The sequence below is a fragment of the Panicum hallii genome, chromosome 6 (genome assembly GCF_002211085.1).
Source record: "Panicum hallii strain FIL2 chromosome 6, PHallii_v3.1, whole genome shotgun sequence".
Classification (NCBI taxonomy): Eukaryota; Viridiplantae; Streptophyta; class Magnoliopsida; order Poales; family Poaceae; genus Panicum; species Panicum hallii.
The window spans coordinates 23,879,141-23,951,229 of record NC_038047.1 but is presented as its reverse complement, the minus strand read 5'-3'; the positions used below and the strand labels follow the sequence as shown (position 1 = coordinate 23,951,229).

At 44.1% G+C, this 72,089-nt stretch overlaps 1 protein-coding gene across 1 annotated transcript; it reads left to right on the top strand.

The window, feature by feature from the left end:
- Window positions 1–28,707: 28,707 nt before the first annotated feature.
- Window positions 28,708–32,902, top strand: LOC112898170. Its single transcript, XM_025966551.1, has 6 exons — window positions 28,708–29,484; window positions 29,611–29,857; window positions 30,255–30,553; window positions 30,644–31,066; window positions 31,849–32,235; window positions 32,732–32,902. Exons 1-6 carry the CDS (start codon window positions 28,708–28,710, stop codon window positions 32,900–32,902), a joined length of 2,304 nt encoding a protein of 767 aa, XP_025822336.1.
- The last annotated feature ends 39,187 nt before the right edge of the window (window positions 32,903–72,089 follow it).

Here is a 72,089-nt window from a genome sequence, read left to right as displayed (position 1 = left end):
CCGTCACGCCCAGGAGGAGGCCAGGAGAGCCCATGAGGCCCAGCTTGCAGAGATACAGAGAGAGGCCGCCCGAGAGCGAGCTGTTACAGAGGAGCGTTTTTGTCGGCCTCATTGACAGAGTTTCTCAGAGGACAGACGCTCAGTTTCACCAGATGCAGCAGGGCATGATGGCGATGTTCGGGATGATTTCACAGCTATATTCTCACACCGGACTCGCCCCACAGCAGCCAGGACAGACAGGCCTTCAGAGCGCTGGAGCACCACCACTTGCAGTTACACCAGCTCCAGCCTCCACTGCTCCAGCTTCTTCCGCGACCCCGGAGATCATGTTCTCATTGTCAGCACTACTTGGGTCTGCGAGTCGTCCACTCTTCTCTCCACTGCCTGCGACCTCACTCTTCCAGGAGTCACCCTCAGCAGTGCAGTCTGCCGGCCTCCCTGTCGTTCCACAGACACTACCTTCAGGGGGAGGAGGAGAGGTCTCTTTACTTCAGCAGTCGTCACAGCCGGCAGCATCAGCTCTTACTACTTCAGATGTTGACACATCTTCTGCTGAGCCGGCTACTACCTCCACGGATCCTCTCCCCGGCAGTGCTAGCACCAGAGCCTCGACGACAGCTACACCTCCGGTCAGCTCAGCACCAGCAGGCACTTCAGATCAGCAGCTACCGTCAGTCTCAGAGGATCCACCGTCTGACGACGACGATGATGATGACCCGGATCGCTTCCTCGCCGTCCCTCGTCAGCCGGATCAGTAGCTCTCCTTTTTGTGCTTTGATGCCAAAGGGGGAGAGGGAGTGAGAGTCAGGGGGAGGGTAGCATTAGAGAGAGCTCGTGATCAGGACCTTGATGTTTCTTATTGTATTATATTTGGTGTTAGTTCATGGATATGTACATTTGTCATTTGAGCATGCTGAGCTTTTGAGACATATCTATGGATTTCGTTTGAGCCATTGAGTTCCTTGATTCTCTCTTTTCGAGTTTGCTTGTGTTTATTCGTGCTTTATCTTTCTCGCTCTCTCGTTATCTATGATTATGTTGTCATCAATCACCAAAAAGGGGGAGATTGTAAGCATCTAGGCCCTCAAGGTATGTTTTGGTGATTAATGACAACTATTATTGTGACTAATGAGTTTGTGCAGATTTATAGATCATTATCGCTCATTTGGTTATATGTCTAAAGAGGCCCCTAATTTTCATTATTCCAAAAGGCGATCTCGGCATTCAACTCAATAATATGTCAAGACTAAGGATCTTTCTAGTCCTAAGTGTCATAAGGTTGAGAAGGACACTTAGGTTAGTATAGGTTTTATAGTTTTGTAGTGATCGCACTATTAAGAGGGGTTTAGGCTTAGTAACTTGAGCATGGACATGGTCATTTGAAAATGAATGCACACAATGGTCACTCAGGTTTCTAGAAGCTCAAATAAGTGGTTCTCAACTTATATCTCAAGAAGTATTTGGATTTCATTCAAGACTCAAGTCAGAAAACACAAAATCAGAAAAATCCTTAACACTGGTTTAACCGACGCCTCAAGTTTTCTATACGTCGGTTAAACGAGGTCAGCAGAGTCTGGACAAGTCTATACACCGGTTCAACCGACGATATTTAAATTTAACGTCGGTGCAGTTGTCCAGTGAATTGGTTTTCAGTTGATCAGTGGACAACTACATTCACCGGTTAAACCGACGCTATTTGAAATTGGACGTCGGTGCAGTTGTCCAGTGACTTGGTTTTTCAGTTGTTCAATGGATGACTACACTCACCGGTTAAACCGATGCAACGACGGTTAATCTGCCCAAGCTGTAACGGCTAGTTTTCAGAAGGGGCAGTTTACATTCACCGGTTAAACCGACGATGACTACTGGAGGGACGTCGGATTAACCGGCGCTACGCAGTTTTCTGGCAGCTTTTTCTCCAACGGCTCTATTCGTGTGAGCTGCCTATATATACCCCTCCAATGGGTCATTCTACTACTCTTGACACCAGGCAACACCCAAACACACATACTATAGTCAAGAGCCACCTTGAGCTTCATCATTTCATACATTTGTTCATTCAATCATTCAAGAAGCAAGATTAAGGACTTGAGTAGAGAGAAGCTTGTGTGCATCCATTCTTGGTGATTGGTTCTTGCTTAAGTGAAGGCCTTAGCTTGTTACTCTTGGTGATTGGCATCACCTAGGCGATCTTGGTGATCGAGGTGATTCTCGCGGAGCTTGCCAAGGATTGTGGAAGCCCGGAGAAGAAGATTGTACGTGGCTTGATCTCCACCACACCGGGATGGTGAACGGAGACTCTTAGTGAGAACTCTCGTCTTGGTGACTTGGGAGGTGACAATACTCTTTGTGAGTGTCACAACGTGGATTAGGGGTGTGTGCCAACACATCGATACCACGGGAAAAAATCCGGTTGTCCCTTGTCCTTTTTACTTATTCAATCATTATCTTTCATGCAATTCATTCATGTGCTTGATTTAGGGATCACTAGTTAGCTCTACCTTGCTAGGCTTTATCTCCTTTTTATCCTTCCTAGTTTGCGTTAGTAGTTTAGTTACCCGGTTGGTGAATTGGTGCCTTTCTAGTTTTGCATAGGTTAAGGTTGCTTTATCTTATTTTAGAAATTGAAAAAGGCCCAATTCACCCCCCCCTCTTGGTCCATCGATCCTTTCAGCATGACATCTACACTAACGACGTGTACAATGCCGTACTTTAAATTCCGCTGCTTAACTTAAAACTTATGTTTGATCTGTAATAATTTCCCCGGTTGGAAAGGTTATGTTACTTTTAAAACCTCATGTAATATATCTGCCTATGATGTAAAATGTGATGGCATTTTGTATCTCTGGACTCGCCTTCGTGTGGGGTACCTTGTTTGATCCTGCATTCGGTGGTTTATCGGGACATTACCCGACAGGCCAAGGTATTATACCGTTTGAAGCACGCCGGAGCCCGCAGAAGTGGACTCGCATACTTGAGCCGGTGTAATTCGAGTTGGTTCTGCCACACCCACCGCCTATCTCCGTCGGGAAAATTGAACGGCACCACAAGTCGGCGACGCGAGGTGCATGGATGGAACGGTAAAGATTCAAATAAATATATAAGGATGTATGGTATGTTTAACCGTGCATCAAGTTTTTAAAGCTCTGTTCACATGCTGTCATATGGAACTAGTAAACCTACGTAATTTTGTCAACCTTCAGCCATCAACCATGGTTTACCCCACTCGTAGTGGGAAGTTGGCGGGGTCATAACCTGAAACTCATATTGAGATATGGTCTAACAGGGGGTTCAATACGGTGGTACGAATCCGGGTCTAGGTAATCTTGGTTCAAGGCTTTAGTATCTTCAGAGCGAACGATTGCCACATATGGTTCACCGGGAACATGTACTTCTCGGTTAATCAATTCAAATCGCCGCACTTCTCAATTATGAATACCGCTTGATCTCGCTTGAACATCATAATTTAATGATGATGAAATGCTCATAGGGTGCGCTTGGCAACTGTTGGCGGTCATTATCTCGATAATAGACCACCACATTCTTGGAATAAAATAGAGTTCATGACAAGAAACATGTCTATTTTTATTGAACTAATAATGTCCCATAAGTTTTGTTGAGTATTTGGTGCAGGGATGTAGCAGACCAAAATTCAGCCCAAACCGAGGAAACTCTGGTTCGGCCGAACCCAAGTTGAGCCCAAATCAGCCCAGCTTCACACACATGCAAGGAAACACAAGGAGAATACATCCCATGCGTTGGTTTTATGATGGTTTAATCCGAGGGATGCATGGAAGCACCCATGGATCCATGGGCTCACAAAACAAAGGAAATGAACCAAACCTACCAGACACCCACTTTTGGAACACATCACCAACCATCAAAGGAAGACGTCGGTGGAACGGAGGGCACAGAGGCCCTAGGTGGAGTTCGGCCGAACCCCCCTTCTCCCCCATGCATGCGAAACTACCTCGGACAAAGTCACACTGACCTCAGAGAGCATTCTAGAGCGTTGGGTGGCCAAGTCGGTGGAACGAGTGGTTCGGCCGAAGCACATGTGTTCGGCTGAACTAGGCCCATAGCAAACCGACCTTATCTTTTGCCTACAAGTACCCCCAAGCATCCTAAGCACTATAATTGAGGGGTTGGCGCCAGAGTTCAATAGACACCAAGAGGAGCTATCTACTTCACTTCTACTTTAGTTGAGTTAGGCTAGTTGTAGTTGGGAGTTAGAGTCGAGTCGAGCTTAGCCTCGGGGTTCTGAAGTCTGGGAGTTCTGGTATAAGCTCTTGTATCTTTTCCTTTACTCTTTTGTGAGAAATTGAGCTTTCAATGTAAAGTTATCTTCTATCTATCTTGAGTTGATTTCCTTTGGCACTTACTTTGTTATTAGTGCAAGTATCTAGTTTAGACTAAGTCAGGTTAGATTGGCACAATAGCGAGTGTTATAGTCCCTTGTATGCGGGTTTCGCATTCTTTCTCTTAGACTCTTTTCTTTAGAGCCTCAGGGAGAGGGTGCTCTCTTGTTTGGAACCTAGGAGAGTATTAAGTTATATCTAAAGGCATGGTGCCTAGAGTTATGCTTAACTTGATTTGCACCCAACCCATGGATAATAGTGGTAGCCGACAGGTGGTGACAGCCCTGTCTGGCCAACGTATTCCACCACGTGAGAGTGATTGGTGCTGTAGGACTTAGGAGTAGATTGCACAGGTTCCCCTTCTCATCCCTTTCTTGAGCTTGTCCGGTCTGGGCGCCCGAACCATACTTGGATCAGCTGTCACAGTTTCTCTTCCCTGTCTTTGCTTCCACTCATAAATTTCTACTAGAGTTGGCTCAAGTACATAAGAAGTATGTAGGAATCTATCTCGTCTCGTTGTTCTCCCACTACTCAGTTCACTCACTTATTTATTTTATCAAGATATCCTAGTGTGTTGCTGCTATCGTATATTTATCATTACCGTACCTTACCCCTGCTGGGTTGTTGTTCACTAAAGTCTTGATATATTCTTGAGTTACTGATTGCCTTAGCCATTACTGCTTTTCCGTGGAAAATATAAATTATGATACTCTAGAATACTCCCGAGTGAAGTGCTACAGCGGTAATTCTGTGCGCTTGTAGAATTCAGCTTGAATTATATCTGTGGACCATAAGAAATACCAACAGCAACTGAATGGGAAGAGGCATGCAAATTAGCGGTGGGAGTTGATGGACGGAATTCACTTGGGAGTTTGATTTGTAGTCACAGTACCTTGTTTGGTTCATAAAAGGAATTAAGAGAGGGAGTTGGAGAGGGAATTCATATCCTTTGTTTGGTAAGTGGGTTTTAACGTAGAAAATCATATCATAATTTATGATGAACGGTTAAGATCATTCGTTTTCATCGTAAAGCACAATTCCCTCCTAATTACCACCCCTCCCCATGAGAAGAGATCGGTGGGAATTGGGCCTCTAAACTTTCTTTCCCCATCCAATGTGAATTCCCCCTCCCATGAAACAATCAAGAGAATTTTAGTCTCATATCTCTGAACTCCCATTCCCTTCCACCAATTACCCCCAACCAAACGAGCCGATATAACTTTGAGCTTGATGATCCAGGTTACTTCATGTTTGTTTTATGAATCTTTATAGTTAGTTTTATAAAGTTCTACTGTTGTTTCCTGTTTAGAGAAATGAAGGACTTTTCAATTAGTAACTTAAATGTTTTACCGTCGTACAGACTCAACAAGCCTTGCATATCGTTGATTTTTACCTTTATATCATTTAGTTGGGTTAGTCTTGCTGAGTACCTTCATACTCAGTGTTTACTCAGTGTTTGTGCATGTGTGTGTTCAACAGAGCCAGCAATGGAGCCCCGGGAGTGAAGTCCCAAAGATCCATAGGGTATGTTGAGTCCAGACACCACTGGATATTTTTAAATGTTTCTTGTAATATAAGATTGTGTGGGGTTGCAAACCCTATGACTTTAGGGTTTTAAGTTTGTTTTCTTAAGTTGTAATAAAACTATACCTCTGTCTTTTAATATATTAACGTTGTGTGAAATATCTGAAGCTTTGTGCACTACAATCCGGTACATATGATTGTGACACTATTGTAAGGTGGAAGCTTTAGGTGAAACCCGATGGATGATCGGATTTACTGCGATTACTGCGTTTAGGAGCGTTGGTGGATTATCTGAGTTAGAGATGATCGGATGCTCTTAGTCTAGATTAAATGGGACGGTCCCAGCACACCAACCCTGTCCATCCTTCGTAATCCTCAACGTCCTACCGGACGTAAGAGTTTTGTAAAATGCCATAATGGGCTGGTGGCTCCTCCACCAGTCATAATAATCCGATCTCGGTAGTGCCTAGGAGCCTAGAGCTGGATCCTAAATACGTGTATGTGTGTATAATATAGACTGCATGCTTAGATTAGAAGTACATATGTCACTTATAGCTTTATTTTACCTTTCTCTCTACCAAGTTCTTCTTACTTGAGCTTGAGTTATCTTGCGAGTCACACTACCCCTATCCATGTTATCACTTACCACTATTTGTACATTGGATATTCAATTATAATATAGTCATTAGCTTAGTAATTCTTTAACCGCCACCTTTCCTATGGAAATATAAATACAACACCCTAAATACTCATGGGTAAAGTGCTATAACAATATCCATGCGCTTGTGGATTTATCTATGATCATAAGAAATACCAACAGCGGGCTAGCGCGCGGGTAAGGCCACAGTGCGGAGTGACACGCTGGCTCGACCAGTTGAACCGTGCGGTTGTGGGCGTGGGCGGGATGGGCCGAGCATAGCGGGCTGAGCAATAAGGTGGTCGGGTTGGGTGTTAGCGGGTTTTGTTAGTCGGGTAGTTAGATGTTATGGCCAAAAAGTCAATATGGTAGTTAGTGGGGTTAGTTTCGAATTAGATTCAAATTTAACTCCTCAAGCAAGGAATCAAATTAATTCAAATGAACTCCAAAACTCATACAAACATTTAAACATCCTTATTGAAATTCAAATTTAAATTACTAAGAATTTGGGGTAGAGTGGAAGACATCCTTACATTAATTCTAGATTATTAGCACTTGCACACAACAACCCCACAAAAATCAAGCACAACATTGATTGTTACAACAGTAATACAACCAAATAAGTTGTTGTACGGTGGGTGCAAATTACTCTATATAATTCTGACATCTAATTGATTGTATTTTTTGAAAATAATAATTTATTGCATTTTATTACTCTTATTTTTTCCAACTCATCCATTGTTGTAGTTTAAAATAATATATATATCTTGCTAAAGAACATAAATATTGCCTCCTTGTGCATTAATTCATTACTCTTGATGGAATCATTTTATGTGCTCATATTTATAATCACAATTAAATGCTACTATACATATTTTAAAATTCTAGAATCTCATCGATTGTATTTGATTGCTCTTAACTTTTGGCAACTCATCTGTTGTTGTATGCCAAAATAATATGCATATCTAGCTAAAGAAGAACAGTACATGCCTTGCTATGCATTAATTTGTTACTCTAGTCTGAGTCATTTTTTTGCGCTCTATTGATAAGCACGATTAAGTGCTACTATACATATTTTTTAGAATTTTGTAGTTCTATATAATATTAATTTGTTTCCAAAAATAACAAGTTCTCATCATCTATATAAGGCATGTACATTTTCTTTATGGGCCACCCTTCAATTATCAACAGCCTATTCAGGATGAAGGCCACCCAAGTTCTTCTGATCCTTACCCTCATGGTGCTGTTGTCACGTATATCTCTGTCCCTATTGCAGCTACTAAGCATTGTCATCATATAACTGTTGTTTTGATCTATTTCACAACTGTTGTTTTGATAGTATTTTTCTTTTTGAGTTTTGCAGGTGAGGGAATGGCATCCATAGAAAGTAGAAGCAAGGCAAAGTGTAGCCCCACAGTTCTTAGGTTAGGTCACAAGTGTATCCCAAAGATATGCCAGAATGATTGCATTCGCTTGGGTGGTTCTCATGGAAACTGCATCGAAGGGCCAGCGTGTAATTGTGTTTTCTGTGGACCATCTAGGCCCGCACCGGCATCACCTCCACTACAATAGGATTCCAAAAACATGGGAGCCATGACGCTGTCTACACCCTGATCTGCTCAAGGATACTAGTGTTGGAGAAAGTTCAGTGTGGCTGGACTATATGGTTACTGTTTGGTTACAGCATGTTAGTGCTTTTATTGAAAGCAAGAGATAATAATAAAATAAAATAAAATAAACTAACCTTCTAATGCTGGTACAGAGGTCATGAAGATGAGGATCCAAAGTACAAGCAGATCGTTCTCCTCTGTATTGCGTTTTTCATGGAACGGGTCATGGTCAAACAATAACCAAAACATTCAAGGTCCCAAACGAAATGGAAAATGAAAAACGTACGGCAACTCAAACAAAAACGGTCAAACATACTTTCGTTGCCAATCCAGTATCGCCCTATCTCCTCTAAATTTTCCATGTCCCTAGCACTTCATCTGCCCATATCATCCAGAGCTCGCTGCAAGCAATTGCCAATGCACCTCACGGCCGTCCTTGGTCAACTTCCTAACCCCGCCACAACCCTTGTCTGGGTCACTATCTCCGTCTCTGGTTGATTCGTCACATACCCGTGTAATATCAACCATGGCTAGATAGGCGTCGCATACTGATCCCTCTGCATTGACCCCAGCTCAGAACTTTACGCCACTAAACGTACCTAGATCTATTGTCGCCACCAAACTAGAAAAATCAAGGCATAGAGTCTGGACCGTATCCACTTATATGGGCCTTGGGTGCATGCTCCTTCGGCCGGAAAAAAAAAGAAAATTCAACACCTAAAAATCGACAAACAACAACAATCAGTTTTTTTCACTTCTTTTTTTGGGTGGTATCCACCTATATGGGCCTTGAGTGCATGCTTCTTTTTTTTAGGTTGTGATTGGATTATCTTTTTCTTTGGAAACGTCGCGGTCGATTTTTTTGGAATTAAATAGTGTATGGATACGGTAGGAATTCACAGAGAAATATTTTCCTGCTCCACTGAAGAAATGTGGAGCATGACTCAGCTAGCGTTTGCCTTTGCAAGATTACGAGGCCATTGGACTTGAGAACCAGCGGCAAAACTGTAACTTGGTCGACCAGCATGCAAGAAAATCGTTCAGGTAGAACCTGAAAGAGAAGCAGGCTGTATTTTCTAGAACCTGACGAAACTGAAGAACGTTGGCCGTTACTTGTACTGGAGAGGATGGTCAGCAATAGTGATACGGTATCTCGTCCAGCAGTTGTACGTACGTGCAGGAAATTGCAGTGCTGATAACATGGGGAAATAAAAAAAAGTGAGCAGCATTGTTGTACGACGTGCCTGGAGTGTAGAAGCTCATGTAGTGTAGGGCAGGGATTAAGATCGATTACAGTGTACGTAGAAGCTAGGACCCTCTGTTCTATTCATGCGGACAGACTTTTTTTTTTGGATCAATGGAGAAGCGACGTTGGTGTAAGCACCTGGAATGTAGATGGCCATGTTTATATGGAACTAACATAACATTGTAGAAGGCTAGAAGCTGGGGCCGTCTCCTATCTTGTTGATCTGGCTAGCTAGACTTTTGATCCATGGAGAAGAAGTGAAGCCATCAATTGTCGGCACCAAAATGGTACCAAGGCCATCGCCAAAGCCAGACATGTATTTATGCGTGGGGTGCTGGATTCTTCCCGGTCCTCCGGTCCTCTGGAAGACGAAGTAGCTAGTGAGGTCACCACCAGGGTCAGGGTAATTTTTTTTAAAATGCAAAACCAGGGTAAAGCTTGCATGAATACTTTACAGGCTAAAGTGAGCCTGGAGTGAATGAATTATTACACATCATCTCTCCCGAACCAGAAGAGATGATGGAAATATATATATAAAAAGAAACAAACTGTACAGCTCATTCAAAAATCATCAATGCAAAAGGTGGTGTGGGTTTGACCGTATATTTTTGCAGCCAAATTAAAATCAACTCTAAAAAAGAGACAAATAAAAGAGGTACTAGCAGCAAATTACATAAATGATGGAAAAGTATTTGATTTGTGGTTGCCTTCTTCTTCTTCTCTCTCTCAATATGTACCAGAAAGCAAAGCGCGGCGTTGCCACGCAACAGCATGTGGTGCCCTCTATGGAACCAGTTATATATACATCTGATACTAGCACAAATATGAAATTATGAGGTATTTGTTAAGATACAAAATATACATCTTATATATGAGTTAGGGTTAGTAGCATTAGATCTGTCCAAAGAATTTATGTGAAATAGTTTTGTTATGATCACAGGATACCATCACTGTGAAACTTATTCTATTTCAAAATTCAAAACTCAAAACACATGCCCTTTTCTCCACTCGAGGCAGTCGGATGTTGGAGCACACGGTGAGCCAGCCCTTATGTTAGAGCACAAGGTGAGCCGGCCCTTATGTTGGCTTGTGTGTACTCTGAGACCTGTACATATCCTGTTCTTATGCTTCTTAGGTAATATACTTGTTAAGTGCTTAATTTAGATCCTAATCATAATTAGGTAGTATTATTATGTCCGCAATAGATTAGTTATAGAAGATATATACATCCAACGGACCTAGATACATCAAGAGGCCTTATATAGTCCTTTACGGTTCTCCGCTACTTCTTTTGTCCCAGTTGCCTGTCTATGGCTTTCTAGAGACTGAATATAGATGATTTTGAAACCAGAGTTCTGCATCTTTAGATACTTTTCGACATATATCGTGTACCTATTCAAGCTGAGATTGTATAATAGCAAAATAAATAAATAAAAATTGTACATTCGAACAGCAAGATGAGATATTTAGTTTACATTGTGATTGACAAACATAGTGGTTGCGAAATAACATTATCTTCCCCTGCTGACCTTGTACAATGATTGTGATCGAAGTCTCCTATAGGTAAACTTCTTTTTATATGTTTGTACTATTTATGGATCCAACCAGTTGGTAAATGTCACATTATCAAAAACTTGTTTCCCAAGGTTCAAAGCTCAAAACTCTTCCGTTGTAATTAAAGCAACGGCAGGTAGACCAATTCAGAGCATCATATATGAAACAAATGTTTTCCGATGCAGGGGCAAAGCATGTGGCTTTGTTGGTTGGGGGTAACATTAGCGAGTAATTCCTTTTATTTTTCATATTTTTGTTGGGAGATTTCCGATGCTCCGACCTCGGCAGGTTCTTTGAACCTCCGTGGTTGTAAACTCAAGTACGCTTCTCTTCTTATTAATTAACGCCGGCAATTCCGGATCTTTCGAAAAAAACAAATGTTTAAAAGTACATCTGACGTTCCCAACGAATTAAGCTACATTACCAAAATCAAATTCAGTTGGAGTGCAAGGAATGGGAAAGTAGCATTGCTACTCATTGGAGAACGGAGAGATAAATAAGAGCAACTTATGGATCAAGATCTTTGGCTCCAATGGTGATTTTGAATAAAATAGGGAAAGATCACTCATGATGACTCATTGAAATTGACAAGTGAACCAGAGATGGTATGAACCAGAGATGATATTGCTCCTGTTACGAAATTCATGGAGGCATTGCTGCACAAGGTTGCTGAATGAATGATTTTTATGAGCATTCAGACATTAGCTTGTGATAATAATTACACTGATTTATCCAAAAAAAACTTACTAATATTACCGTAGCTTAATACAATATCTCACAAATATCTACAAATCCACCATTAAGTATGAAATTTGCATCAAATGAAACTTGCTGGCAATTGCAAATTTGTAGTTACGTAGTGCGAGCAAAATACCTTGATAGCTTTTTTGGGCTCTTATTAGCTTTGAAGTGACCTTCAAATTCTATTTAAGAAATCTGACCAAGCAAATACACAATGCCATATCATGTGACTGGATAAAAAACAGTGCTCCTTGCCCTGCAAATGCTAGGCATACAAATTCAGAAAGCATCGCACACCCATTTATTTATTACTCAGATATGGTCACATTGTATGAACACAATCTGGAATCAACCAATAATTCCTGACAGCCAAAGCAAATATGAATATTTTAGTTCTGTACTCATCATATATTGAGTTTGTATGTCTTTTCTGCAAAGATGTTCTCTCAGTTGATTCAGACAATGTTTATTCTGAAATACAAATAAGTGCATTAGTACCAACTCTTTTAAATACACATTAAAATGCATAGTTACTATCTAGTGAAAACATGACGTGCTGAATAGAGGGCTGTGCATATATATATATATACATATATATATACATATATATATATAACCCCGAATTATGTTGGTAAATCAATCTGTAATGTAAACTGTTGAAGAGTATATGAGCATAACATAGGAGGAAGAAGGTAAAGAAATATGTACACAATATGTTGCGGCACATCGGGATTATGTTAGATTTAATATTAGTGTATAAATCAGAGGATTGGAAAGAGGAAAATTGAACTTAACTGATTAGAGGTTTCATGAGGGTTGGTTTCTCATACGCAATAGTGCCGCCACCCCGCAGACTGCCGTCGGCCATCCAGGAGGCCTCAGGCTGCCCTGGTGCCAAGGGTGGCCACGGCGGCGGCGAACTGCGCCGGGCCTGCGCGGTCCCAAGACTGGCCGCAACCTTACGAACAGAGCAGCAAGGGAACGGGCTCGCAGCGCCGATTCCGACTGGTGGGGCGGCTCGCCGGCGATGAGAGGGGGTGCTCGAGCTCCATGTCGGAATTTGGAGAATAATGCGCGGGCACCCGCTGCGACGGCGTCCGCTATAGACCCGTGGAGCGTGCGGAGATGAGGATACGGACGTCGAGGCCGGTGCCGAAGCGGGAGAGCCGGTGATCCTGTTTTCGCGGCGACGCGCAGGGGACGAACGCCGTTGTGGGGCGGGGCGGAGTGAGGCTGTAGTTGGGAAGGTTTCGCAAATACACTGGAGCACCCAATTTCTTCGCTTAATAGGAGAGAGACCTGTAACCGCATCGGACGGTTCAAGTTGCTCTGTGGCTTGATCCGACGGCTAGCGGGTTAGCGGGTGATGTAGCCCTATCGGGTGCCCTCTTTTGGTGCAGAAATCCTATATAGAGAAGAGATAAGGAAACACCGGACCCAAACAGAAGCAGAAAAGGAGAGCCTGCTTCTTCTCTGTATCACTCACTTCTTCCCCAGCATGGCACTTGTCAAGAAGGGCACCGGTGCTGTGTTGCTAGCGGCGGCTCTTATGGCCATCCTCCTACTCTTCTCTGCCGCATCCTTGTATTCCTCCTCCACGATGAGTCCAACACGTGCAAGCCGCCACCAACGACGACAGCAACAACACGCGAGAATCATATACTACCGAACCTACACCATCATCCTCCGGAAGCCACCGAACGCCAACGCCATGGACGAAGATGCGCACCGCCGCTGGCACCAGTCTTTCCTGCCGAGCATCCTGACTGACTCCGGCGAGCCACGCCTCCTCGACTCCTACTACAGGTACGTTAGGTACGGGATCTACGCCTTCTCCACGAGGCTGACCGTCTCCGAGATTGAGGTGGTGGCCAAGAAGCCATGCTTTCTGGGCTCGCGGCATTGGCGTCCAACAAGGGGTTACCTTGCACAGGAGGCCGGCTCGGACTGTGATCCAAGCTGTGCCGGTGCCGCCGTTTCCAAGCCAGCTGCTACTGCTAGTCAGAAATAGCTAGCTAGAATTGCACAACGTTTTCTTTAAGTTTCTGATGCAAGTTGATCTGGTTCCTAGCAAAAATAAATTAAAGCCCAGTGATTTCTCTTTTTATTTATACATAATCCTTTGCTTTATTTAATCTGAATTCAATTCCCATGCAATTTTTCTCGCTGCTGCTTACTCCGAACTCCGGTTCACTTACCTTTCTCAATTTGTAATAACTAGTATAATACCCGTGCTAATGTTACGATGATATATATTCTTTAATTCAAATCAAGCAACTAACAGAATATATAAATAAATAACACTATTTGAGTGCCTAAAGGATGAGATCATCTTGAGAAGGAGTTTCTACGAGGAGACAGTTCACAACAACTGTGAACAAATTTTAAACAGACATCAAGGATGCATAGGAAATTTGTCCAAGCACGAGAAGCTCGCAAAAGGAGAAACTGCTGAGATGGTGTACTACTGCCTCTCGCACACGCCTCAGAGTTGACTGTCAAGGTAAGAGTAAGAAGCCAAAAAAGGAAAAAAAGTGTGGCAATTGAGGAAGGTAATGGTGCTATTTTGTTTACTGAAGGACTGAAATAACAACCAGAGGGGATAGGAGCTTCCGAAATTTCTTCCAAAAAGGCCAAAACTCCAAAATTCAACCGAGACCCTCTTTCACTTAGCTATGGATGAGCTAATGAACCTAGGAAGCCTGCTAGGAACCTTCAGAGCGAGCGCGGAAGCAAAAATCGAACCGAGACCAAGAGCTCTCAGATCAAAATCGGTCTAACCACTTTTAAAACCGGTCTGATATGTTTTTCAAATCGGTCTGATATCTTTTGAAACCGGTCTGACCACCTTGGTCTGGACAGCCTATAGAGACTTCAAGAAAAATTGCAAAACTAGACCAAACAAGCTCCAAAAATCACGAGATTTGAACTACAGAACTCTAAGGGTGTTAAGAGTCTAATTCCAGAAGATCTGTTCAAAAAGAGAAAGTAGCGAAAACCAGTGTTACCTGTTCTTCCAGAATCCGATCTAGAAAAAGTGGAAACTCGAGCAAACGACCTCCAAAATTCATGAAATTTTAGCCATAGCTTCGTAGGAACAAGGTGAATCTTTGTCCAAAAGATCTCCTTGAAAAGATAGAGACTTCATCATAAATTTCACGATTTTGGTCAAGAACAGAAGTGGAGGGAAGTTTTGGGGAAAACCAACTTAAGGAGCTCGGGTGAGAAATTCGATAGGGGATCACCCCGCGGCGAGCAGCTGCCGCTCGGCCCAGGGCAAGTCGAGGTCCCGTGCGTGACGTGGTGGTTTGTTTTTCTTTGCATCAAATGATCTGGTTTTCTTATTCTTTTCTCAGTCGTGGGAGGAGTGGCAGTGGAGATTGGGTGTTTGTGCTATTGTGGTAGTGCTGCGGCTAGACAATTTGAGCCAAAGTTTCTGCAAAAAGAGAGGAGCAACTGTATTCTCTTGATGATGAAAATGGCAACATTTGTATGATTTCCTTTTTTTTTGGTTGAGTTTTGTGCCGAATGCCGGTGCATGCCATATGGCTTCCTTGCCTTGCGGTGGTGCCGTGGCGGCGAGCACAGGCGGGAGAGGAACTTGGAGGCCGTGTCTGCTGCAGGGTGCACGGGCCACCGGCAATCTGGGGCGCAGCTCCTGGGTGGCGGCGAGCACGGTGGCTGCAAGCAGGGTGAGAGCAGGGCATAGCCTTTTTCCTTTTTTAATTTTTAGTAGCGATGGTACTAGTTGGTAACACCAACTAGGACTAAAATCTTCTTTCAGTCTAGGCCGATCCACCATGATTAAAGGTCGGAACATTTAGTTCTAGATACGTAGTTTCGGTTGGGAATCCGGACTAGAGCCCTTTCCTAACAAGAACTAAATCCGGTTTTTTAGTAGTGACAGAATCATTGCATTTATTTATCCTTATAAATCAACTATATCTCATTGCAGCTTGAGCTTCGGGGATGTGCTAGTTCGGTAGAATTTTCCATGTAATTTGATCCTTAATCATAAATATTTGGATGGCAAGGATTAAATTTGGTTATGTTTAATCATCCAATGTGGCTAAACTGTGGCGTGTACATAGTCTTTACTTTTTTCAGCAACATGTATACTTTTTTTCCAAAGATCCTAACCACACTGGTAGCTGGACGGTTAATTAATTCCCTGCTAATTTTCCATGGAGCTCTAACATTAATTCTCAGCAACTTCTGGCCGTCAATTCTCTATTACTAGGAAAATTTTGCTCGGCAAGGGAATGGTAGAGTCAGAACACTCCCAAGACTTATTCGGATGAAAAGATTTAACCACGCTCAAGCAGGTGAGCTTCCCTGGAAAAGCAAGCTTGAGCTGCATACTTTTTGTGGTGATGTGATGAGAAAGCTAGAGTTGATGATTGGGGCATGGTGCTCTGGATGTGCTAGGAAATTAAACAACATCTTTGTGCATTCGTCACCTTATTCTTGTGACATGAAACAATGCAGTCCCTAAAAAAACAATCGTAAAATGTGTCCCATTTGCCATATTCTAGCGTGTGAAAACGATGTTTGGTTGATTCAATCATAATGTGAAATTGTCTTGTCACCATGTTTGCAGATGGATAAGCGATTGCTCTCTCTTTAGAATTAGAAGGGGCAATAAAGGATTGATATAGGTGGAAGAACCAAGGAAAGGAAGGGGTGTAAATGAAAGGAAAAAAATGTTTGTTGCGTTTTAGCCACCACCAGACACATACATACACTATATTGTAGAAAAGACATACATGTATTATATCATACAAATACGTAGAATGGGGCTCAATGACCGTATCATTACAGTCGGATAAGCTTAATGGCCTCAATTTATATTTTTCTAAGTACAATGATGAAATTGATATACGTTGATAAATACAATGTCCATTCATATATTTTATTTTTTGCCAAATGCGTTTAAGTTGGAAACATTGAACCGAATGCATGCCTTGGAGGAAATATAAAAGCAGTAAGCAACGCTGTTGTAATTAAGCACCTGGAGTGTAGAGATGGCCATGTATATGGAACTAACATAACATTGTATATAGAAGGCTAGAAGCTGGGGATCACCAGTGGAAATCAATGCTTCGGTGACGAGCGATTTTTGTTACTATAAAGGCTAAATACGTCATAAAGAAAGTTCTGTGACGAATTTGTGATGAATTTTCCATCGTCATACAAGTCACGTCGAGTTAGATTTACCGTGACGAACTTCCCAAAAACGTCACAGAACGGATTTTATCCGTGACGGAAAAAATTTTCATCACGAAAGCATTTTTTGTTCTATGACGCGTCAGAAAACATCACAAAATTCCAGATCCACATGGTCATAAGCCCGCTAGCCCAGCCCAAGCCCAAATATAGCCCAGCCTAGGCCCAAATATAGCGATGAAAACAAATGTAACAAATCATCGCCATGTAGTATAGATATGCATCATAGATTGAATCACATCATCACTAGGTGCAGACGCCGTGGCACTCCGGCAGGCTCGCGAGCACGGAGCGACAAAAGGGCGGGATGGGAGCAGGATCCTAGACAGCATGAGCCGCACCGCTGAGTGGCGCGCCTCCGCATGGAGAGCCGCCGCAAGGAGGCGCCACTCTCGGGTTGGAGAAGTTAGGGAGGGGCGAGGGCGAGGCGGGGTGAGGCGAGATGGTGACGGATTTGAGCGAAGAGGAGGTGAGCGGTGCTGGATCTGAGGAGGAAACAGAGTGGGAGGTGATGGCTGATTTGAGGAGGGAATGAGATTGAGAGTTAGGATTTCTGGCTAGCTTGCCCTTTTATCCATCTGAGTATCGATATGAATGGTTGGTTTAGAGATGGACGATCAGGATGTGTCGGGCCTTAGTAGAAAACGGCCCAGGCTAAATTTTTTGATCCGTTTAACCAAATTATTATTTATTTTAGTATTTATTTAGGTTCAAAATTGAACTACGTGTACCCCTTATAAGATTCAAAAAATTTGAAAAAAAAATTATATTTAGGCTCATATGTTTCAGTGCAGCCTATGTCCTAACAATAGATGAAAAATTGAATTCTTTGTTAGTGGTAATTCAACCATCAATCTCCAAATTACCATAGGATAATTGTAATAATATCTAAATTTATTCAAAACATTCTACAAATTGACATGGAAACATATTTTAGGTCTATAATCTTGCCATAAAGTAATCAGATGGTTTTAAAAAAGTAAGACTATAGATTATTCACAAATGGATACATCTCTCAGGTAGTTTCTAATAACACAAGTCAAATTTTGAAGTTTGCGTACCTAATAATATTATTGAACTCGTATGCACCTCAAAATTGGCCACAACCTTATTTTTATCTTAATGACAAAATATGAAGTTACATTTGCGGTTTCTATGCAAAAAAAAATATTTTTTCTATTTAGTATTAGATTGAAGAAAACAAGGCATATGAAAAAGATAAAAAATAGCAATTAAAATTCAAACAAATATCATTATTTGAAAAGAGCGTGATTTTAGAAACATTCAGAAAAAAGAATCTTCAAGTTTGGGGTTATTATGAGGGAGAAATACAGGTTACAAGTTTTAATTCAAGATTAAAAAGAGAAGATGAACTGCTCATGAGTTTTTAGTGGTAATTCAGCTACTAATAATATATATTTATGTAACATATTTGCCCTTAAAATTACCAAACAATACCACAGCGGTTGTTACCCTTTTTTTTCCATTTTATCCCATTTTAGCTTACCACGTGGCGCTACTGGACTGACCCATTCGTTCGACCCCCCGTCCCCCCAATCCACCCGCCGCCCCTCACCCCTCTTCCTGTGTCTCTCTCGCTCGCACTCTCCCTCCCTCCTCACCCGCACGCCGCAAGGCGCGCCACCGTCCCTCCCGCCCGCGCAGGTGGCCGCCGCTGCCCCTCCCGGCTCCCGCTCGCTGCTTGGCTCGCTGCGCGGGCAGGTGGCCGCCGCCATCCTCACCCCTCTCCCTCTATCTCTCTAGCACTCTCCCTCCCTCCTCACCCGCACGCCGCAAGGCGCGCCGATGTCCCTCGCGCCCGCCGCCCGCGCAGGTGGCCGCCGCTGCCCCTCCCGGCTCCCGCTTGCCGCGCGGGCATGTGGCCGCCGGGCGGAGGAAGCGGGTACTTCGTCGGAAAAAGTAAAGGATGGCTCCCCTCCATCGAAGAAGGGGGGAGAGCCGTCCCCCGCCGCCCGCGCAGGTGGCCGCCACAGCGCCACCGTCTCACCCGCTTGTCCGCCGTCCGTTCCACCGTCGCCCACGCAGGTGGCCGCCGCTGCCCCTCCCGGCTCCCGCTTGCCGCGCACGCAGGTGGTCGCCGTAGTCTCTCCCACCGCCGCCCGCGCAGGTGGCCGCCACAACGCCTTCGCCCGCCGCCCGCGCAGCGACGGCGACGGCGACGGCGAGGTGTCGAAGCCTACAGGCGGCACCTCTACTCCAACGACGGCAGCAGCCCGCAAGGCACAGCCTCCTACAGGTTGCAGCGGCGGGCCGGAGCTTCCTCCTCCCCACGCGAATCGACGACGACGCCGCCTCCTCACGTGGATCCGCGATGACTCCTCAACTCAGGAGCCGGGACAGGCGGTGCCTCTTCCTCAACCGACCACCAGCAAGATCGAAAGCATGTCGTTCGAGGCCGCCGGCCATGGCTCAAATTTCCTGTATTCAGAGACCGAACGCCTAGGCTGATATAACGATGCAGGGCCTCTATTCCGTTTTTTTTTTAAAAAAACTGTAGATAGAAGAGCTGCTGCATAGGCCACTACTGACTCGAGTATTGCAACAACCAACGCCAAGCCTTGAACATTGATTCGGTATTCAGTGTTTGTGTTTATGCTTGCTGCCTTCCCGTGCCTAGTTCCAACCCCCTGAATTTCCCAATCGCCAAATCCTCTCTACATCAATTGAACGAATTGAATTTATACATTTACGCAGTATTTTGTAAGCCTCTACTACAATAAAGCGGACCAAGACTTTGACATATTTTTATTTGCATACTTCTACGCTTAAAGTCAAGCTAATATTATGGTCAACTACAATCACACAAGGTATAGGTATGAACTGAGCGGAGCTAGCAATATGGATGGAAAGCTAATATTCTAGAATCACAGGTGATCTATAGGTCCCGACGCTACATGTGGTCCACCAGTTCTATCACGAGTCGCTGGTGTCACATATACGAGATGTTGGTGGCACACTGTTTTGTAACGATACGAGATGTTGTTTATAATGCGCGCTTTACTTTCGTCATAATTCCGTTGGGGCCGAGGGCTGCTGCCGAATAACTATGACGAAAATTATAGATATAATCTGTACAATGATGAAGTTTGAAATGTTACGCGAAAAAATATCATGGAAGCTCCTATATTTCTACTGGTATCATATATCTGTGTTTATATCTTCTCTACCTCTTTATCTCTATTTTTATCTCTGTATCTATCTATACTACTAGGAATCCTCTCAGGCCTTGTTCGTTTAGGCCGCCGGCGGCTGCCTACTCCGGTGGCAACATTCTCGCCGGTACTCGTCGCTCACTTCCTTGCCCTTTCCTCCCCATGTCCTAGGGTTTCTTGGAGCAAGTTCGCCGGTACGGTTCTTGATTCGCATACTCGGCGGGTTCTTGATTCGTGGGTACTCGGCGGCTCCGCTAGAGGCTGCGCACGTCGGCTGCGCACAAAACAAATCGGCCGATCGGGAGCCGGTTGTACTGCTGCTAGTCCTACGTGCTTTTTGGCACGAATCCCAGATCTTGGCGTGAGGATAAACAAGCGGGGAAAGCGCAGCTTTACGGGCGGGCGTTTAGACCAAACAATTACCCATTCGCTTTCCCCCAAAAGTCCTGCTGTGGCATCATCCATCCATCCCCCAAAAGGCCTGATAGTTTGAACATGTGCCAGCGACATCGAGTTCCAGCTTCAGGAATGGTGTAACGTGTTTCGGATTTTTTTTACTAGCTCTGCTCTAGGATACTAGTACAATTTACCCGTTGGTCCCGTGGGCATTCGCTCGAGCACGTCATGTATGCTCTGTGCTCGGTGGCCTTGGCGTGGTCCTCTTCCTAGATAGTAGCAGTTATTAGTAGTTTCTCAGCTCCTGCTAGGACCTTTTACCGTTCCCAAACGGTCAAGAGGGTCAATTTCTGCTCCCTCCGAGCACAATCATACCACGCCGTTCCCCGAACGTAGAGTCATAGAGAGACCAGGCCAGCCGGCATCATTATTCATTAGCGTGGCATGGCATGGCAACAAAGATTTCCTTTTGTTCTGCATGCAGATCACCACTCCCCTTGCAGCACTCACGGTAAAACTGTATCTGACCAGGTAGTGAATTTGTTTCTTTTTTTCAATCTCTGCAGCCGACGTGTTGCCTTTGTGCTTGTACTTTTGCTGCGGGGAGATTCCTAATTTTGCAATGTCACCATATCTATAGACTGAGATCTTGCTCCAAAACTTGTCAACCCCTAAACATGAAGTTGCAATGCTCCTGCTCATGTCATTGAAAGAGCTGTTGTATACAGTTAGTGATATGGCTGAGCAAATAGCATCATCAGACTTTGCATGTCATTGAAAGTCCTGCTCATATCTATACACTGCTTGCTTCAGAACTGGTGTCAAATGGTTAGTGATATGGCTTCTGAAATTAGAAATGGTATTCTCTATTTCTTCCCTCCACTCAGTTTCATTCTTACATAGACATGTAGTCCTATCTCATATTTATTTTCTGCACCTTCCTATTGACTTCTGCTGCTATAGTTATTATCAGCTGCAAGGCATTATTCCAGTAGCCCATAACTTGCCCTGAATGGTTAACTAGACCTTTGCTTTCAGCTGCAAGTAGATTGTGTCTATGCCAATTTTGTTGTTGGCCACGTGAATACAATCCCTTTTTCCAGGGTATAACTTTGTTGTTCCTCATCATGAAAAGAACCTGCTGAATATTATTGTTTCGGTGCACTGAACTGATGTGGATTGTATAACTTTGTTGACCTGTCCTGTCTCTTGTCAGTATATATTCCAGTATAGAGTACTAGAATCGAGTGGCTTGCTTGCAACTGACATCTAACTGCTTGGTTAACTTTTAAAATAGCATGGCTATTGAATTATACTTATTGTTTCTTATCTTTTCTCCTCTGTTTGGTGTCAAGGATCGGATAAAAAGGTGGACTGAAGTCACAGTTAAAGTAGATCGGCATCAAATTTAATTGCATATTTGTAGGCGTCAAGGCCAAGCTCCCAAAGCAGAAGCTGCACCTGTATTCTTATGTAAAGAAGAATTGCTAGGACTAATTTGCCACCTATCTAAATTTTTGGTGTTTATTATTAATCTTCAATCTAGGGTTGAAGCAATGTCGTTTGATCAGACAAACCTATTTTATGGTTGAAGCAATTGCTCGTTTAATTTATTTTGTAAAAATTGAACTGACTCTTGTAGGCTCAGTTTGTTTGGATCTTAGATGTTGGACTGGTCTCTTGTGCTCATATGATACGGACGTTGCGTGCTGCAGTGCAGCAGCAGCCTGCAGGGTCAGGTTCACTAATCCCTGCCACAAATCGAACAAATGGTTTCAAGAGAGGGATTAAGAGGAAGGAAGGGATTAATCCCCGACAGGGTTTGGGTGACATGGGAGGGATTCACCCAATCCCTGCCTGGATTAAATCCTCTTGGGGATTAAAACCCTATGAGCCGAACAAGAGATTGGTGTCACTCAGATTTTGGTGTCACGCTTCCGTTGTCTCGCCGCTCGGCAATTAGGCGCTGCCGATCCTATTTTCGCGCATTCTGTTTCAAACAGCGAATTCTCCCTTACCCCGATGCCCAAACCCTCCTCGCGCAAACGCCGATCCCTCGTCACCCAGTCACCCAGCCCTCCCTCACACGCGCGATCCATCAACGACCAGCCGTGACGCCGCCGCTATCATCTACGGGATCGGACTCGATTGGTGGCGCCAGCTGCCTGCCCTGCGTCTCCTTCCTCATGGTGGTCTAGGTAAGTGATCTGAGCTGATTCAATCGATTTGTGCCATCCCCGGACTGCTGTTCTATGTTTGTTTCTCTGGTCGCGGTGGCCGCGGCGTGTGTTCCTGGCCTTCTATTCTATCTTTATCTTTGTTTCTGATCTGATCCCATCTCATCCCCTATCGTGGTGATCACTGTAAAGAACGTAGCCTTAGTTGTGATTTTGATAATTATATGATAACATTGACTAATAAGTTTGTAAGCTCAAGATCGTAGGATTTAGTTTCCATGGATGGAGTCCAATCAATATACAAAGATGGTCCAATTCGCTATCAAAATATCCAAGGTGTAGTCAAAATACAGAGATAGAATATATTTGAGCTGTCCAAATGATCGCATCGACGAATTGGACGTGCCAGCCGAAATCAGATAACCGGTTGAACCGACGGTCGGTACATTAGTAGTTGAAACAACCATCAAGATTAGTAGTTGAAACAACGATCAAGTACGGAAGAATCCAGTTGCACCGGTTGAATCGACGCTACAAGAATAGAGGCATCGGTGCAATGAGTAGATGACATAACGATCAAGTGGAGAAATGACAGAGGCATCGGTTAAACCGATTGTGCAAAAGAAAGCGTCGGTGCAAGCGTGCTGTGGTTACTCAGTACGCATATTTTGGTTCTAGAAGTGTTTCCGAGCAAAGTCTTGAGGACCGGTTAAATCGACGGTCGTCAGTGCATTGCGTCGGTGCAATGACGTCAGCAGAGGATGGCAGTTGGAGTTCAACAGCTAGTAGGCAGGCTGAGTGTGACTAGTTAAACTGATGGCAGCGACCGGTTTAACCGACTCTTTATGCTTTTTAGTGAAAAAATATGTAACGGCTAGGAGTAGATTTCTAGCCTATATAAGGCCTCACCCCAGGTTATTTGAGGTTGCTGGAGTTCATAAGAAGCTACCCACACTCTAAAGAAGTTCTCCAAGCCACCTAGGAGCTCATTGATCACATCCTTAGGTTTAGCAAAGCTTTGAGAGTGTTAGTAGTAGGCTTAGCTCTAGAGAGAGTGAGAGATGCCTTGTGTGCTGGTTTTTGAGTGAACCACAAGTTGTATCTCAGTTTGCTGGCCCCTTTGGAGTCTTGGTGGCTCACCGGCAAATCATCAACCCTCCGGCTTGGTGTGGAGCGGCAATGACAGCTTTGTACGGGAGACGTGGATACCCCCTTTCTTCATGGAGAAGCTCCTTAGTGGAGACGACATCAAGGTGACTGGAGACTTGGCGTGGGCCTTGGTGGCTAAGCTTTTGTGGCATGTCAAGAAGAGTACCGGAAGATACTTGGTGACCGGGAAGCAATACTCTCAGTGAGTGCTTCAACAACATGGACTAGGGGTGGTTTTGTGCCTACCGATACCACGGGATAAATTTTCATGGCGAGAGCTTGCTTCCCCTCATTCCCTTCCTTTAAGCTTCCGTATTTCTTATTACAATCTTGTGTGACTTTACATTCTTAGTGTAGTATCTTGCTAGGATTGGCTATAAGTTGTAAAACTCTTTGGGATGAGATTTTGACACTAGTTGAACCCTAATTGCACATCTAGATAATATGTTTTAGCTTATGTTTTGTGCTTGAGCCATAGGTTAAGGCTTTAGAATTGCCTAATTCACCCCTCCCCTCTTAGGCTACGAGCATCGATTCCTTACAATCACCTTACCGGTGGTCGTGGATGGATCACATATACATCCTTACTAAGGTTTTCGTTCAGGAAAGCAGTTTTGACATCCATTTGCCATATCTCATAGTCATAAAAAATGCAGATAGAAGAATCCAAATAGACTTTAGCATTGCGATGGGTGAAAATGTTTCATCATAGTCAACACCTTGAATTTGTTTAAACCCTTTCGCCACCAATCGCGCTTTATGGATATGAACATTTACATCCTTGAATATCTTTTTCTTAAAAATTCACTTGCACTCCACCGGTCTTACACCGTCAATAGGATCAACCAAGTTCCAAACTTGATTGTCATGCATGGATTCTATTTCGGATTTCATGGCTCCAAGCCATTTCTTAGAGTCTGGTCTTAGACTCTTCATTATCCAATTACAATATGTCGCGCTGCCCCGTGGTTAGGAGCGTGAACTTTTCAGGTGCACGACGTGCCCTTATAGACCTTTGTGGGGCTGGTTCTTCAATAACGGGTTCTACAACTCCTTGTTCATCCGGTGAAGGTTCAGTGGGGGCTGAAACCGTTTCATGTACATCTCGAATTTCTTCAAGTTGCACCTTGCTCCCACTAACTCCTTTTGATCGGAACTCTTTCCCTAAGAAGACACCATTGCAGGCAACAAACACTTTACCTTCCGTTTGATTATAAAAATAATATCCTTTTGTTTCCCCCGGATAAATAATATCCTTTTGTTTCCCCCAGATACCCCACAAAGAAACACTTGTCTGATTTTGAAGTGAGCTTATTAGACATCAAACGTTTGACATAAGCCTCACATCCCAAACTAGGAAAGATAATCCGAGATGTTTCCCAGTCCATATCTCATATGACGTCTTTTCCACAGACTTAGTTGGAACCCTTTTCAGTGTAAACACAGCAGTTTCTAGAGCATAACCCCAAAATGATAGTGGAAGATCAGTTTGGCTCATCATCAACCTAACCATGTCTAATAAGATTTGGTTCCTCCGTTCGGAGACCCCATTCCATTGAGGCATTCTAGGTGGAGTCAATTGTGGAACAATTCCACGTTGTTTTAGATGATCACCGAATTCGTGGCTCAAATATTCACCCCACGATCAGATCGCAGAAATTTAATTATCTTGCCTAATTGATTCTGTACTTCACTCTGAAATTCCTTGAACTTTTCAAATGATTCAGACTTGTGCCTCATTAAGTAGACATATCCATATCTACTAAAGTCATCAGTAAAAGTAACGAAGTAATGAAAACCATCTCTGGCTATTGAGCTCATCGGTCCACATACATCGGTATGTACAAGTCCCAACAAGTCACTTGCCCTCTCACTTTAGTCATCTTCCCAAGTAAACAAGACTCGCACGTGTCAAATGATTCAAAATCAAATGAGCTTAATAAACCATCTTTATGGAGTTTTTCTATGTGCTTCTCATTTATATGATCTAAACGACAATGCCAAATAAAAGTGGGATTCAAATCATTCGGTCGAAGCCTTTTTGTGTTAATGTTACAACTGATGAGTAGTTCTACTACAGTACGAGTAGTTACAACTGATGTATGGTGTGGGCCATGTCTCATCCCTTATCTTAGAATATGTACGCCATGTGCGCAGTCCTGTGGTCTAGGGTCTGACAGCGAAAGTCTCACTTCCTTCTTCTTCTTCATATCCTCCAAGTATTTCTTGCGGTTTCTTGACCAATGCCCCTTGGCATGGCAATGGAAGCATTCATCATTTGGATTAGGGCCAGATTTGACCTTTGGCTTTTGCTTAGAGCTCAAGGGCTCATTAGGGACCTTTCCTTTAGCTTTGCCATTAGGAGGCATCCAACGCTTCCTCCTTTTGTTCTCCTTTTGAACCATCATCACATGAGGGGGGTTTTTCTTAATGCTCTTCTCTACTATTTTTAGCATCCCATACAATTCAGCCAATATTTTGTCCATGCCGTTCATCTAAAAGTTCATGATAAAAGGCTCATAGCTCGTCGGGAGCGATTGGAGAATGACATCAATAGCCAGATCAGGCTTGAGCTCAGAACCAAGTTTCTCCAAAGTCTCAATGTAACCAATCATCTTGATCACATGAGGACTAACCGGACTACCCTCTACTAGCTTGCACACAAACTAGGACTTTGAGATGTTGTACCTCTCAGTCCTAGCTTGGTTCTCAAACATTCCACGTAGCCTCTCAATCATGGAGTGAGCATCGGCATGCTCATACTGCTTCTGCAGATCAGGGGATATGGTGGCAAGCATGAGACAACGGACATCGAGTGAATCATTACAGTGCTTCTCATAAGCTTTGCAAGCTGCAGCAGTGCACCATCAGGGAGGTCATCAGGATATTGTTGCTCAAGAACATACTACTTTTTCTCTTGCCTAAGAACAATTCTCAGGTTGCGGTACCAATCAATAAAGTTTGTTTGATTCAACTTTTATTTCTCAAGAACAGATCTCAAATTGAAAGGGGAAGTGTTACTGGCAGACATGATCTACAACATTAAAATAAGATCATGGTTTTAGCACTAAGTTTTGTGCAATGCTTCTATTAACAAATTTAATAAAAGACTCCCACTATATTAACATCATCTTCCCTCTAACAACATTTAGGGGACCAAGATCCATATTCACTGAAATCCTAGTGAGCTTTGGCTTCACATCTAGAAAGTTAGTGACATAGGTAAACAACAAATTGCTAATCATATCTCTATATGACTCTTGTTTGTTGGGTGCAATCCAATACCGCGGCTCCAACTCCATATCCTAAAGCCCAAAACCATTTTGATAGCTTTGTTGAGTAAACCAATACTATGCTAGTGAATGTCTAACAGCCATCCTATTCATGATGATAGTTGATAGTACTCTACTTTGGTAAACTTACCACACAACGATCAAAATTTTAATAGGTGCAGCTATTGGGAAAGGATATCAAAGTTCTCAACTTTAATAAGGGAAGCTATTCTGTCATGATGAAAAGCATATCGACCATATGAAAGACATGAAAGAATAGTATGACAGGAAAATTAAGGAGCTAATAAGTTTATCGAGTTATGGACAGGTTAAAATTCAATGAAAGGAAAAAGAGCAAGAAAAGACGCCAAATTTGCTTAAAGGATGATGTTGGGCTTGAAAGAAAATCTTTATTTATTTTATATTTTGAATTTGAGTTTAGGGAACACCGTACTATTAAGAGGGATGCGAATGGATAGCATGAAGGTATCAAAGTTCTTATTTGAGATGTTAACCACTTAGGAGAGACACAAAATCACACACTTGAGCACCTAGTTTTCTGACTGTTTCAGTGTGTGTCACGAGTTCCGACCCTGTGTTGGAAGTTCCGACCCCGTGTTGAAACTTCCAACACTTGTCGGAAGAAGCTAGATTCTTCCGAGAAGGGGTCTTAGGCTAGCTGTTTTTAAATGGTTAGAACTTCCGACCCTGTGTCGGAAGTTCCGACAATCACTTAACTAGTGCACTAACAGCTAGTTTTTGGAGCTTGAGTATTTATACCCTCTCAGCCCCTCCTTTATTTGCTGCTGGCCTAACCCGAGACAAACACCTCCAAGAGCATTTACTACTCCTCCCCAATCCCTCCTTGAGCTAATCCTTTAGTTGATTTGAGCTAGGACTTGGGTGAGAGCAAGATTGAGGTGTGAGACTCAACCATTTAAGAGAGAAGGCAGCCAAGTTCATGTCAAGAGCACTTGAAGCATCTTCATTCTTCAATTCGTGTTCGTTACTCTTGAAGCTTGCTTCTAGATGGTTTGGTGTTGCCCGTGGAGCGTCCTCTCGTGTGTGTGCGTCCTGGAAAGTTTGTATTACCCTATCCTTTGTGGATTTCATAGTAAGTGACTCAATCCTTCTTTATGGTTGATTGAGTGAGGTAAAGGATTAATGGAAGACCCGGCTCTTTGTGAGCTCCTCAACGAAGATGTAGCTTTCTTAGTGGAAGTGAACTTCAGGTACAAATCTCTTGTGTCTTCTACTTATTGCATTTATTTATGTCTTATTGATCTAGAATTTGTTTTGTGCCGATCTACGTACTCGAGTTGTTGGACTAGCAAAGATCACCTGCAGAAGTCTTCTAGTATCATTGTGCAACTTTTGATTCAGCCAGGTTCTACAGTTTCAAGTTTAATTTTGAATTTCCTATAAGAACTTTAGTTTTGTCGAAAGTTCCGGACTAGTGTTAGAAGTTCCAACCCGTCAGAACTTTCTACACAGTGTCCGAAGTTTTGACTCATTTAATTGCTGCGAATAATTTTTTAGGTCTTTTAGGTATGACTATTCACCCCCCTCTATGCATCACCAAGTTCTTTTCAATTGGTATCAGAGCCTAATCTCTTGATTTAGACTTCGCTAAGAGATATCAAGATGTCTGGGCATGGTGCTAACGCCGCCGCAACCGTCACTGCTCAAGTCGATGCCGGTACCGAATTAGATGGTGCCGGAAATCCCTTCGGGCAAACAAGCCGTTCACCCTCCATTCATGATGCAGACTCAAGTTCAAATGATGAAAGCAAGGGTGAGACATTGGAAGCAATAAGAAGGAGAAAAGAGAAGATGAAGGCCAAAATTGAGAAGAAGGCTGAGAAGTTGATGATGAAGCGAATCAAGGAAGAAAGCGAGAAGCATCCTTTCTTCGGGTTAAATCAAGTTCCTCATAACTATGCTTCATCTCAATATCCTATTTCTCAATCTCAGTCGGTCCACTTGGGAAAACCTCCTTTCTTTGATGGGACTGATTATGCTAAGTGGTCTTATGACTTGAAAATGCATCTCTACGGACTTCACCCCTCTATTTGGGAAGTTGTGATTGTAGGTGTGACTCCTCCTACGAACGGTGTACCCGTGGCTGAACAAGCTCAAGACTACTTGCGCGTTGCCGTGAGGGTCATCACAAGTTCCCTTTGTGCCCAAGAATTCAACAAAGTCCGTAATGTTGAAATAGCCAAGAAAATTTGGGACACACTAAGAGAAGCTCATGAGGGAACCAATGAAGTTAGAGAAGGCAATATGGATTTGTTGCAAGGAGAGCTAGAGCACTTTGTCATGCATGATGAAGAAACCGTGAGGCAAATGTATGATAGACTAATGGTCCCTATATCAGACATTAGATATCTTGGAAGCACGGAATGGGAAGATCAGAAGGTGACAAAGAAGTTGCTTAGGGCCTTCACGACAAGGAACCCTACTCTTACAACAATGATTAGAAGAGATCCCAAATTCAAGGTCAAGACACCTAATCAACTTCTTGGTGAAATCCTTCATTAAGAGTTGGTTGAGAGGGATGTGGCAAAGTCACTTAGTCACAAAGTGAACAAGAATGTAGCACTCAATGCTAGCTCAAGTGATAAGGTTGAATCAAGCCTCAAGGCTCTAAAGTCAAAAAAGGAAGATTCAAGTGATGAAGGATCCACCGATGAAGAGATGGTCTTGGTATTGAGAAACTTTAAGAAGTTCATGAAGAAGAAGTACTACAAGAAAGGTGGTGATGACAAGAAGAAGCCATCACAAAGAAGATGTTATGACTGCAAAGAAGTGGGTCACTATATTGCCGATTGCCCACAATTGAAGAACAAAAAAAAGAGGAGAAGAGGTACAAGGAGAAGAGTAAGGACTACAAGAAGAAATATCAAGCTCATGCTCATATTGGTCAAGAGTGGGAGTCTAGTCATGAAGACTCCGATCATGAAGGTGTGGCAACTCTAGCCATACCAAAGTCTTCAAGGAAACTCTTCAACAGCATCTCTGATAATGAAGATGACGCCCCTTTTTGTCTCATGGCAAGAGGGACTAAGGTACAAAAATCACCCACCTCCTCCTCTCATCCTTCCACCATATCAGGTAGTACACAAAATAATTTTGATTATGAGGAAGAGTAACATAAAGATTCATGATAATAGAATTTGGAAACAAAGGTTTTAAAGAAATTAAAAAGATTATGGAGAAATTGGAGAAAAAGAAGAAGTGTCTCGATAGGCAAGAGGACTTGTTCATCCTTGAGAAGGAGAGAAACCTTACCTTAGAGAAGCCTCTTGACGAAGAAAAGGTGAAAGTTGAAAATTTAGCTATCGATTTATCTCTAGCTAATGATTCAAAAGAGAGGATGTCAAAGGAGACCACTTTGATAAATGAATCTCTAGCTTCCCTAAAGGCCACTCATAGTAAACTTCAAGGAAGCTTCTCATGCTTAACGACCAAGTACAAAGGTCTTGAAGTTAGCTACAATGCCCTTTGGGAAAGCACCAAAACCAATTCTAAAGCAACTCTTGAAGGGTGTTCAAAGTGTTATAAAATTGATGTGCAGGCTTGTATTACTAACTTGGCAAAGCTAGAAAAGTTGATCAAAGCAAAGGATGCTCAACTTGAGAGGTTAAACAAGTTGGTAAGAAACGGATATGAAGGTGACACCAAGCCTGAGCCTAAGGTTGCGTACAAGGAAGGGAGACGGTCCCATAAAAAGGATGGGCTTGGTCACTACAAGGGAGGCAAGGTAAATGACCGGAAGGTGGTCAAAGGTAAGGAATGTGTCATGTTTACCAAGGGATCAAATCTTGAGGATTTGATGAACATTGAATATCCCATCAAGGCAAAGGTCACTAAGCATGAGCCATCACCAAGCTACACTACGGATTATATGGTGACAATGGACCACAATGGTAAAATAGTGATCAAGTATGTTGGAGCTTACACTAAGAGGGCAATTCTTAGGAGTGTGTGGGTTCCAAAAGTATATCCATCTAACCCTTAAGGACCCAAATCTTTTTGGGTACCTAAATTCAAAGCTTAATTTGTTTTGTAGGCCTACTCCTCGGGTGGCACCGCATGATTGCTTGATAGTGGATGCTCAAATCATATGACCGGGGAGAAGGATTTGTTCACATCCCTAGAGCTTCATGATATACCTAAAGAAACTATTGTCTTTGGAGACAATAGCAAAGGACATGTGATTAGTCTGGGTAAAATTGCACTCTCAAATAAAAACTCTATTTCAAATGTTTATTTGGTTGAAACTTTGGGGGTACAACTTGTTGTTGGTCTCGCAACTTTGTGAAGTGGGCTACAATTGTCTCTTTACTAATGAGGGTGTGATTGTCTTTAGAAGGAAGGATTCCTCTATTGCTTTTACAGATCACTTGAAGGGCAAAGTCGATCTTGTTGATTTCTCCAAGGAGATAGTTGAGCCCAAGACTTGTTTAGTGGCAAAATCTAATTTGGGTTGGCTTTGGCATCACCGACTAGCCCATGTCAGGATGAGGAACTTGGCCAAACTTAAAAAAGGCAAGCATATCCTAGGACTAACAAAATATTGTCTTTGATAAAGATAGGTTGTGTAGCGCATACCAAGCCGAAATGCAAGTTGGTGCTCCACACCCCACCAAAAACATCATGACTACATCAAGACCATTGAAATTTCTACACATGGATTTGTTTGGACCCATTTCCTACATTAGCATTGGCGGTAACAAATATGGTCTTGTTGTTGTTGCTGATTTTTCTCATTTCACTTAGGTATTCTTTTTGCAAGATAAAAGTGAAACTCAAGGAATTGTCAAGAAATTCATTAGAAGTGCTCAAAATGAATATGAGTTGAAGATCAAGAATGTAAGAAGTGATAATGGCTCAGAATTCCGGAACACCAATGTTGAAGAATTCCTTGATGAAGAAGGAATCAAACATGAATTCTCCGCACCATACACACCTCAACAAAATGGTATTGTTGAGAGGAAAAATAGGATATTGATTGAAACTGCAAGAACAATGCCTGATGAGTATAAGACTCCGGATATCTTTTGGACCGAAGCTATCAATACGGCGTGTCATGCCATCAACCGCCTCTACCTCCACAAATACTTGGGCAAGACACCCTACGAGATAATCATCGGTAACAAAACCAAGGTGCACTACTTTAGAGTTTTTGGGAGTAAGTGTTTCATACTTAACAAGAAAACCAAAAGCTCAAAGTTTGCATCAAAGGTTGACAAAGGTTTTATTCTTGGTTATGATACTAATGAACACGCCTATCGTGTCGTCAGCAAAACCACTTCCGACCCCACATCAGAACTTCCGACAATTCACTTAAATCTATATATACCCGTTGGACAGCTCCCTCAAACCCTAACTCACTCTCATACACCACTGACGCCACCACCTCTCTCCTCTCAAACTCTTGCGGGGAAATCAAGTTTCAACAATGGGATTTCATTGCTATGGGGTTCTTTGGATTCTCCAATCTTCGGAACATTTGACCCCCATCACCTCTTTCTCCATTCACATGGGAAATCTTCAAGGTATTTCATTAAAAGTCCCCATCGCCCGATCTCTCAATGTAGAAAGAGTTAGATGCTTCTTTCTTAGAGTTAGCTTCCTGGTACATCATTGATCATATGCCTAGAATCTTATCAAATTTGGTGGGCAAAATCTCTTGATTCTTGATATTTTGGGTCCGCTCGGGCTCTGTCTGAAGTTCCAACCATGGGTCAGAAGTTCTAACCCCATCGGAAGTTCGGCCACCAAGTCAAAAGTTCCTACCGGTGCCTTAACTGTCCCATTTGATTCAGTCTGATCACATCTATCGAGTCTATCCTAATTTTCATCTTACATACTCAGATGGCTCGTGAAAGGAGTGTGACATTCAGGCACTTAGGAGATAGGCATATTAAATTTTAATATATGTTATGCTTGTTAGAATGAAGTGTGTGTTGCTTTGATAAATACTTTTAAAACCAAAATGCAAGTTAAAGGGTAGTTTTGTAATTATGGAAAAATTAGGGTTCTTTTGCTAAATGTGTGTGAAGGTAAGGGCAATTTCAAAATATAAGAAGGTTAGTTTTGTAAAGGTAAGAAGTTACTTTTAAACCACTGTAAGTAGTGGAATTATCCTAAGGTTTCTTTTAGAATGTGAATTTTTAAATAGATTTTTTTTGAAATTTGATAGTTTATCGGATTTCAAAATAGTTTCACAACCCTAACTCTTTTGAAGCTGACCCTTAAAGCAAATTTGTAGATCTTTCTAAACTCTACACTTTTGCTTTTGGGCATATCTTCATTTAGGCTATGGTTTGAAAGAAAATTTTACTTCACCGTGAACCCCTTGAACTTTTGGAAAATTACAGAGAGGTCCTCGTCGTCTTCCTCTCTCCCCTTCCTCTCTGTTTTCTCTGCTGCTCTGGTCCACCGCCCGTCGCCCCTCACCGGTGAGCTCCCGCGCTACCAGCTGCCCCTCGCCGCTTTAACCTCACCACCTGGCCCTCCAACTCACACGCCCGCCGCTCGCCCGACCTCTGCTAGCTTCCTCCCACCCCGCCACGTCGTGCCGCTGTCGCCCGAAGCCGCCACGTTGCGCCACCGGTCGCCAGCAGCTGCTCCGGCTCGCCCGTGCCCCTTCTTAGCCCCGCCGCACGCCCAGGAGTACTCTTCGACTACTTTTACCCGGTCGCGCGGCCACATTTCGCTTCCTCGGTTTCTTCTCTGCTCGACCACCGCCGCCACCTCTCCACCGCCATCTCTGCTCGCCGTCGTTAGCCACCTCCGCCGCCCCACACCCACAATCCCATGTTCCATCAGCACCACCACATTCCACCGAAGCTCCCTGACCAGCTCTTCTCCATCCACTCGCGCTCACGTCAGTAGAACGCCGCGCCGGCCGTTCTATCCATCGCCGCCGCTCGGCCTCGCCGTCGTCCCGCCGCTCCGCCTCTTCTTAGCCCTCACCAAGCTCACCACCAGCACTACATCTACTCGAAGAAGCTTCCCGGCCACTTCCCCGTTGCCCTCCGGCACTCCGGCTACTGGAACGCCGCCGCCATCCTCGGAGCCCCGCCGCACCAGCTCGGTTCACCGTCGACCTGCTGCCTCAGCCCCTTCCTTCCTCGATTCCGGCCACACCTGTGACCGCCGTGAGCTCCTGAACCTTTTTCCCCACTTTACCCTTGCCGCTGGTGAGCCCCCCGCTGGAATTTGATCGCCACCGATCGGCTTCTCTGTAAAACCCAGCCAAGGACCCAATTGCAAGCTTTTAAATCTTTCTAGGGTCTTTTCTGTGAAATATCAGTACCCCTCCCCAATTCAAAGCTGTCAACTTTGAAAATCGATGGGAATTTATAGAAACATCCAAAAATTGTCAAACTAGTTTTGTGGTTCTCTAGGTGTCTAGCTCTACAACTTTTGTTACTAGAGTTTAGTTTGAAACTAAAGGCTTTTAGAGTTATTTTAAAGTATAGCAAAAGGGTATCTTGTGTATAACTTTTGCATGCTAGCTTTATTTCATGTGATTTTTGGTATGCAACCTGCTTAAGGTGTAAGTGAACTTGTGTGCAAATTTCACCTTCAGTACTACACTCTAACTTGAACTCATTTAAATTTTGTACAAATCAAGTTTGAAATGAAATCATTTTATTCAAGCATGATGCTAATGCTTTCCTGCTTAGATCTTTTTTCCATGTGTAGTGGTGATGTTAAGTGACTCATAGTAAATTTGCAAGAATTTAAAAACACTATTTTGCCTAAGGTTTGGATTTAAACTTGAAATTTGAACTTAATTCAAATGCCTTAGTTTCTGTCTGCAAAAATTTATGAAAAATTTACAGTAAGCTCATCTGATAGAAGTAAGCACACCCACAAAAACTCAAAGCCAGAGCCCTTTGTAGATTTCAAACTAAAAATAAAACTTGTTGACTTAAGTTTTAATTTAAACATTTTTATACTACTAATCTGTTAAGTTTAAGAATAAGCAAATTAACAGAAGCTCTGCATCAACTTCAAGTGTGCATAGTTAAATTTCTAATCTCAATACTCTCATACTTGAAGCTATAGAAATTAATTATGATGCTAGTTGAGATAATTGAATTAATGAACAAAGAGTAAGTTTGAATTCTAATTTCTTTCTGTGTGATGTGTTGATTACAAAGTATTAGATTACAACTTTATCGTGAAGTAAAGTTCTTAAATCAATAACCACCTAATTCAAATCACTGCATATCATGTAGAGTCAACGACACTTGACGACGGAATCTACAAATTGCATAACGTACATCCTGCACATTGGATGTGTGTACGGTCCTGCAGTCGCTTGTGGTGGCCCTGATCCACGCCCCGGAATATGAGGGGAATGGTTGCCCGGAAAGGAAAGTTTCCGAGCGTGTGAGTTAGGATCCCTTGCAAGGTTATGAAATTCAATTCAGGAATCATCCGTTTCTCGCGGAGATTGAGACTACTTGATACTTCTGCCACATAGAGTAACAAGAGTAAGAGTTATTGGAATAATTTTGATGGATGCCTATCATCTAGCTTGCTTGACTAGTATAGGTGCTTACCTAGAATGATCAAAAGAAACTAGAATCTGAAAGCCAAAAATATGAAAGTAAAGACATACTCTTTGTTGCTTTTCAGCAAAAGAAAACCTGGAACCCTTCAACCTCTCATGGTCTAGTTATGGGCTAAGTATACCCAATTGATAGGTAAGCCTTGTTGAGTATTAGTATACTCAGCCTTGCTAGTAATGTTATTTTCAGGTATGCCATTCGAGGACTCAGTGGCTAGTTCTCCTTGGTCCTGTTCTGTTCTGTTTGGCTGGTCCATGGAATGGGATCCGTCCCCGGCCGGCAATGACCCATCGGAATGATGCCATGCTTTGGGCTAACTATGGTGCCTACTTCTTGGCGACGAGTAGTCATGTTGTTATATCTTTTCCGCTGCCCCCTCTGAACAATGGCTGTTAAAACTTAAAGTTTCGAATAATGTTTGTATAAATTTGTATTAGTTAGGGTAAAACAAAACTTCTGTGTAATCATGTTTAATTATCCTGTGGTGTAAAATTTTGTGAGCTGTTGTAAGGCTGGACTCGCCTTCTTGCGAGTTAAACCTACGTCGATCCTGTGTAACCGTGGTTGAATCGGGCGGTGACCTGACAGACCAATGAGTTGTTCCGTTTGAAGTGCGTTGAGACTATCGCCTATTTAGCGATGGTCTGCATACTTGAACTAGAATAATTCAGGCGGTTCTGGTACAAGGAGATGGAAGCAGAGGGCTTCTTCACCAGAGATTGAATCTTCTCCATATGATTCCGAAGCAACTCAAGAAGCTTCGCCTATGGCAAGATAAAGGTGGTAGTGTGACACCATAGGTGTCTAAAATACTAAATAAAGATCCATGACATGAAATCAGGCCTAAAGATCTAAAAAAGTATAAAACAACCTATCAAAATCTAACTTTCAAGCAAATGAATATGTGTAGCTGAATATATGCATATACATATGAATCTTTGCAAACAAACCCTTGTAACTTTCAATGTTGATCACATCTAACTCTAAAAATTTAATGGCACATCTTTCATAACAAGAGCAACAAAAGTCTAGTTGAACTCAAGGGCTAAAAGTGCAAAAATTCACATGAAATGACGTGTGAGTTAAATACTAGTTTTCGGAATTTAAAACTAACTTTTCATAAATTGCTCAAATGAACATAGTCATAAAAGCGAAAAGTTATATCTTGAAAAGTTGAGCAAAAATGGTATTCAAATGTTTTTGATTTGACCTTGGGAAGAATGAGTTTTAGCTCCTTTTTCACCCAAGCCCCTGTTGTTTTTGCTTCTCGCGCATAAGTCCCACCACCTTCTCCCTCCTCTCTCCTCCCACTGCCTTGTCCCATCGCCGACAGGCCAGCTGGCCGGCGCACCCCAGTGCAGCTGAGCCCGCCCGGCCAAGTGGGCCTGCCAGCACCTGGAGATCTCCCACTGGCCCACAAAATATCGCCCTTCCCCTCAGCAAGCCTCCAGGTGGCGGTTTTCTTCTGCCACGAGCGCTACTGGCGCCACGGCGAGCCTCGCCAGCGCTAGCGAGGCAGCTGCGCCCCTGGTTTTGCCCACTGGTTGGGCCTTTCCCATCGGCTTGTGCCCAGGCCACCATCCTGCCTCCCGCGCCTATAAAAGCCCCACCCGAGGCCCCTCAGCTCGCCGCCCCAACACCAACTCTAGCGAGCAGTGACTCGCACGTGGATGCGCCACTTTGCCCCCACATTGCCCAAACCAACCCTCCCAGCACATTCTCCGTCTCACCCCAAAGCTGCATGGCCGGTCCCCGCACCCTCTTCCTCACCGGAGCACCGCCAACACCACCTGAACCCGCCGTCGGCTGTGTGCCACCGTCGACAAGCCACATGTAATAAACTAATTTTCAAACTAGGAGTTTATAAAAAACTTTGTTAGGTCTTGTTCAAAATTCTAAATGTTTCATTCAAATTCTTTTGAATTTAGAACATTTACTTCACTTAATAGTATTTATTTTATCTGTAAAAATAAATATAAGGAAACATAGGGTTTGTGCATTTCATGCCTCATTGCATTGTTTTAGTGATTGCTTTTCATTTGAATTTAAACTTCAAATTCAAATTCAAATGCATTTGGATAGCATTTAAATTTCCTCTCTTTTTGCTATTTGGGCCGGCCCACTTTCTTGCGGCCTGGCCCACGGCCTCCCCCCCTCCCCTTCTCTCCCTTCCCTTCTCCCCCCCCGCCGCGCAGCCCAGCTGGCCGGCTTTTTTCTTTTCCCCGGCCCAGCCGCGCGCACCCCGGCCCACGCCTGCGCCCCTCCCTCCTTCTCTCTCGCACTGATAGGCGGGGCCCACCTATCAGGCCCTTCGTCCCCCCGCGCCGGACCCGGACTCGAACTCGAGTCCGGCTCACCCCCGTGCCGTCCCAGCCGCACCCCGTCGGGGGCCCCCATGCCCCGGAGCCGCCGCTGCCCCTATTTAAGGCACGAACCCGAGCCCTAGCAGCCCAACCCGCAGCCGTCGCCACCGCAAGCCCTAAACCCTAGCATCCGAGAGCTCGCTCCACCGCCGCTATTGCTGAGCTCGGGAGCTCGCCGCACCGCCACATCGCTGCTCCCCGCCGTCGAGCAACCCCCGCAGGAGCACTGCAGTAAGGTAAGGGTGTTAGCACACCGCGTCTCTCTCTCTCTCGATCGCTTTCCCTGTGCCGCACGACCTCACCGAAGGTTTCCCGCTGCCTCTCATCGCTGGCCGCTGTCCACGGCCGCCGCCTCGCCTTCTTAGCCCCTCAATCTGGTTCCCCATCCCACGCGCTATCTCCTGGTCCAGATCCAAGCCAGACCCGAGGCCGGAATCACGATTTTGCATTCCTCTAGCGAAGCACCGCCACCGGTCTCATCGCCGGCACTCCACCACCGCCGCTCCGCACAGCCCCCGCGTCCTTGGCCGTTGGATCTAGATCCAACGGTTTGAATCTAATCCAACCCGAGTCAAATAGATCTGATACCGGTCAACCCATGGCATTTCTACAGTTTAGCCCTTAAGTTTTCTGGAAATCAACCCGCAGTCCATGTTAGTTCAAAAGTATGCACGAATAGATCCTTTTTCTTCTGTTTAGGCCCCTGACTTTCTTAAATATAGAACCCGCAGTCCTAGATCTTTCTGTTTTGCAATCTAACCCCTAGGTCTACGGTTTATTTATGATCTAGCCCTCAGTTTCTTCTGTTAGAGCCCTTCTAGTTTAAAATCTTTCATAAATAAGCCCCTGGAATCATGTTTTAACCCTAATTTCTCCGTTTTAACTCTGTTTTCATCGATTCTTGCACTCACGCGATCCTTACGACATATGCAGTAGCTTTGTTACATTATTTTGTTCTAGTTATATTGATTGGTGTACTGTTTCTTATTTATTGTATTTGTTTACTTGTATGTATTTTTGTGCTATGATAGACGATACGCAGTTTGAGGGTTCGCAAGAACCGAACTTTGAAGAAGTTCCCAAGCAGCAGCAGTTTGCTAACGAAGGCAAGTGGTCCTTGATCATATTTCAGTTCTAATAATATTACACTTACACACCTTTACTTTATATGCATGCATGTGTCTAGAATATGATGGATCCCAAGTTAAGGATATGCCTAGTTTCATTTGAACTTCCTTGATTAAACCTGGGTTATTTATATTTATGTTGTAATTATGCTAGTTGCTTGTACTTAGATTTTTGTTGGATAACCTGGATATTATGATATTCTGGTTTACTCATGTGCTAGAATATTTTATTGGTGATAAATAAGATTATTGAATTAATTGGAACATGGAGAACCATCCAGGAAAATAGTACAACCACAATACTACATGGCTCTAGTCTTGGCTAATTAATTAGAAACTCTAGCTTATGATGATCTTACCGAAAGGGCAAGAGGGGTTGCATCGTTGGGGTATAGCTCGGTCCTCTTGAGGTTGTGATATGGTTCTGGGTAAGACGTCTGCCTCATTAGGGAGAGTTATGACCGCTTTGACTTGAAACCTTAGCAGATTGTCATAAGTTAGGAAATCTTTGTAAAGGCCTCATAGTGAATCCCTGCCACTCACCTTGGAAGTGTTTAAGGGCTTTGCAAACCTGGTCATCAAGGGAAACACGAGTTGTGGGTAAAGTCTATAATCTCTGCAGAGTGAAAACTGATATATGAGCTATAGAGATGTATTAGCTAAGTAGCAAATACACCTGAATTAACAAGGATCTTTATACGGAAAGGACATTAAGAAGACCGTAATCATGACCAGAATAACGTCTTGATGGCAGGGATATGAATACTCGTGTGATAGGATTAACTAAATATCACACATTCCTACTGGGGACATATATCCTATGATTAACCCTTTAGCTACAACACATACATACAATATAAGGTACAAATAAAGCACTTATTCTCTAATATTTAACCTAGATAACAAATCAAAGACTTTCAATTCAAGATCACAACATAAAACTTGTAGGGTTTGACTTAGGGTTTCAAACAAAACTGATTTTACATTTTTATGAATTTCCTATGAAAATTTATGAAATGTAGAAGTTCACTGATTTGAAATAAAGAAAGCTTTGGAAATTTTACAAAGAACACCCTAGAACTTTCTGAATCAAAGCAATTAAGTCCCTGATCCGGGAAAACAGAGAACGGAAAGATAACGATGATGTTCCGGCAAAGGAGTCGCCGGCATTAAGAAGATTCAGTTGGTCAGGGCAAACCTTGGTTGTGGAGAAGAACGGGTGGAAAGTGAAATCCCATGGTGAAGAGGATTGGCGACGAGAAGTACTCGACGGTGACGAGGTTCCGTGGGTGACGAAGAAGCTTGCCAGGGATTGTAGTGGGTAGAGAATGGCAGAAGGGGTAATCCCCGTGGTGACTTGTGGTCTTGCTCGGACGATCGGTGAAGGGTAAGAGCTGCTGGATGTCGTAGACTCAAGGAAGAAGCCAGTAGGGCTGGATTGGTTCGCTATGCCAACTCCTTCATGAACCTCAAGTTTTTCCTGCTCACGGGTTGAACTTCCTCCGCTCACGCACGTGTGCTGCAGAAACACGGTCGGCACACCCGCGTAGCCTCCTGCAGGATCGCCGCGCCCGGTCGCATCTCCTGCACACTGTTCCTGTATTGCTCTCACACCACTGGCCCTTAACCTGCTCGCGCATGGCCAGTTGCCTTGCACGCGCTCACGCCTGCGGAATCAAGCCGAGCCGGCCACCGGTAGAACACTTTCGCTCGCACTCGCGAACGCGCCGGTTCAATTCCGCTCGGACCTCCGGGTCCTATAACTTCGTCGTTGGTCTTGCGTTGCGCGTCGAACCCGCGCTGCGTTACTCCTGTCCTAACTGCCTTGCCGCTGCACAGTTGCTCCTTCCGAGCTTGCCGCGCTATAACCGCCACCTCTGTCTCCGCGAGGGTGAAGGGAGCTCGTCGTGCCTGGCTGCACCGCATCTCCTCCGAGCTCGTCACGCCCGACCACTGCCTTCGCTTCGCGGCTTCTCTTTCCGATTCACCACGCCATACTCACACCTCCGCCTTCGCGAGGACCGTGGTTTGCTTACATTAGGGCCGTGCCTTCCGTTGCCCTCTCCTCGACGGCCTCCGATCAATGCGTTGTACATCACCACAGTTGGCATCACTTCTCCCGCGGCCAGCATTTCGTCGAACACCTTAACTGCATCTTCGATACAGCCACTCCTGCACCACCAAAGATCACCATGCTGTAGTCAGGGTCGACGCCACCGTGTTCCTGCATCTCGCGCAGAAGCCCCGCTACGCGCCACCGGTCCTTGCACAGGAGCTCGGCGTCGCTTACTTCGGCCTTGCCGCATCGCTCCCGCGCACGCCCGAACCGCGTGCGCCTCAGCTCCACATCTGCCGCGCCACCACGTACCCGCTTCTGCGCGCTCCTGCGCTGCCCGCGCATCCACGCTCCAGCGCCCACTCTGCTCCGCTGCGCACACGCTGCTCCACCCGCGCGCCTAGGCCACTCCGCGCGTCACTGCTCGCTCCAGGCTACTTGCCTCCGCACGGTTCCCGAACCTGCAGCACTCGCGCGCATCCCGCACGCCTGGCCTGCCTCCGTGCCCGAGCCAGCGCGCTCCAACCCCAAGCCGCTGCCGCAGTCCTCCCGCGCTCCGCGTCTGCCTTCGCCGCGCTCCGACCTGGTGTTGCCCACATCACCCCCACGCACGCCCGCTCGGCCCACCCGCGCGCCGCCTGCCTCGGGTCCCCGCGCTCGCCCGGCGCCCGAGCCGCTCGCTCGGCTCCGCGCCTGCGCCGCCAACCTGTGTGCCCGCGAGCCAGAGCCCGCTCCTGCTGGCGCCCGCCCGGATGCCTGGCGCTGCCGCTCGCCTTCCTGCGCCCCGCATCACGCCACCCGAGCCCGCGAGTGCCCCGCCTGGGCCCCTGCGCGCGCTCACCCGGGCGCTCCTGTGTCGAGCCGCCGCAGCCGCACGCCTGCCGACCGAGCCGCGCGCCACCTGCCCGGGGCAGGAGTGCCCCCAGGGCACCGTCGCCTGAAGCCGCTGGACGCCGCCCAGCCCTTGCTGCGGCATGAGGAAGAGAGAGGGGAAAAAAACAGGTGGGGATAAGAATGGAGCCAGGAAGAGGTGTGCTGCCAGTGGGGAAGAAGATAAGGGCGCCAGGGATAAGAGAACAGAGGAGAAGGGGAAAAGAGATTTCCCAAGGACTTATGCGCGATTTTAGAAAACTGCAGGGGCTTGTTTGTAACCCGTTGATTTAAAACCCTAATGAAGAAATGCCCAAAACGAAAGTTGGAGAGTTTTTCAAACTCTACAACATTGCTTTAGGGCACAAGTTCAAAAACTCAAAACTTATATTTTTACATGTGAATCTTTGAACAAAAGTCGGATTTGAATTGCTTTTGTCCTAAAGAATGAAACTTTATAAAATTCAGGACCTAAATGCAAGCATTTATGACACGTCATGATGACGGGATAGACTCGTCATAATAATTGGATAGATATGTCATGATGACTTGCACCTTTTACACTTTAGCCCTGAGTAACTTTGAGAATTACTTTTGTAAATCATCTACTTGCACAAAAGGACTTGTACTTTTATAAAATTACATAAATACCCTTATTTTTACCACTTTACCCAAAATTTTTACACACTTCAACACACACATTTCAAATGAAACTTTTGGTTAAATATATATTTCTATACAGGGAATAAAGTAAGAAAAACCTATTTGCAAAACCATCCTTCACTTATTTTGAAATTACCCTTATCCAAATACATTTTACAAAAACAACCCTAGGTTTTTCTGTAATTACAAAAGTTACCCTTTTTATTTGCACTTTTAAGTTTTCAAAAGTTTCACATAACACACACGAGCTTTATACAAACAAACACATACTTCACACTAACAAACTATTTGCCTAGCTGATGAGGACATCGCCACTAACGATACATCCACACCTACACCAGTATCTACTTCAACAACACCTCTTGGACCTATTACTCGCGCTCGTTCTCGTCGGCTTACCCATCAAGTAAGTTCACTCTTAAGCTCAGGTTCATCATATTTAGAGAATGGAGACACGTGCACTCTTGTTTTACTCAGGAACCATGGATTGGATCAAAAGGGTAGAGGCATCGCGCAGGCTGGATTCGGACTGCAGGACAGACACGACTTGTAACAGCCGCCACGACTTCATCCGGACTCCGTTTTGGTCGGTCAAGTACTTTCTGGAAAGCTTATCAAATCTACTTTCCAACGGATCCGGAATCACCTCAATATCTATTCGGAATCAACCGCAATCCTAGATTTACTACAGAGTCCTTTTCAGCCACGGTGCTGCGTCACCCTAATTTGGCCCAACGGGCCGTGTATCAAGTAGAGTCCAAGACGGATGAGTCCTAGGGTTGGAATACAACCCCAACACCCTTGTGGTCGTTCTCCCACTTCTTTATAACCTTTAGCCGCCGTCAAGAACACTCGGGTTTTGTTAGATGAAAGTTTAGCTTTTGCTACTTCCTTGTAGACGCGCGTGCTGATCCAGCCGCCCGTCCACTTGTTTTTGGAACCCCTCCATAATTGAGATTCGGTTTGAGACCTTCAATTACATCTCGTAATTTTCAGTACTTGTTCTACTTGTTCTTGCTAGTTCTTCGATTGCTTGCAGGACAAGTGCCCTAGTGGCCGGGTGTCGCGCTCCACAAGATCGCGGCAACCAAAGGAGGTGGTGTATCGGTTGCTAAGGCGCAGGATCCTTGGAAGGCTGTAGTCGGGCCGTGAACGTCGTCTCCTCTATCAATCGAGTTATTCCACGCCTCTCATCGAAAGATCAGGAACAAACCCTAACGGGTTCACATCAGTTGGTAATCAGAGCAAGGTTGTTCGGTGAGAGACTTCCAATCCTTCGCTATTTTTATTTTCCTACAGTCCAGAAAAAGCCAAAAATAGTAGAATTGTTTTTCCCCCACCGCAATCCTATAGACCCTTTTGAGCCTTTACTGGTACTGCTTAGTTAGGGCTTGTTGAGTTTTCGGTTGCATCGGTTGTGTCGAGTTGCTGGTCTTAGTTGTAGTCCTTTAGAGTTTCGAGTTCTTGTCACGTTTGGTCACGTACGTTACCTTTTTCATCACTGTTTTGGCCGAATCAGAAACCACTTTGGTTGTCAAGTTCGACTTGGAATCGGTTAAGCGCGTGTTGGCCGAGACCGATTTGAATTCGGGTAGCCTATTCATCTTGTGGTTGCCGAATCTGAGTGCCTCTTTGTTATCAAGTCTGAGTTGAATTCGGTGCTGGTTGCATCTGAGTCCGAACTGTGCACCAGAAGCAATAACACTTCACACATATATTTAAGTCTCGGCCTACTCCAGAGAGAGAGAGAGCGAAAGAGTATCTTTTAATTACCTGTATACCCCTACTCTTTCTGGAAAAAGCGTGTGTGGTGACTTGCTCACTTGTACTACTTTGTTCATAGCATCTGTTTTTGAGGTTCCCCTGAAAAAAAAAGAAAAAAAAAGAAAAAAAAGAAGAAAAAAAGGATCATTGTTAAAAAGAAAGAAAAAAAAAGAAGTAAGGGGCTAATTCATTGTGTTTGTTTTTCCCTTCTGTTCGGAGTGGTGCTTTGTGACTTCCTTTGTGTCCAGGCTCGCGTCTCTAGCACGGTCTAGACTAGGACCAGCACAGTACCACTGTTGAACGATTATTCAGCTTGCCTTTATGACTAACGTGGTGCTAGTACTTCCTTGTTCAAGCCCACCTACAGCTCCACATATCCGACTACAGCTCCACAGGTCTTGTTGCTGCCGCGCTGATACACTTCATTCCACGGTTGCGGACTTGTTGGTTGCCGTCCCCTCCTAGCAGCAAGGTAAGAATTGGTAAGAGCTTGTGCAACAGGTTGAGAGTGAGCGCCTTGCTGTAGCTACACCCTATTACTGTAGGGATTTTACTACTTCACTTGTTTTCTTGTTGTCCTTGTCTTTCTCACCATGGCAGGCTCCGAGGAGGAGGATCATAGCTTGCATCAGTCTCCACGTACCAGGGGCATCATACAACATTTTGAAAGGCAAGTGCAGCGGCACACAGAGGGACTTGATAATGATATGCAGGTGACGAATGACAAGATTGGACAATTGGAGGCTACGCAGATTGCCACCAACACCAAGCTTACGGGCCTGGAGACAGCGGTCGGCAATATTGACAAGAGTCTCGCTGCTCTTTTGCGGCGTTTTGATGAGCTCCATGCGAAGACCAACGAACAGCGTGATGATTGGGCGGATGAATATATTGCTGATACTGAACAGGATGAACAAGACGCTCGCCATCGCCGCCGGCTACACACTAATCGTAGAGGTATGGGTGGTTTTCGCCACCGTGAGGGACGCAACAATGATGATGCTTTCAGCAAGATTAAATTTAAGATACCTCCTTTTGATGGTACATATGACCCTGATGCATACATTACTTGGAAAATTGCTGTTGATCAAAAGTTTGCATGCCATGATTTTCCTGAGAATGCACGTGTTAGGGCTGCTACTAGTGAGTTCACTGATTTTGCTTCTGTTTGGTGGATAGAACATGGCAAGAAAAATGCTGATGACATGCCACAAACTTGGGATGCTTTGAAACGGGTCATTCGGGCTAGATTCGTTCCTTCTTACTATGCACGTGATCTGTTACATAAGTTACAACAATTGAGGCAGGGCACTAGAACTGTAGAAGAATATTATCAGGAATTGCAAATGGGAATGCTACGTTGTAATTTAGTGGAGGGTGAGGAACCTGCTATGGCTAGATTTTTGGGCGGGTTAAATAGAGAAATTCAGGACATTCTTGCGTATAAAGATTATACTAACGTAACCCGTTTGTTCCATCTTGCTTGTAAAGCTGAAAGGGAGGTACAGGGACGACGTGCTAGTGCTAGGTCTAATGTTTCTGCAGGTAAATCTACATCATGGCAGCCACGCACGACTACTTCTATGAGCGGACGTGCACCTCTACCAGCTCCTTCACCAAGTCGTACAGCAGCGTCTTCTCCATCCAGCGACAAGCCACGCGCTCCTCCCATCACTTCAGCAACCAAGGCTGTCCAGAAACCAGCCGCTAGTGCTTCCTCGGTTGCATCCACGGGTAGAACAAGGGATGTCCAGTGTCATCGGTGCAAGGGCTTTGGGCACGTGCAGCGTGACTGTCCTACCAAGCGCGTTTTGGTGGTCAAAGATGATGGTGCGTATTCCTCTGCTAGTGATTTTGATGACGATACACTTGCGTTGTTTGCTGCTGACCATGCAGGTAATGAGGGACCACCAGATGAACATATTGATGCAGGGGCAGCCGAACACTACGAGAGTCTCATTGTGCAGCGTGTGCTTAGTGCACAAATGGAGAAGGCGGAGCAAAATCAGCGACACACGCTGTTTCAAACTAAGTGTGTCATTAAAGAGCGTTCTTGTCGTATGATTATTGATGGAGGTAGTTGCAATAATTTGGCTAGCAGCGAACTGGTGGAGAAGCTTGCACTCAGCACCAAACCACACCCACACCCGTATCACATTCAATGGCTAAACAACAGTGGTAAGGCTAAGGTAACGAGGCTGGTGCGCATTAATTTTGCAATCGGAGCATATCATGATGTTGTTGAGTGCGATGTTGTGCCTATGCAAGCTTGCCATATTCTGCTCGGTAGGCCTTGGCAATTTGATACGGATTGTGTGCATTATGGTAGATCAAATCAGTTTTCGCTCTTGCACCATGATAAGAAAATTGTGTTGCTTCCTATGTCTCCTGAAGCTATTGTGCGTGATGATATTGCTAGAGCTGCCAAAGCTAAAAGTGAGACCAATAAAATTGTCAAGTCGGTTGCTAATAAGCAAGATGAGATACGCTTGAAAGGGACTTGCTTGCTTGCTACTAAATCTGATATTAATGACTTGATTGCTACCACTTCTGTTGCCTATGCTTTGGTGTGCAAAGATACTTTGATTTCCATTCATGATATGCAGCACTCTTTGCCCCCTGCTGTCGCTAACATTTTGCAGGAGTATTCTGATGTGTTTCCAAGTGAAATACCAGCGGGGCTGCCACCAATACGAGGGATTGAGCACCAAATTGATCTGATTCCAGGTGCATCGCTGCCCAACCGTGCGCCGTACAGGACCAATCCGGAAGAAACGAAAGAGATTCAGCGACAAGTGCAAGAACTACTCGACAAAGGTTATGTACGTGAGTCCCTTAGTCCTTGTGCTGTTCCGGTTATTTTAGTCCCCAAGAAAGATGGAACATGGCGTATGTGTGTCGATTGTAGAGCTATTAACAATATCACAATTCGATACCGACATCCTATTCCACGTTTGGATGATATGCTTGATGAATTGAGTGGTGCTGTTGTGTTTACCAAAGTTGATTTGCGTAGTGGGTACCACCAGATTCGCATGAAATTGGGAGATGAATGGAAAACTGCTTTCAAAACTAAGTTCGGGTTATATGAGTGGTTAGTCATGCCTTTTGGGTTAACTAATGCACCTAGCACCTTCATGCGATTAATGAACGAGGTTCTGCGTGCTTTCATTGGCAAATTTGTTGTGGTCTACTTTGATGATATATTGATTTACAGCAAATCTATGGAGGCACATCTTGATCATCTACGTGCTGTTTTTACTGCTTTACGTGATGCACGTTTATTTGGTAACCTTGAGAAGTGCGTCTTTTGCACAGATCGAGTATCTTTTCTTGGCTATGTTGTCACTCCACAGGGAATTGAAGTTGATCAAGCTAAGGTGGAAGCTATTCAGGGATGGCCTGTACCAAAGACCATCACACAGGTGCGGAGTTTTCTAGGACTTGCTGGGTTCTATCGTCGCTTCGTGAAGGATTTCAGCACCATTGCGGCACCGTTGAATGCGCTTACAAAGAAGGGGGTGCCCTTTTCTTGGGGCACCACACAAGAGAATGCGTTCACCATGTTGAAAGATAAGTTGACACATGCACCTCTCCTCCAACTTCCTGATTTTAATAAGACCTTTGAGCTTGAATGTGATGCTAGTGGAATTGGTTTGGGTGGTGTTTTGTTACAAGATGGTAAACCTGTTGCATATTTTAGTGAGAAATTGAGCGGACCTGTTCTGAATTATTCTACTTATGACAAGGAATTGTATGCTCTTGTGCGCACATTAGAAACATGGCAGCATTATTTGTGGCCCAAAGAGTTTGTTATCCATTCTGATCATGAATCTTTGAAACATATTCGTAGTCAAGGAAAACTGAACCGTAGACATGCTAAGTGGGTTGAATTTATTGAATCTTTTCCTTATGTCATCAAACACAAGAAAGGGAAAGAGAATATCATTGCTGATGCTTTGTCTAGGCGATATACTTTGTTGACACAACTTGATTGCAAGATTTTTGGTTTGGACACAATTAAAACACAATATGTGAATGATGCTGATTTTAAGGATGTTTTGCTGCATTGTAAGGATGGAAAAGCATGGAACAAATTCATCGTCAATGATGGGTTTGTGTTTCGAGCTAACAAGCTATGCATTCCAGCTAGCTCCGTTCGTTTGTTGTTGTTACAGGAAGCGCATGGTGGTGGCTTGATGGGGCATTTTGGAGCAAAGAAGACAGAGGATGTACTTGCTGGTCATTTCTTTTGGCCAAAAATGAGAAGAGATGTGGAGCGATTTGTTGCACGCTGCACTACATGTCAGAAAGCTAAGTCCCGTTTAAATCCGCATGGTTTGTATATGCCTTTACCAGTTCCTAGTGCTCCTTGGGAGGATATTTCTATGGATTTCGTGTTGGGATTGCCTAGAACTAGGAAGGGACGTGATAGCGTTTTTGTGGTTGTGGATAGATTTTCCAAGATGGCACACTTTATTCCATGTCATAAAACTGATGATGCTACACATGTTGCTGATTTATTCTTTCGAGAAATTGTTTGTTTGCATGGTGTGCCAAACACAATTGTTTCTGATCGTGATGCCAAATTTCTTAGCCACTTTTGGAGAACTTTATGGGCACAATTGGGAACTAAGCTTCTATTTTCTACCACTTGTCATCCCCAAACTGATGGTCAAACTGAAGTGGTTAATCGAACCTTGTCTACCATGTTAAGGGCTGTTTTAAAGAAGAATATTAAGTTGTGGGAAGAATGTTTGCCTCATGTTGAGTTTGCTTATAATCGTTCCATGCATTCTACTACAAAGATGTGCCCTTTTGAGATTGTTTATGGCTTGATTCCTCGTGCTCCTATTGATTTAATGCCTTTGCCCACTTCTGAAAAATTGAACTTTGATGCTAAGCAACGTGCTGAACTGATGTTAAAACTGCATGAAACAACTAAAGAAAATATTGAGCGCATGAATTCTAAATATAAGCTTGCTGGTGATAAAGGTAGAAAGCAATTGATTTTTGAACCTGGTGACTTGGTTTGGTTGCACTTGAGAAAGGATAGGTTTCCTACTTTGCAAAAATCTAAGTTGATGCCTCGGGCTGATGGACCGTTTAAAGTGCTAGAACGAATTAATGATAATGCATATAAGCTAGACCTGCCTGTGGATTTTGGGTTTAGTCCCACATTTAACATTGCAGATTTGAAGCCATATTTGGGAGAGGATGATGAGCTTGAGTCGAGGACGACTCAAATGCAAGAAGGGGAGGATGATGAGGACATCGCCACTAACGATACATCCACACCTACACCAGTATCTACTTCAACAACACCTCTTGGACCTATTACTCGCGCTCGTTCTCGTCGGCTTACCCATCAAGTAAGTTCACTCTTAAGCTCAGGTTCATCATATTTAGAGAATGGAGACACGTGCACTCTTGTTTTACTCAGGAACCATGGATTGGATCAAAAGGGTAGAGGCATCGCGCAGGCTGGATTCGGACTGCAGGACAGACACGACTTGTAACAGCCGCCACGACTTCATCCGGACTCCGTTTTGGTCGGTCAAGTACTTTCTGGAAAGCTTATCAAATCTACTTTCCAACGGATCCGGAATCACCTCAATATCTATTCGGAATCAACCGCAATCCTAGATTTACTACAGAGTCCTTTTCAGCCACGGTGCTGCGTCACCCTAATTTGGCCCAACAGGCCGTGTATCAAGTAGAGTCCAAGACGGATGAGTCCTAGGGTTGGAATACGACCCCAACACCCTTGTGGTCGTTCTCCCACTTCTTTATAACCTTTAGCCGCCGTCAAGAACACTCGGGTTTTGTTAGATGAAAGTTTAGCTTTTGCTACTTCCTTGTAGACGCGCGTGCTGATCCAGCCGCCCGTCCACTTGTTTTCGGAACCCCTCCATAATTGAGATTCGGTTTGAGACCTTCAATTACATCTCGTAATTTTCAGTACTTGTTCTACTTGTTCTTGCTAGTTCTTCGATTGCTTGCAGGACAAGTGCCCTAGTGGCCGGGTGTCGCGCTCCACAAGATCGCGGCAACCAAAGGAGGTGGTGTATCGGTTGCTAAGGCGCAGGATCCTTGGAAGGCTGTAGTCGGGCCGTGAACGTCGTCTCCTCTATCAATCGAGTTATTCCACGCCTCTCATCGAAAGATCAGGAACAAACCCTAACGGGTTCACATCACTAGCATTACAAGTACACGAACTGTCACAGCCTCCACCCCTAAAAAGAATCTCGTCCCGTGATTCGGACGAAAGACTCTTAAGGGAAGAGAAGCAAATCACCCATCAAAAGTGGCAAGAAAGCAATCACACCAGAGAGGATTGAGGTTGATGATGAAAGCATGACGAGATGAGTATAACGAGAGCATGAAGAGATTGTACATAGATGAGTTTGACAAGATAAGATAGGAAAAGATGATCAAATTCTCATAGAGCTAAGATTACAACATGGGGAGGATAAATGTCGGCGACATTCATCACAAAGGTTATGGATAGCAATGAGGATAGCACGAGAGATTGATAAGTGATGTTTAAGACATTCCTGCTCAAAATTTATTACCTAAATAATTTAGATGATGTTGATTGTAAAACATGTCTACTTATACCGATGCAATCAAGGGATACTGAATAATTGCTCCAATTCAGAGTGCAATGCTCGATATATAACCATGAATGTGATGCACTGTTGAAATGTATGATTATAATGATGGTGCGACACGAGGATGGAGAATTCCATGCACGATCAAGATGGTATATAAGACACAATGCAATTGACATGATGCTGGCCAAATGATGCATACACCATGATGCAAGGATGATGATACTTGCAATGTATGCATGTATGAAATGCATGAAGTATGATGCATACCTTCATGAGTTGATGATGCATATGACTCGCACTCTACAACCGTTCTCTCGTAACTAACACCTGGGTAGTCCTATATCCTTAAGCGAAGATCAAAAGTTAGGACACTATTAAGGTTGCATAAGAAGAGATTGCAGTGGGGTTACGTCACATATACCTAGTCACCAGTGCGCCCCTAATGGCTCAATCATGTGACTGCAGTGCACATGAGGCCTTAGGTTCCGACACGGCATCATGGTCATGTGATTAAACACCACCACAAAAGAGGAATAACAACCCTATAGTGCCAACAGCAACGAGATAGCTTTAGGAAACCGAAGACAACCTAAAGTTGTACTGGATACACACCCGTTAGTCAGTCTACAGATTATCGATGATGATGCAACACCATGCACTGACCAAAGATGGTATATGTTATGATGCATGATTTTTGCTGGGAGAATTGTATTCACAAAGTAATTATTGTTATACATCTTTTTAATTTATCCAAAATCATCTGAGCAAAAATCGAAGGTGCAACATTCAGATGTTGTAACCAGAATAGCCAACAAGATATGGTACAACATCGAGAAAGGACAGATGATTCACTGAATAATGGATCCAAGGGTTTGCTGACAACTATCAAGATTTAACCCTCAAGGAAAAGCAAGATCAAGGGTTTGATTTAGCTGTCAAGCTAAGATCGGTGATAGGGTTCAAACATAACCCAATCCACTTGATTCACAAAAGACTTCCTTAACTCTAAGATAGCCTAGCAAATTTCATTGGCTCCCACAACACAAAGTCTAGGCAGGCATTCAGATACAAGCAACATATTTCAGTACATCAACGTAACAAACAAGGCAATCAGGTCAATCCAAGATGTCATGATGCATGCACGTTCTACACGTCCTCACAAACAAAAAGAACTGCCAAGTAATCTTGGTCTTACGTGGTTAAGTACGGTGGCATCATATAGATACGTCTCTCCCTATAATATCTAGTCGTTCTTACGTTCAAGCTTACGCAACGAGGTTAGCGTACCTGCAGAAAACACGAGATATCTACACCGAACCTTTCATGCCAGCATGTCATGAAAGCGTTCCCAAACATTACTGTTCACTATAGAAACAGCATCTGTACAATTACCGCCGTACAGACGACGTTAACATACGTTATCGAGATAACGTATTCATGGGAGTACCGCAAAATGCGGGGGTGTTGCTGTTCATACCCCGTACCTAACTATATACTCCCAATGTAGTCAACCGAAGTTGGTACATTGGCAGCATCTCAAGTAGGCCACTGCTTGAGAAACAGCGTTCGGTTCACATCACCGACGGGAAGGCTAACTCCCCAGTTAGCTGAAGATCCTTACCTTCTTACCTCATCGTCGAAGGTTTCGTTACAGAATGTAAAGTTGGACAGAAAAGTAATGCTGGTAGTTAGGGTTATACATATATATATATATTATAGCCACCTCTATTTCCCTCATAAATATTACCTTAGAGCTTTACGTACTAAGTACAATCCTTAACGAAACCAACGTAGTTTTGCCAAATACTTCGTTGGTCAAACTTTTATACTGAAAGCATTTTTAAGATAAAATGTATCTCCAGGGTGTGACACTCAGGTAATTAGCTAGGTTATATCTTAGACTCTAATCATGCTTGTATGTTCAAAGTTTGGCAAAAATATACTTTATGTATGCAATGTTATGAAAGAAAGGATGTTTTTGTAATTAATATTAATTAAAGGTCCTTTTATGCAAAATGGATGGGGAATGAGGGAAAAGTTTAAAAGCATAAGGGTTATTTTGCAAAAAGTAATATCAGTGGTCAAATTGCAAAAATATATGTGAAATTACCATAGGATGTATGTGCAAAAGTAATTTTACTTAGGGATTTACATAAAACATGAAATTATTACTAAGTCTATTTTATTTCCAAAACTATTGCTCAAATGTAAATGAACCTTAAAGAGAAGTTGTAGAGTTTGAAAAACCATGCACTTTTGATTTTTGGACCATCTTCATTTGAGCATTGGTTTAAAAGTTACAGGCCCTTTACAGTAAGGCCCCTGTCTTTCTCTGAAATTACAGATTAGTCCCTAAGTCAGTTCACCCCCCCCTTCTTCCTCCCTGCGTTCTGCTCCCCCTGCTCTGCTGTTCTGGCACCCCTGCCGCCGGTGTAATTCGCCGTCCTGGCTCACCGCCGGCCACCTCCTGCCCTCCCCGATCCACGCGTCGCCCTTCCACATGACCACCGCTCTACCCCCCCCCCTTGCTGGCGCCCTATCCGCGCGCCACGGGCCGCGCCCTGCCAGAGTAGCTCGCCGGCGCCGCTTCTGTCGCCGCCGCAAATTCCGCGGCTAAGCCCTATCTTTCTCTCCTCTCTTCTGCTCTATGGCATCAGTAGCCCGCCATCATCCCTTTTGCCTATAAAATGATGCCCCCGACCTCCCCGCGCGCGTGCCAGTACCTCGCCGCCCCTCCATTGCCGCCGTGAGCTCGGGCCACCGTGGGACCTCTCCCTCCGTCCTTTCCCTCCCCAAATTGACTCCGCCCGCAGCTTCCTAGTGCCCTAGAGAACCTCCCCAGCCAGTCCTCTTCCACCTCCGCCCACCGGAAGCACCCCGCCGCCGTGCGCCTCCGGCCGCCGGTCCTGTCCTCCGCGGGCAGCCTCCCTCCGACCGCCTTGACCCCCTCCGAGACCCCCCACAGGTAGCCCTAGCTCCCCTCGTGCTCCCCCTCTCTTTTCCCCTCACCGCCGGCGACCTCACCGGCCGGAATTTGGCCGGGCAGGAGCTTCCTCACCGCCGGCCATGGTCTGGATCCAATTGCGTGGAAAACTTTCTTTCCAGGGGGCTAGATGTTAAATACAAGGGCTAATGTGTAAAGGGAATCTGTTATTTCATGTGAGGGTCTATTCTGTCTTGTAAAATTCATAACAATTCACAGAAAAATCTATAAATAGTGAAACCAATTTTGTTAGAAAGTAGAATTCAAACTCTATTATTTTCGTTAATAGAATTTAGTGTGAAACAAAATACTTTTGCCTTTATTAAACATCTAAGACTAAGGGGTAATACACATTTGACCTTGTCATTTCATGCTCTATTGTTTATCTTTAAGTTTAGCATGAATGTTCTTTAAACCCTAAGTAATCTTGTGCAATTTCAAACTCAAAATTCGATTTAAACTTAACATTTTTAACTTGAACTTTCAAAATTTAAATAGACCTAATGTATAGCCTTCTTTAATTGGAACCTTTTATCATTCATAGATGTAATACCTACAATGTTTAATATATAAGTAAATTTCTATAGTCTTTTATTTAAAAACTTTTAGTTCAAATTTTGGTTCATGTAAAATTTAATTTAAATGTCTTAGTAAATTCTACCATATCTTTATAGATAGTATTATAAATCTAAAACCTCTTCACTTTATACAAGTTTATGTGTTAATTGGATAAGCTATAATATTCGGAATGTGAACTTCTAAATTTAAATTTCACCTTATTTGATTTGTTGCATCTCATATAGAATCAACGACACTTGACGACGAAGATTACGAACTGGTCTTAGGACAAGACCAAGGTTTTTCAGAAGATCCAGCACAAGCCGTCGAGGGACTAACTGAAGTTCCGAACCCGAGTTCGGAAATCTCTGACTCTCCTGCCCCTACCCCTGCTCCCGAAGGCAAGCCCCGGACATATCCCATTATTTTATTTACACTGCAATCTATGCTTATCTATATTATATCCTGCATTAAGTCTAGGAGTTGAAGTGAAACCCTAGACGCATGAATCCTAGGAATCCAATGTAATGCTCCCGAGTCCTTATCGGATAGTTGCTCCGCTAATAGGACCGGTAGAAGTCGGGTGATTTCCTGTCACTCGCGCGATATAGGAGTTGCATGTTTACATTTCTGCAACCACTATAAGGATGACGGACAGGGTCATGTGTTGTGTCATGACCTGGAAGTTTACCCTGTCTGTTTTGATGAAAAGTTTTAAGGCCGAAATGTTTGGTAGTGGTGGCTAAGTTTTTGAAAGTACTAGCCACATGCCGCGAAATATGGTAAGCGGTAAGCCTAGTAACCAATCGGCCCGGCAAGTGGACATACCTCCCACCACTCGATTTTATGTTATGTATACACGCACCGACGTGCGGGAGTACGTTCTGCAAGGCAGACAGGAATACGGGTTTTGTAGTCGCGCTACAGACGTATGTCCTGTACACATTGGGTGTGCGTACGGTCCTGCAGTCGCTTGTGGTGGACCTGATCCACGACCCGGAATGAAAGGCAAACGGTTGCTTGGGAACGCCCTGTTGGTATTCCAAGCGTGTGTGTTAGGTTTACCTTGCAAGGTTAAATTCGATTCGAATCGTCCGCCTCTCACGAGGATTGAGACTGCTTATCCCTTCTGCCACATTGAGTAAGAAATGGAGCTAAGGATAGATAATCTTGTTGAATGATAATCACTACCTTGCTTGCTTAGTATAGGTGCTAATCTGGAATAAATACTCAACTAGAAAATGAGAGCTAAAACTTGAAAATAGTTCATACTCTTTGTTACTTTTCAGCTGAAAATAAACCCAGAGCCTTTACAATGCCTTCATGAGTCTAGTTATGGGCTAAGTATACCCAATCCCGGGTAAGCCTTGCTGAGTATTAGAATACTCAGCCTTGCCAATGTTTGTTTCAGGTATAACCTACGAGAACCCCACGGACAACCTTGGGTGGCCAACGTCCGTTCCGTTTGGCTGGTCCGTGGAGTGGGACCCGTCCCCGGCCGGCACTGACCCTCCGGAGTGACACCAGGCCCTGGGCTAAGCTTGGCGTCCGTCTTCGCAACGTGTGTAGTCGCGTAAAACTTTTTCTTCCGCTGTGAGTTTAGACAAGCTGTTATGCTTGTCAGTTGAACATGGTTATGTATAAGTTTACTTATCTTTGAAACTCGGTTGTAATAATGCTGTATGGTTGTAAATTAAAAGTTGATGAGCTATTCTGTGATGTGAACTCGCCTTCGTGCGAGATAAACCTGCTTCGATCCTGCTGAACCGTGGTTGAATCGGGCGGAGACCCGACAGACCAAAGGATTGTTCCGTTTGAAGTGTGTTAAGCCGATTGCAGTTGTACGGCGATCAATAGCGCACTTGAGCCGGAATAATTCGACCGGTTCTGCCACAGCTGGTATCAGAGCTGTAGGTTTATCTTTACATCTAGAATAGCTCTTAAAAGGTGTTTTCTGGATAACAGTTTGCCAACAAATGAGTTTACAAAATACGTTGGATCCGTTAAGGTTGTGCTTAGAACGTAAAGCCCTAAGGGTTTATATGGGAAAGTATCAGGTGGCTAATGGTATCTATATATATGTATAGGTAGATCTGACTTGCAGCACTACTTTTTGTCAAAACTTAAATTTCTGCACAACCCAACCTTACTTCCTGTAACGACATCTACGAACGGAGGTAAGAAGGTAAGGATCCTCAGCCAACTGAGGGAGCTTGGCCTTCCCGTCGGTGATGCGAACCGAACGCTGTTTCTCAAGCAGTGGCCTACTTGAGATGCTGCCAATATACCAACTTAGGTTGATTATATTGGGAGTATATGGTTCGGCGCAGGGTATGGCGATCGCTGTTCATACCCCCGCATATTGCGGTACCCCCGTGAATACGTTGTTTCGATAACGTATGTTAACGTTGTCTGTACGGCGGTAATTGTACAGATGCTGTTTCTATAGTGAACAGTAATGTTTGGGGACGCTTTCATGTCGTGCTGCCATGAAAGGTTCACGAGATATATATATCTGTGTTTTTTTTCTGCAGGTACACTAACCACGTTCACGCTATTAGGACGCGTAGGGTTTACCGACTAGTTATATATAGTGAGAGACGTATGGTTATGCCACCGAAATTGACTACGTAAGTCCGAAAATATTCGGCAGTTGTTTTGGTTGTGAGGGCGAGTAGCGCGTGCATACATCTTTTCTCAATGAAAGAATTTTATACATCATAGATATGCCATTTGTTTTTGGAATGGGGTAATGAAGAGTTAAGGATAGCTTTAAGTTGGGTATCTTATATGGGATCTTAGTTTTCCATCTGATTTCCAGCCTTTGCTGTTATCAAATTGGTTATCTTGATCTGTTTATCTTGTATTTTCCTAACAAGATAACAAGTTTTACCATTTGCATCCTGGTCGCAGATGGCAGCACCTTCCAATGTTTTCTGGGATCCGGAAGGGCATCTCCACACCAATGCCCTTCACTGGGAGGGTTTTCCCCGCTTGCTATGGGAATCTTTGCAGGCTTTCCATTATACAGAACCCCCTCAGTACGACGCTGTTGAACATGTGGAAGACGGAATCCATAGGGCCTATGTTAGGATGAGTATACCTCAGCATCCTTTCCGTTCACGATGGCAGCCTATTGAGATCAGTACGACGGGCTACAGAATTATGGACGCCATTGAAGCAGCAGCCCTAGAAGCCATTTATGCTTTTTGCAGTCAACACCCCGAGGAAGTTGTAGGACAACCTATAGGTTTGTTCGCCACAACAGATCCTAGTGAAGTGGAGCAAGATCTCAGAATAATTCCTGAAAGTCATAGGCTGGAAGGTCCACCAGAAGAAGTGGTGCAAGGAATGAGACGTTATACGAGTATACAATACCACTATCATATGTTGCTACGCTGTGAAATAAGCCATCTGATCACTGCTGCGCGAAGTTTTCACGGAGACGCTGCCAGGTACTTTACCCAGGCCGATCAACTTCAAGCAGTGGTACTTGAGAAGAATGGAATAATCGCTACTCAAAACGAGACCATCCATCATCGTGAAGATCAGATCAACGAGAGTGATCACATAATCACTCAGCGGGATACTGTTATTGAATTTCTACAGGCACAAGTTCAAGATCTGATCCTTGCAGTGGATGATGCTCAAGCTCAGATTGAAGAATTGCAGCAGCCCCCGATTCCTCCCGTTGCACCTGCAGCACCTGAAGCTGAAGAGGAAGATCCCGAGGAGATCGAAGGAGTCTCCGAACTTGATTCTGAGCATGGGGATCCAGTCGTCAGTCCCCATCATTCCTCCTCTGGAAGCCAGTCATCAGTGGGCAATTTTGATGACTTTTAGTTATAGTTGACAGCGTGGTGGATTAGATGTAGTAAATGTATAAGATGTAACATAAGTAGTGGGTAGAACATCTAGTTATAAAGCCACTTGTTGTATATGTGGCATGTATTTTTGGGTAAAAGTTTGTAACCTTGGGAGTGTACTGATGTAAGATAGTAGTATCTTTATAGTAATCCAAATCCTAAGTTTCGGTTATCCTGCTCAACATCTGTGTACCTGTTATAAGTAGATTGAATGGAGCATATGCATTACATTTCAGCTGGATAAATTGCATATTATCTGAAATTGGAGCAAGATTATGGTTGATAATGGATGTCTCCTTTATTTCAGATGGTTGGAGCTACTCGAGGAACCCCGGAAGGATTCCGGGCAGGACAACCTGGTAGTTCTCAGCAACCACCACCGCCACCTCCGAACTTGGCCGAGGTTATGGCCCGGCAAACCGAGCTTCTAAATCAACTTGTACAAGCTCAGATGGGCCATTTCCAGCAGCAACCTCGAGGCCGAGGAGAACCTCTATCGGCCACTTATCAAGACTTTCTCAGCACCCAACTTCCACTATTCCACAAGGCCGAGGAGCCTTTAGATGCGGATGCCTGGTTGCGGACCATTGAGTCCAAGTTCGCCTTATTGTCCGCTCCATGTTCAGAGGAGAACAAAGTGCTCTTCGCCGCCCAGCAACTTCGAGGCCATGCACGTCTTTGGTGGGACCAGTTTCATGCAATGCAACCCGCCGAACACGTGGTCATTTGGGATGAGTTTCGGACTGCATTCCGCGCACATCATATACCAGCAGGACTCATTGAGCGGAAGCTCAATGAATTTCTAAGCCTGACCCAAGGTACCCGTACGGTTACACAGTATGCACAGGTTTTCAATCACCTGTGCCAGTATGCGGGATCACATGCGGACACTGATGCCCGCAAATGTGATCGCTTCCGTCGAGGCCTAAACACCAGGCTCAAAGAATGGTTGAATTTAGTGAAGGCCAACGATTTCAATGAGTTGGTCAACATGGCCATTACTCAGGAAGATTGCATCGCCGCCCATAGAGCGGAAAAGAAACGAAAAGCACCCACAGGGCCTGCAACTCCACAGTCGCCGCGATATCGGTTGGTCCCGAGTAATGCCCCTCGAGCTCTGCCTCGAGGCAATATCTCAGGCAGATGGGTAGCCCGCCCTCCCCAGCAAGCACAATTCAATCGACCACCCCTGCCACAAAATCAGCAACAACCTCAACAAGGTCTGCGGCCGAGCTTTCCGCCAGCTACTCCAGGAAACAACAATAATCGTTGTTTCAATTGCGGAAGCCCGTCCCACTTCATTAAGGATTGCCCTCAACCTAGGAAATCATTCCAAGGGCAAACATCTGGTCCAAACTACAAGGGCAAGGGTAAGAAACAAGTGGTGCAGGTCCGACAAGGGAGGGTGAATCTCACTACACTCTCCGAACTCCCTGAAGGGGCACCGATAATGACGGGTACATTTTCTATTAACCATCATCCCGTTATTGTTCTTTTTGATTCCGGTGCTACCCATAGTTTTATCAGTAAAGAATGTGGAAGTAAAGTAGGATTGGATATGTACCCTACTAAAGAAGATTATAAGATAATCACTCCTGGTGGGAAAACCCTATCAAATCAAATCTGTATGAAAGTACCACTTCTATTGGGTAGTCAGGTAATAAAAGCAGATTTACTTCTGTTAGACCTAAAGGGAATGGATGTCCTTTTAGGAATGAACTGGATGGCACAGCACCATGTGTCTTTGGATATCTCTTCTCGCACTGTGGAGATAGATTCACTCGAACACGAACCTACCATCCTCTATCTTCCACAACCAAAATCATTTAACTCTTGCACCTATGCTGCATCTAAGGCCAAACTTGAGGATATTCCAGTCGTTTGTGAATATCCAGATGTTTTTCCAGACGATTTGCCTGGAATGCCTCCAGACAGAGATATCGAGTTCATCATAGAACTCCAACCTGGTACAGCCCCTATCTCTAAGAGACCCTACCGAATGCCTCCTAATGAATTAGCCGAGTTAAAAACCCAACTCCAAGATCTTTTAGACAAAGGCTTTATTCGTCCCAGTGCATCACCATGGGGTTGTCCAGCTCTATTTGTGAAAAAGAAAGACAACAGCTTAAGGCTGTGTGTTGATTATCGTCCTCTCAATGCGGTGACTATCAAAAATAAGTACCCTCTACCCCGCATTGATATCCTCTTTGATCAATTAGCCGGAGCCAAGGTGTTTTCTAAAATAGATCTTCGTTCCGGCTACCACCAAATTAAAATTCGGCCCAGTGATGTTCCAAAAACAGCTTTCTCCACTCGGTATGGTCTATACGAGTATCTTGTCATGTCGTTTGGTCTCACTAATGCCCCAGCCTATTTCATGTACCTCATGAATTCTGTTTTCATGCAAGAGCTCGACAAGTTTGTCGTGGTCTTCATTGATGACATCTTGATCTACTCTAAAACTCCAGAAGATCATGCTAAGCATCTCCATATCATCCTTCACGATTAAGAGACCACCACCTATATGCCAAATTCTCTAAATGTGAGTTTTGGCTAGATACAGTCAAATTTCTAGGCCATACCATTTCTAGTGACGGAATATCCGTCGATCCCAGTAAAGTACAAGAAGTGATGGATTGGAAACCCCAACCTCCGTCCATCAGATTCGTAGTTTTCTCGGTCTAGCTGGCTATTATCGCCGTTTCATTCCTGACTTTTCCAGAATAGCCAAACCTATGACCGAACTACTAAAGAAAGGTGTAAATTTCCTGGGATCAAAAATGTGAAGATGCATTTCATATCTTAGAAATCATCTTACGACTGCTCCAGTCTTAGCTCAACCAGATGTCTCAAAACCTTTTGACATCTATTGTGATGCATCAGGAACTGGGCTTGGTTGTGTACTTATGCAAGACAACCGATAATTGCATATGCATCACGAGCACTTAGGGTTCATGAACAAAACTACCCTACTCATGATCTTGAACTGCAGCCGTTATTCATGCCTTAAAAATCTGGAGACACATCTAATGGGACAAAATGCCACATCTACACTGATCATAAAAGCCTCAAGTACATTTTTACCCAGGCAGATTTAATATGAGGCAAAGCGCTGGCTAGAACTAATCAAAGATTATGATTAGAAGTACATATCATCCCGGCAAGCTAACGTTGTTGCGATGCCCTTAGTCGCAAGCACATTGTCTTGCTATCCATTGAAGCATTGACGAGACCCTCTGTTGGGAAATGAGAAACTCAACTAGAATCATTTCCCAAGGTGACTTAAACCATTTTCGGTTAAGCACACTAGAGATAATATTGTTCTAGCACAACAGCGTAATGAAGGGGTCAAAATCATTAAACAAAAGATACCAAGGTGAAGGAAAGTACAAATGCTTCCGAGTAGATCCTGAAGGAGTTTTATGGTTCAACGAACGTATTGTTGTACCCAAAGACCATAACTCCGAACAAATAATGGAGAGGCCCACTTGTCCAAATTCTCTATGCATCCTGGCAGTACAAAATGTATCAGGATCTGAAACAGAACTTTTGGTGGACCCGTATGAGGCGAGAAATTGCCAATATGTGTCGGAATGTGATATCTGTCAAAGAGTCAAAGCCAGTCATTTGAGGATGCTGGTATCCTTCAACCTCTACCCATTCCCTCGTGGAAGTGGGAGGATATCAGTATGGACTTTATTGTGGGCTTGCCCAACACTTCTCGGAGGCATGACTCTATTTGGGTAATCGTTGATCGATTAACCAAGACTGCACATTTTCCTTTCCGTGCATACCACATATAATGCAAAAGGTATGCCGAGATTTATCTAGATCAGATTATTCGACTCCATGGAGTACCTAAAACGATCATTTCAGATCGTGGAGCACAATTTGTTGCTAGGTTCTGGGAACAGCTTCATGATGCTCTTGGGACTAAATTAATTCGAAGCTCTGCTACCATCCCTAGACGGATGGGCAAACTGAGCGAGTAAACCAGATTCTGGAAGATATGCTCAGAGCTTGTGTACTCCAGTTTGATAAAAATTGGGATAAATACTTGTCATTAGCAGAATTTTCCTATAACAATAGCTATCAGACAAGTATTAAGATGGCCCCTTTGAAGCATTATACGGTCGCCGATGCCGAACTCCTCTGAGTTGGTCACAAACCGGCGAGCGTAAAATTTTTGGACCTGATCTAGTTGTAGAAGCAGAAGATAAAGTCAAGCTTATCCAGAACAATCTAAAGGCCGCCCAATCCCGACAGAAAAGCTACGCAGATATACGAAGAAGGCCATTACAGTTTCACGTCGGAGACTTCGTATATCTTCGAGTATCTCCTATCGAGGTATTCAAAGATTCGGTGTAAAAGGGAAACTTGCTCCTCGATACATCGGACCTTTGAAATCCTTGAAATCTGTGGACCCGTAGCTTATCGTCTCCAGCTTCCTCCTCAGTTAGCGGCCATCCATAACATCTTTCATGTATCCCAACTCAGGAAGTGTGTTAAGATCCCTACTGAAATCATAGATTCCCAAGCTATCGAAATCGAACCAGATCTGACCTATACAGAACATCCAATCAGAATCCTAGATACTAAAGAGAGAAGTACCAGAAGAGAAACCATCAAAATGTACAAGATTCAGTGGAACCATCATACGGAAGAAGAGGCAACATGGGAAACTGAATCTTATCTTCAGCATAACTTTCCCGATTTCTTCCAAGCCAATCTCCGAGCTTGATCTTTCTATTCCATTCTGGTTCGGAATCTCGGGACGAGATTCTTTTTAGGGGGGAAGACTGTGACACTCAGGTACTTAGTAAAGTCACATCCTAAAGTTTGATATGTGTTTATCTGCAAAATATGGCAAAGTGTGCTTATTATGTGCAATGTTAAGGGAAATGTGTTAGTTATATAAATAAATTTAACTAAGGGTCCTTTTATGCAAAATGGGTGGAGATGGGGGAAAAGTTTAAAACATAAGGGTTATTTTGTAAAAAGTGACATCTGTGGTTAAATGGCAAAAACAAGTGAAATTACCTGGGCATAAATGTAAAAGTAATTTTACCATGGGATTTACACAAAATGTGAAATTATTACTAAGTCTACTTTATCTCTAAAACTATTGCTCAACTACAGATGGACCTTAAAGAGAAGTTGTAGAGTTTGAAAAACCATGCACTTTTGCTTTTTGGGCCATCTCCATTTGAGCTCTGGTTTAAAAGTTGCAAGTTCTTTTCAGTAAGGTCCCTGCTTTTCTCTGATTTTGCAAGTCAGTCCTTGGTTCAGTTCATACCCCTTCTTCTTCCTGGCGCCACCGCTCCCCTGCTCTGCTCCTGGCGCCCTGCCGCTGGCGCAGTGCGCCGCTCTTGGTCGCCGCCGGCCACCCTCTGCTCCCCCTCGCCACGCGTCATTCCCCTGCCCGTTCACCGCTTTAGTCCCCTCCCCTGTTGGCGCCCAGGCGCGCGCCACGCCGCTTTGCGGTACTGCAACGCCACCGCCGGCACCTCTGTCGCCACCGCACCTCGGTGGTTCATCCTCCCCGTAGCGCCCGCAGACCAAAGCCCGGCTCGTCGTGCCTATCCTTCTCGCCTTGTTTGCCTATAAAAGCCGCCCTGCGACCTCCCCGCGCGGGTACAGAAAGCTTGCCGCCTCCATTAGCGCCGCCGTGAGCTCGGTCCGTAGTGGAGTTTCCCCCTCCGTTCTTTTCCTTCCCAAACCGACCGCACCATTAGCTCCTCCGTGCCTCACCGCACCTTCCCAGCCCGGCCGTTCCCTCCCCCGCACGCCGGAGCCCCACCGCCGCCGTGCGCCACCGGCCGCCGGCTCGACCTCCCGTGGGCAGCGCAGCTCCGGCCGCCTCGAGTCTCCCCGAGACTACCCTCAGGTAGCGCAGGACCTCCTCGTGCTTTCCCTCTCTTTTCCCCTCGCCGCCGGCGACTCCCACGGCCGGGATTTGGCCGGCCCCGAGCTCCTCCCCGCCGGCCATGGCTGTGGACCCAATTGCACTGATTGCTTTCTTTCCAAGGGGTTTTGTGTAAAACCTAGGGACTAGTCTGTAATAGAAGTATCTGTTATTTCATGTGAGAGCATTTCCTGTCTTGTGAAATTCGTAGTAATTCATAGAAAAATCTAAAAATAGCAAAACCAGTTTTGTTAGAAAATAGATTTCAAACTCTATGACTTTTGTTAATAGAGATTAGTTTGAAACAAAATATTTCTACCTGTATTTTTAAATCTAAGATTGAGGGGTAATATACACTTAACCTTGTCATTTCATGCTTGTTGCATGTGAAGTTTGGCAAGAGTGTTTTGTAAGCTCTAGATAACTTTGTGCAAAAGTTCAAACTCAAATTGGAATTAAAATTTACTTCTTTCAATTGGAACCTCCAAATTTAAAATATTAACTAAACCTATTGTGTAACCTTTTGTAATTGAAATCTATTGTCTTTCTTTAATGTGATATTATTTGATGTTTAATGTATGATTAAATCTCCAAAACCTATGATCTTTTATTTAAAAGTTTTGAATTTATTTTGATTCATTTCAAATTCAAATTTAAATGTTTAGTACTTATTTGCAACAAACTCAGCAATGTCTTTGTAATTTCTTTATAAATAGTGCTTCAAACCTAAACTTCTTTATTTTGTGCTAATTGGGTGAGTTATAATATTTGAAACGTGAAATTCCAAATTTAAATTTCACCTTATTCACTTTATTGCATCTCATATAGAATCAACGGTACTCGACGACGGGGATTACGAACTGGTCTTAGGACAAGACCAAGGTTTTTCAGAAGATCTAGCACAAGCCGACGAGGGACTAACTGAAGTTCCGAACCCGAGTTCGGAAATCTCTGACTCTCCTGCCCCTACCCCTGCTCCCGAAGGCAAGCCCCGGACATATCCCATTATTTTATTTACACTGCAATCTATGCTTATCTATATTATATCCTGCATTAAGTCTAGGAGTTGAAGTGAAACCCTAGACGCATGAATCCTAGGAATCCAATGTAATGCTCCCGAGTCCTTATCGGATAGTTGCTCCGCTAATAGGACCGGTAGAAGTCGGGTGATTTCCTGTCACTCGCGCGATATAGGAGTTGCATGTTTACATTTCTGCAACCACTATAAGGATGACGGACAGGGTCATGTGTTGTGTCATGACCTGGAAGTTTACCCTGTCTGTTTTGATGAAAAGTTTTAAGGCCGAAATGTTTGGTACTGGTGGCTAAGTTTTTGAAAGTACTAGCCACATGCCGCGAAATATGGTAAGCGGTAAGCCTAGTAACCAATCGGCCCGGCAAGTGGACATACCTCCCACCACTCGATTTTACGTTATGTATACACGCACCGACGTGCGGGAGTACGTTCTGCAAGGCAGACAGGAATACGGTTTTTGTAGTCGCGCTACAGACGTATGTCCTGTACACATTGGGTGTGCGTACGGTCCTGCAGTCGCTTGTGGTGGACCTGATCCACGACCCGGAATGAAAGGCAAACGGTTGCTTCGGAATGATCGTTGGATCTTCCAAGCGTGTGTGTTAGGTTTACCTTGCAAGGTTAAATTCGATTCGAATCGTCCGCCTCTCACGAGGATTGAGACTGCTTATCCCTTCTGCCACATTGAGTAAGAAATGGAACTAAGGATAGATAATCTTGTTGAATGATAATCACTACCTTGCTTGCTTAGTATAGGTGCTAATCTAGAATAAATACTCAACTAAAAAAATGAGAGCTAAAACTTGAAAATAGTTCATACTCTTTGTTACTTTTCAGCTGAAAATAAACCCAGAGCCTTTACAATGCCTTCATGAGTCTAGTTATGGGCTAAGTATACCCAATCCCGGGTAAGCCTTGCTGAGTATTAGAATACTCAGCCTTGCCAATGTTTGTTTCAGGTATAACCTACGAGAACCCCACGGACAACCTTGGGTGGCCAACGTCCGTTCCGTTTGGCTGGTCCGTGGAGTGGGACCCGTCCCCGGCCGGCACTGACCCTCCGGAGTGACACCAGGCCCTGGGCTAAGCTTGGCGTCCGTCTTCGCAACGTGTGTAGTCGCGTAAAACTTTTTCTTCCGCTGTGAGTTTAGACAAGCTGTTATGCTTGTCAGTTGAACATGGTTATGTATAAGTTTACTTATCTTTGAAACTCGGTTGTAATAATGCTGTATGGTTGTAAATTAAAAGTTGATGAGCTATTCTGTGATGTGAACTCGCCTTCGTGCGAGATAAACCTGCTTCGATCCTGCTGAACCGTGGTTGAATCGGGCGGAGACCCGACAGACCAAAGGATTGTTCCGTTTGAAGTGCGTTAAGCCGATTGCAGTTGTACGGCGATCAATAGCGCACTTGAGCCGGAATAATTCGACCGGTTCTGCCACATTAACCTTCTCCCTCTCGCGCGCAACAGCACCACTTCAACACACACGGCCTATTCTGTTACTTCCAGAGCCCAATTTCGAGCGCCCGAGCTGCATTCCGCCGCCGCCGTCTTCCTCCGCTCCGGCCGCGCACTGCACGCCCGTGGGCAGCCCACACCGGACCTCCTCCGCCTCAACCAACACCTGCACAAGCTTTCCCGTAGTCCACTGGTGCTCCTCGACCACTCGTGGCCCTCCAATTTCCATTGAAATCTCGTCGCCGACGATCACCACCCGCCGCCGCCTTCGCCTCACCGTCGGCAGCACCACTCAAGCAATCCCGAGCCACCACAACACCATAAACAGCACCACATCATCACCCCGAAGCTGTTCGACCTATCCATTGGCTCTCTAGTGCACCACAGAGCCTTCCTGACGCTCGCCGGCGTTTCTCCTCGCCGCCGCCGCATCGGTCTCCGTCGATCCCCCTTGATCCAGCGTGTTTTCATTCAATTAGTTGCACTTACACATTCCCCAGGACTCACTGGTTCTCGTGCGCAGGATCTTGGCCAACGTTCATCGCCGGAGCACCCTCGTCGCCGTCGACCCCTCCGCCGTCACCTCGGGCTCAAGTCGAACTCCATCTTTCCGGTCATCCCCGCCCTCGACAAGTAGCTCAACAGAACCGTTGTAAGCTCCTGCATCCTTCCCTGCCCTTGGACCTCACCGCCGGTGATCACCGTTGCCGGAACACGGCCGCCCCCGCCTTGCTCTGTTCTGGTTCACAGCCAAGGACCTCGGGTTAGAAGGAAAAGAAAACCAGGGGGTTAAGTGCGTAGCCTTAGACTCAAAGGAATAGTGACCGAAGGACCTTTTGTGTAAATTAGGCTGTCAACTTAGAAATTCTGTATCTATTCGAGGAAAAATCATAAAAATGCAAACTAAATTTTGTTGGAATCCTTAAGTCAAATTCGACTACTTTTGTTTAGGAAGTTTGAGCTGTAGATTAAATATTAGAAAATAAGTGTTTTAATTGTATCTCATGTTGTAGGCATGTGTTAAAGCTGAAATTTGGATCACAGATTGTAGGTGCTATGTATAGCTCTGTGTAAAAAGTTCGAGTACTTTACTGTTCATTTGCTTAGGTTTCGAGTACTTTTTGTTATATGTTGATAAAAGTTTCTTAATTTAATTCCAAATGTGTTCCTTCATATTTAGGGCTGAAAAATTTATCTTAGCTTTGTTACAACAGGAGTAATTTAAGACAAAAATTTGAGAAACAGAAACCTAATATAACTTGAGTTATAAATTTCAAACTTAAATTCAAAGGTAATTCATAAATAATAATTGTTATGCATGAAAAATTATGAAACTTTTCTGGACTATTAATCTTGAGTAATTCATGATGTTCTTAAATTCTGAACCCTAGTTTTAGTGTAAAACTCCAATTATAATTATATCTTGAAAATTCCAATTATAATCTTGTTTAATTTTGTGGCTTAGTTCCTTTAGAGTAAAATTTCAATAAAACCCACCTATGATAATTTTCATAAGTACTAATTATTTTTCTTAATTCAAGATTTGGTTAATTAATCCAAGTTAGCCATAATTAAGTAATAACCTAAGATTAATTACAATGTTTAGCTAATAAAATAAATAGAGTTTGTTAAGTATATTTAGTGTTGCTTATAGTAAACTGATATACTACTTATTATAGTTAATCGGATGTTTAGGGTAACCACCCTGTTGCCTAACGAGACTAGTTAGTTTAGTTAATACTTGATAAATGACTGCCCAGTAGAGAGTAGTTTGGTTATTTATTGTAATATAGTTTTCTTTTATTTGGATTGCAACTTTATCGGAAATTGAAATGAAAATGGATACATCCATTAAACTTCAACTTGCATATCATGTAGACTCGACCACTCTCGCTGACGGGGATTATCAGCTGATCCCAGAACAAGAAGTTTATTCTGAAGACCCCGGGAATCTCGTCGCGGTTTTCTCTGAAGCCCCGAACCAAGGTTCGGAAGAAAATATTTTGACTAACCCCAACCCTACCAGCGAAGGCAAGCCCCGGACATAACCCCTACTTTATTACACTGCAACCTATACTATTTATATATATCTTTATGCATTACGTTCTTAGGAATTGTTTGGAAACCTTAGTTGCATTATTCTAGGAACCAATGTATTGAACACTAGAACTGAAGTCCGAATAGCTGCTCTGCTTATAGGACCGGTAGAAGTCGAGTGATTTCCTATCACTCGCGCGATATAGGAATTGTGATGTTTACATTCCTGTTATCACTATAAGGATGACGGACGGGAATTTTATGAGGTATCATGGTCAAGATGGTACCCCGTCTGCTTTGATGAATTTGGTAAGGTCGCAGTGTGTGGTAGCGGTGGTTAAGTGTTTGAAAGTACTAGCCACATGCCGTGAAATATGGTAAGCGGTAAGCCTAGTAACCGATCGGCCCGAGGAGTGGACATACCTCCCACCACATGTATTTGCTTCTTTTGGTTACTTTGTTCGACGTGTAGGCATACGTGTTGCTGGGCAACCAGGAGTACGGGTTTTGTAGTCGCGCTACAGACGTATGTCCTGCACTTTGGAAGTGCGTATGACCTGCAGTCGCTTGTGGTGGATCTGATCCACGAGTCGGAATGAAAGGCAAACGGTTGCTTCGGAACAACCCTTTGGTGTTCCAAGCGTGTGAGTTAGGTTTACCTTGCAAGGGTTGAATCTCGATTCAGAATCGTCCGCCTCTCACGAAGTATGAGACTGCTTATCCCCTTTACCACATAGAGTAACAATAGCAACTTTATGATTATCAAAGATGGTGCTTAATTAAAGATTTTACCATGCTTGATTAGTTATAGGTGCTTACCTAGAATGGTTAATCCACTAGAACCTAAAAGCTAAAATTTGGAAATAAGGATCTACTCTTTGTTGCTTTTCAGCTGAAAACTCTACCTAAAGCTAAAAGCCTTCATGAGTCTAGTTATGGGCTAAGGTATACCCAATTCCGGGTAAGTCTTGCTGAGTATTAGTATACTCAGCCTTGCTTTTGTTGATTTAATCCAGGTAATCTCCCTGATGAGCCAGCATTCATTACACCGTGGCCCTACCCTTTGCCTGATGGTTGGTCCGTGGAATGGGATCCGTCCCCGGCCAACACAGATTCCGCCGAGTGATATCATGCCAGGGCTAGCATAATATCTGTAATGACGACGTGTATAATGACTACGTTTTTCAAATTCCGCTGCTTTGACTGAAAACTAAAACCTGTCTTGTAATAATCTCTCCTATGTGGGAGCTAATGATGATTTGTACATTTTTGTAATGTAACTGCCTGTGGTGTAAGATATTTGGTATTGTATCTCTGGACTCACCTTCGTGTGAGGTACCTTGTTGGATCCTGCGTTCGGTGGTTTATCGGGACGTTACCCGACAGACCAATAGTATTATACCGTTTGAAGTACGAGGTAGCCCTTCAGTGAGGACTCGCGTACTTGAGCCGGTATAATTCAGGTTGGTTCTGCCACAGCTGGTATCAGAGCTAACAAGGTACATTGGAGATATAAAGTGCCTTAAACATACTTTCGATATAAAATTTGACCAATAAAGTATTTTGCTAAAGGTACGTTGGATTCGTTAAGGATTATGTATAGTACGTAAGCCCTAGGTAATGTTATTATGGGAATTAGAGGTGGCTGTAATATATATATATATATAATTCTGACTTCCAGCATTACTTTTCTATTGAAACTTAGATTTATGCACAACCCAACCTTACTTTCTGTAACGACATCTTCGATCGTGAGGTAAGAAGGTAAGGATCCTTAGCCAACTGAGGGAGCTTGGCCTTCCTGTCGGTGATGCGAACCGAACGCTGTTTCTCAAGCAGTGGCTTACTTGAGATGCTGCCAATGTATCAATTTCGGTTGATTACATTGGGAGTATATGGTTCGGCGCAGGGTATGGCGATCGCTGTTCATACCCCCGCATTTTGCGGTACCCCCGTGAATACGTTGTTTCGATAACGTATGTTAACGTTGTCTGTACGGTGGTAATTGTACAGATGCTATTTCTATAGTGAACAGTAATGAATGGGGATGCTTTCATGACATGCTGGCATGAAAGGTTCATTGAATATATATATATATATGCATTGTGGTTTTCTGCAGGTACACTAACCACGATTCCGAAACTAGGACGGATAGAGTTTACCGACTAGTTAATAGTGAGAGACGTATTTATATTGTGCCACCGTAACTAACCACGTAAGACCAAGATTACTTGGCAGTTAATTTTTGTTTGTGAGATCGGTTAGTACGTGCATAATCCATTAATCAACTAAATTGAATGCTTAAATTGATGCTTCCTAAGAAATAGGCAACATGTTGGTATTTCTTAATTTGGGTAAGTAAGAATCTTAGTTGGGTATCTTAGGCATCCATCTGATTTCCAGCCTTTGCTGTTATCAGAATCAGCTATCTTAATCCAATTTTACCTTGTAAATTTTCTCAACAGGGTAAAAATATCTTACCATTTGCATTGTTGTCGCAGATGGCTGCTCCTGCTAATACCTTTTGGGATCAGGAGGGGCACTTTCACACCAATGGTTTACATTGGGAAGGATTTCCTCGTCTTTTGTGGGAATCCTTGAGTATGTTTCATTATTCAGAGCCTCCTCTGTATGATGGGGTAGAGTATCGTGAAGAAGGAGTTCCCCGCTGCAGGGTTAAGATGATAATTCCTCAACACCCTTTCCGCTCCTTATGGCCTCCCATAGAAGTGGAAGTGGTTGGATATCGTCTAGTGGATACTCTTGAAACTGCTGCTTTAGAAGCTATCAAACTCTTTTGCAATCAGCATCCAATTGAAGTTGCCGCATATCCTATTGGGTTATTTCCTACCATAGACCCGGGTAATTCGGACTGGGATTTTCGGACAGACCATCATGGTCATCTACTAGGAGATCTGGCTGAAGAAACCGTTCGTATCGTTACTAGGTTTATGGATGTGCAATATCATTACCAAATGCTACTGCGTCATGGGGTGAGTCAGATAACTGGTGTGGCTCAAAGCCACTATCGGAATGCTGACCATCAAGTAACCCAAATAGAAGAATTACAAGCTTTGGTGACTCAGAAGGATGAAGTTATTGCAGCAAGAGATGAGACAATCCTC

Bases quoted from the DNA above. Each gene is read 5' to 3' on its own strand.
- LOC112898170 (XM_025966551.1), top strand. From the start codon at position 28,708: ATGTCTGGGCATGGTGCTAACGCCGCCGCAACCGTCACTGCTCAAGTC. The intron at 29,485-29,610 runs GTGACAAAGAAG...CTTCATTAAGAG, and splicing joins CGGAATGGGAAGATCAGAAG to TTGGTTGAGAGGGATGTGGC. The intron at 32,236-32,731 runs GTGCACTACTTT...TCATATGCCTAG, and splicing joins TCATCGGTAACAAAACCAAG to AATCTTATCAAATTTGGTGG.